Consider the following 72,089-nt stretch of genomic DNA (forward strand, 5'->3'; position numbering starts at 1 on the left):
TCTTCGTATCTACTCAAAAATGAGCCATTGATGCTTTTTGTGTGTGTGTGACATCTGCCATTTTCTTCCCTTTGTTTTTTGGAACAGCTCTTGTGTTGTCTATTTTCAGTGCCTCTGATATAGCAAGAGCATAAAGATTCCTCACTTCTTGCTCTAATATTCACACATTAGTTTTATTTGTTATGTACTATCTCCCACTGGAACCTGACAACCCTACTCTACTTCAAGAAATAGTCATTGCTAATGCCTTAGGCATTCTTGAAAGACTGAGGGTGGCAGAGGCCTCTCTGGAGCCCTCAATGCCCAGGTGCCCAGGTGGCTATTCTGTGTACAAAGAAAAAATGTTTCTTTCTCCTTATTAATATGCACATTCCCATAAACATATCAGAACAAGGTTGCTTGTCTCATAAACTTCTCGCTCATACTCTGACATCTGCCCTTTCCATTTTTCTTATTCGTGAATGTTGAAAAGCTAGAATAGGAGACCAAATGTACTGCATAACAAATAGCTCATCTTCCACTGGCCACTGTCATATCTTCATGGGATGACAGGAACTTATCTCTATGAGGGAAGATAAGCTCATATACTGAGGAAAACAGACTGGAAAGATGGAAACAATCTGAGTTTTTAAAGACATTAATGACCTACAGAATCCACCAAGCCTGGAAACTTCTTGCTCATAGACTTCTTGGTTTTTGAGATATTACATAGCTCTTGTTTTTTAAGGCCACTGACATGTCTTATTTTCTTACATAAACCTGTAAAGACCATAAGTCATGATCTTATAGCAAAAATGCACAATGAAGAGAGTAATTAGAAAATCCTATGTACTAATTTGTCTTTCTCTCCCATGTTTCCATCTCAGCAGACTCAACTTGTCCATTGGATAATTTACCAGCCTCTAATGGTCTCTAGCTCTTTGATACAGTATTAGTTTTAGTTAAAGAAATAAATATATACTTGATTTAGGATAACACGACTATCTCCATCTAAGTGTTTCTTTAAGTTTTTTCTTAAGGTACATTTCATAAGGTATATTTTTCATGTCTAGTACATTAAAATATTTCTTAAATGGAAAGAGAAGATACCATTCAAGAAAATTTCATTTTGTTTCCCATAGCTATAACAAATGGATGAAATTGTTTTTATATACCATAAGTTCTTTAGTTAGAAGGCACTCTGAAGGACTTTTCCTCCTCACTTTGCCATGAGGAATAGTAATATATGACTATAGCCAAGATACAACTATATCATTACAATCTACTTTTATTATTTAATAAAGAGGAATTTTAAAAACAAGAAATCTTTTTCAAGATGGCAAAGTAAATACATATTTCTTTTCCTTCTCTCTACTGACATGACTTCAAATAAAACAAAAGGGATATATAAAGGCATAAAACAAGAAATAATGGGAGTGAAGGAACTATGCATCAATCTAGTTGTTCTATAGAACTATTTCTTCTGGAAAAACTAACAACAACATAAAAACATATTGAGGATTGGTGACCAATAAGGCAAAAATGAGAATAAGAAAGTAAAGGACACTTTATAAAATTTTCAGTGAAGGATGAAACAGATTTTCTCTACAGAAACTCAGTAGGCCTTGCAGGTTGGAAATACTATATCTAAAAGACCAGATATAGGATATAATTAAAAGTCTGTAGAAGAAATAGTTGATCTCCCTATCTCTCTCCTATGTCTGAACACAGTTGGCATGAAGAATTTAGCCCACATGGAGAGAAGCAAAATGGCAAAAAATTTGAGTAATGCTCTTCAAATAAACTGAACCATCTTTTGAAGGGAGAACTAAGGTAACTAGTGTGAGAGATAGCACCCCAGGTTTAAATGATGCATATTCTGTCATTTAGGGATCTGAAAACTTAACTGCCAGGTCTTTGCCTACTCAAAATAAGTGAAGTCTGCCAAGCCCCACATGTTCACAGTCAGATTTGCTGTAGTCTCTCTCTCTCTCTTTTTTTAAAGATTTTATTTATTTATTTGAGAGAGAGAATGAGAGACAGAGCATGAGAGGGAAGAGGGTCAGAGGCTCAGAGAGAGAAGCAGACCCCCGCTGAGCAGGGAGCCCGATGTGGGACTTGATCCCAGGACTCCAGGATCATGACCTGAGCCGAAGGCAGTCGCTTAACCAACTGAGCCACCCAGGTGCCCCTTAATTAAACAAAGAATAAGCATCTCTAGACATTAGGGAAAATCTTATGCAAAGAATAAAAACTCAAATACTTCTTTTTATTTTTTAATTTTATTATGTTATGTTAGTCACCATACAATACATCATTAGTTTTTGATGTGGTGATCCACGATCCATTGTTTTCATATAACACCCAGTGCTCCATGCAGTACGTGCCCTCCTTTTTTTTTTAATTTTTTATTGTTATGTTAATCACCATACATTACATCATTAGTTTTTGATGTAGTGTTCCACGATTCATTGTTTGTGAATAACACCCAGTGCTCCATGCAGAACGTGCCCTCTTTAATACCCATCACCGGGCTAATCCATCACCCCACCCCCCTCCCCTCTAGAAACCTCAGTTTGTTTCTCAGAGTCCATCGTCTCTCATGGTTCGTCTCCCCCTCCGACTTACTCCCCTTCATTCTTCCCCTCCTGCTATCTTCTTCTTTTTCTTTTTTCTTAACATATGTTGCATTATTTGTTTCAGAAGTACAGATCTGTGATTCAACAGTCTTGCACAATTCACAGCGCTCACCATAGCACATACCCTCCCCAATGTCTATCACCCAGCCACCCCATCCCTCCCACCCCCCCACCACTCCAGCAACCCTCAGTTTGTTTCCTGAGGTTAAAAATTCCTCATATCAGCAAGGTCATATGATACATGTCTTTCTCTGACTGACTTATTTCACTCAGCATAACACCCTCCAGTTCCATCCACGTCGTTGCAAATGGCGAGATCTCATTCCTTTTTATGGCTGCATAATATTCCATTGTGTATATATACCACATCTTCTTTATCCATTCGTCTGTCGATGGACATCTTGGCTCTTTCCACAGTTTGGCTATTGTGGACATTGCTGCTATAAACATCGGGGTGCACGTACCCCTTCGGATCCTTACATTTGTATCTTTGGGGTAAATACCCAGTAGTGCAATTGCTAGATCGTATGGTAGCTCTATTTTCAACTGTTTGAGGAACCTCTATACTGTTTTCCAGAGTGGTTGCACCAGCTTGCATTCCCACCAACAGTGTAGGAGGGTTCCCTTTTCACCACATCCCCGCCAACATCTGTCATTTCCTGACTTGTTAATTCTAGCCATTCTGACTGGTGTGAGGTGGTATCTCATGGAGGTTTTGATTTGGATTTCCCTGATGCCGAGCGATGTTGAGCACTTTTTCATGTGTCTGTTGGCCATTTGGATGTTTTCTTTGGAAAAATGTCTGTTCATGTCTTCTGCCCATTTCCTGATTGGATTATTTCTTCTTTGGGTGTTGAGTTTGATAAGTTCTTTATAGATTTTGGATACTAGCCCTTTATCTGATATGTCATTTGCAAATATTTTCTCCCATTCTGTCGGTTGTTTTTTGGTTTTGTGGACTGTTTCTTTTGCTGTGCAAAAGCTTTTTATCTTGATGAGGTCCCAATAGTTCATTTTTGCCCTTGCTTCCCCTGCCTTTGGAGATGTTTCTAGGAAGAAGTTGCTGCGGCTGAGGTCGAAGAGGTTGCTACCTGTGTTCTCCTTTAGGATTTTGATGGACTCTTGTCTCACGTTTAGGTCTTTCAACCATTTGGAGTCTATTTTTGTGTGTGGTGTAAGGAAATGGTCCAGTTTCATTCTTTTGCATGTGGCTGTCCAATTTTCCCAATACCATTTGTTGAAGAGACTGTCTTTATTCCACTGGACATTCTTTCCTGCTTTGTCAAAGATGAGTTGACCATAGAGTTGAGGGTCCATTTCTGGGCTCTCGATTCTGTTCCATTGATCTATGTGTCTGTTTTTGTGCCAGTACCATACTGTGATGATGACAGCTTTGTAATAGAGCTGGAAGTCTGGAATTGTGATGCTGCCAGCTGTGCTTTTCTTTATCAATATTCCTCTGGCTATTCGGGGTCTCTTCTGGTTCCATACAAATTTGAGGATTATCTGTTCCATTTCTTTGAAAAAAGTGGATGGTATTTTGATGGGGATTGCTTTGAATGTGTAGATTGCTCTAGGTAGCATTGACATCTTCACAATGTTTGTTCTTCCAATCCATGAGCATGGAACATTTTTCCATTTCTTTGTGTCTTCTTCAATTTCTTTCATGAGTATTTTATAGTTTTCTGAGTACAGATCCTTTGCCTCTTTGGTTAAATTTATTCCTAGGTAACTTATGGTTTTGGGTGCAATTGTAAATGGGATCGACTCCTTGATTTGTCTCTCTTCTGTTTTGTTGTTGGTGTATAGGAATGCCACTGATTTCTGTGCATTGATTTTATATCCTGCTACTTTACTGAATTCCTGTATGAGTTCTAGCGGTTTTGGGGTGGAGTCTTTTGGGTTTTCCACATACAGTATCATATCATTTGCAAAGAGTGAGAGTTTGACTTCTTCTTTGCCGATCTGGATGCCTTTGATTTCTTTTTGTTGTCTGATTGCTGTGGCTAGGACTTCTAATACTATGTTGAATAGCAGTGGTGAGAGTGGACATCCCTGCCGTATTCCTGACCTTAGGGGAAAAGCTCTCAGCTTTTCCCCATTGAGAATGATATTCGCTGTAGGTTTTTCATAGATGGCTTTTATGATATTGAGGTATGTACCCTCTATCCCTATACTCTGAAGAGTGTTGATCAAGAAAGGATGCTGTACTTTGTCAAATGCTTTTTCTGCATCTATTCAGAGGATCATATGACTCTTGTTCTTTCTTTTGTTAATGTATTGTATCACGTTGATTGATTTGCGGATGTTGAACCAACCTTGCAGCCCAGGGATAAATCCCACTTGGTCATAGTGAAAGTACGTGCCCTCCTTAATACCCATCACCAGGCTAACCAATCCCCTCTCCCCTCTCCCCTCTAAAACCCTGTTTGTTTCTCAGAGTCCATAGTCTCTCATGGTTCATCTCCCCCACCGATTCCCCCCCGCTTCAGTTTCCCCTTCCTTCTCCTAACGTCCTCCATGCTATTCCTTATGTTCCACAAATAAGTGAAACCATATGATAATTGACTTTCACTGCTTGACTTATTTCACTTAGCATAATCTCCTCCAGTCCCATCCATGTTGATGTAAAAGTTGGGTATTCATCCTTTCTAATGGCTGAGTGATATTCCATTGTATATACGGACCACATCTTCTTTATCCATTCATCTGTTGAAGGGCATCTCGGCTCTTTCCACAGTTTGGCTATTGTGGACATTGCTGCTATGAACATTGGGGCGCATACGGCCCTTCTTTTCACTACCTCTGTGTCTTTGGGGTAGATACCCAGTAGTGCAATTGCTGGGTCATAGGGTAGCTCTATTTTTAAATTTTTGAGGAACCTCCACACTGTTTTCCAAAGTGGCTGTACCAACTTGCATTCCCACCAACAGTGTAAGAGGGTTCCCCTTTCTCCACAACCTCTCCAACATTTGTTGTTTCTTTCCCTGTCCATTTTTGCCATTCTAACTGGTGTAAGGTGGTATCTCAATGTGGTTTTGATTTGAATTTCCCTGATAGCTAATGATGATGAACATTTTTTCATGTGTCTGTTAGCCATTTGTATGTCTTCTTCAGAGAAGTGTCTTTTCATATCATCTGCCCACTTTTTGACTTGATTATTTGCTTTTTGGGTGTTGAGTTTGAGAAGTTCTTTATAGATCTTGGATACCAGCCCTTTATCTGTAGTGTCATTTGCAAATATCTTCTTCCATTCTGTGGGTTGCCTCTTTGTTTTGTTGACTGTTTCCTTTGCTGTGCAGAAGCTTTTTATCTTGATAAAGTCCCAAAAGTTCATTTTGCTTTTGTTTCACTAGCTTTTGGAGATGTATCTTAAAAGAAGTTGCTGTGGGCAATGTCAAAGAGGTTACTGCCTATGTTCTCCTCTAGGATTTTGATGGATTCCTGTCTCACATTGAGGTCTTTCATCCACTTTGAGTTTATCTTCGTGAATGGTGTTAGAGAATGGTCGAGTTTCATTCTTTTGCATGTGGCTGTCCAATTTTCCCAGCACCATTTATTGAAGAGACTGTCTTTATTCCATTGGACATTCTTTCCTGCCTTGTCAAAGATTATTTGACCATAGAGTTGAGGGTCCATATCCGGGTTCTCTATTTTGTTCCATTGGTCTATATGTCTGTTTTTGGGCCAGTACCATGCTGTCTTGGTGATCACAGCTTTGTAATATAGCTTGAAATCAGGCAATGTGATGCCCCCAACTTTTTCTTTTTCAACATTTCCTTGGCGATTTGGGGTCTTTTCTGATTCCATACAAATTTTAGAATTGTTTGTTCCAGCACTTTGAAAAATGTCACTGGAATTTTGATTGGGATGGTATTGAAGGTATAGATTGCTCTGGGTAGCATAGACATTTTAACAATGTTTATTCTTCCAATCCATGAGCATGGAATATTTTTCCATCTTTCTGTGTCTTCTTCAATTTCTTTCATGAATGTTCTGTAGTTGCTAGAGTATAGATCCTTTACCTCTTTGGTTAGGTTTATTCCGAGGTATCTTATGGTTTTTGGTGCTATTGTAAATGGAATCGTTTCTCTCATTTCTCTTCCTACAGTTGCGTTGTTAGTGTATAAGAAAGCAACTGATTTCTGTGCATTGATTTTGTATCCTGCCACATTACTGAATTGCTGTATGAGTTCTAGTAATTTGGGGGTGGAGTCTTTTGGGTTTTCCACATAAAGTATCACGTCATCTGTGAAAAGAGAGAGTTTGACTTCTTCTTTGCCAATTTGAATACCTTTTATTTCTTTTTGTTGTCTGATTGCTATTGCTAGGACTTCTAGTACTATGTTGAACAATAGTGGTGAGAGTGGGCATCCTTGTCGTGTTCCTGATCTTAAGGGAAAGGCTCTCAGCTTTTCCCCGTTGAGGATGATATTCGCTGTGGGTTTTTCATAGATGGATTTTATGAACTTGAGGAATGTTCCCTCTCTCCCTATACTCTGAAGAGTTTTAATCAGGAAAGGATGTTGTATTTTGTCAAATGCTTTTTCTGCATCAATTGAGAGGACCATATGGCTCTTCTCACTCCTCTTATTAATGTGTTCTATCACATTGATTTGCGAATGTTGAACCACCCTTGCATCCCGGGGATAAATCCCACTTGGTCGTGGTGGATGATCCTTTTAATGTATTGTTGGATCCTATTAGCTAGGATTTTGGAATCCATATTCATCAGGAATATGGGTCTGAAATTCTCCTTTTTGATGGGGTCTTTGCCTGGTTTGTGGATCAAGGTAATGTTGGCCTCTTAGAATGAGTTTGGAAGTTTTCCTTCTGTTTCTATTTTTTGAAACAGCTTCAGTAGAATAGGTATTATTTCTTCTTTGAATGCTTGGTAGAATTCCCCAGGGAATCCATCAGGCCCTGGACTATTGTTTTTTGGGAGGTTTTTGATCACTGCTTCAATCTCGTTACTGGTTATTGGCCTATTCAGGTTGTCAATTTCTTCCTGTTTCAGTCTTGGCAGCTTATAGGTTTCCAGGAAGGCCTCCATTTCATCCAGATTGCTCAGTTTATTGGCATATAGTTGTTGATAATAATTTCTAATAATTGTTTCTATTTCCTTGGTGTTAGTCGTGATCTCTCCCCTCTCTATCATAATTTTATTAATTTGGGTCCTTTCTCTTTTCTTTTGGATAAGTCTGGCCAGTAGTTTATCGATCTTATTAATTTTTTCAAAGAACAAACTTCTAGTTTCATTGATCTGATCTACTGTGTTTCTGGTTTCTAATTCATTGATTTCTGCTCAATTTTAATTATTTCTCTTCTAATGCATGGCTTAGACATTGTTTGTTGCTTTTTCTCTAGTTCTTTAAGGTGTAGAGTTAGTTGGTGAATTTGGGATTTTTCTATTGTTTTGAGTGAGGCTTGGATGGCTATGTATTTCCCCCTTAGGACCACCTTTGCAGTATCCCATAGGTTTTGGACCAATGTGTTTTCATTCTCATTGATTTCATGAATTGTCTAAGTTCTTCTTTGATTTGCTGGTTGACCCAAACACTCTTGAGCAAAGTGGTCTTTAGCTTCCAAGTGTTTGCAATTCTGCCAAATTTTTTCTTGTGACTGAGTTCCAGTTTTAAAGCACTGTGGTCTGAGAATATGCAGGGAATAATCTCAATCTTTTGGTATCAGTTGAGACCTGATTTGTGACCCAGTATGTGGTCTATTCTGGAGAAAGTTTCACGTGCGCTCGAGAAGAATGAGTATTCTGTTGTTTTAGGGTGGAATGTTCTGTAAATATCTATGAGGTCCATCTGGTCCAGTGTATCATTCAAAGCTCTTGTTTCCTTGTTGATTTTCTGCTTAGATGATCTGTCCATTGCTGAGAGTGGAGTATTGAGGTCTCCTACAATTAACGTATTTTTATCAATATGACTCTTTATTTTGGTTAAGAGTTGGCTTATGTAGATGGCTGCTCCCATGTTGGGGACATAGATATTTACAATTGTTAGATCTTCTTGTTGGATAGACCCTTTAAGAATGATACAGTGTACTTCTGTGTCTCTAATTACAGACTTTAGTTTAAAATCTAATTTGTTTGATATAAGAATTGGTACCCCAGCCTTCTTTTGAGGTCCACTGGCATGGAAGATGGATCTCCATCCCTTCACTTTCAGTCTGGATGTATCTTTAGGTTCAAAATGAGTCTCTTGCAGGCAGCATATGGATGGGTCCTGTCTTTTTATCCAATCTGCAACCCTGTGCCATTTTATGGGAGCATTTAAGCCATTCATGTTGAGAGTGATTATTGAAAGATATGAATTAATTGTCATCATGTTGCCTGTGAAGATGTTGTTTTTATAGACTGTCCCTGTAAATTTCTGTTGTATATCACTCTTGGAGTCTTTCTCCTTTAATAGAACCACCCTTAATATTTCTTGCAGGGCCGGCTTAGTGGTCACATATTCTTTCAGTTTCTGCTGGTCATGGAAGCTCTGCATCTCTCCGTCCATTCTAAATGAAAGCCTTGCTGGATAAAGTATTCTTGGCTGCATGTTCTTCTCATTTAGTACCCTGAATGTGTCTTGCCAGGCCCTTCTGGCTTGCTAGGTCTCTGTGGATAGGTCTGACGTAATTCTGATGTTCCTCCCTCTGTACGTAAGGAATCTCTTCCCTCTAACTGCCCTTAAGATGGTTTCCTTGGTTCTAAGATTTGCAAGTTTTACTATCACATGCCGCGGTGTTGGCCTGTTTTCCTTGATCTTGGGAGGGGTCCTCTCTGCCTCTAGGACACGAATGTTTGTTTCATTCCCCAGATTAGGGAAGTTCTCAGCTATGATCTGCTCAAATACATCTTCTAGTCCTCTCTCTCTCTCTCCACCCCCTCCGGGATTCCAATTATTCTGACATTGGAATGCTTCATGGTATCACTTATTTCTCTGATTCTATTTTCATGGATTCTGAGTTTTTCCTGGCCTCCTCTTTTCCCTTTTTATCTATTATATTGTCTTCCAGGTCACTTATTCATTCTTCTGCCTCACTTACCCTAGCTTTTAGATTATCTAGATTGGATTGGATCTCATTGATAGCATTTTTAAGTTTTGCCAATTCAGCTTTCTTTTCTGCCCTTAGAGACTCTATGTTGCCATTAATTGATTTCTCCATTCTAGCCATTGTCTTCACAATTGCTAGCCCGAATTCCATCTCCGACATCTTGGTTATATCTGCATCCATTTGTAAATCTGCAGCATAAGTCATAATCTCTGAGTCTTTTCTATTTTGGGGGCTCCTCCTCCTAGTCATTCTGTTGATGGGAGTTTGAGGGAATGTATAGAGTCCAAATTATTGACCAGAACCCAAGCAAGATGCACCTGTTTTCTTGGGACCTTAGGGTTGCTGGCCTCTTGTTTTCCCAGTCTGTCTTCTCGGGGAGGGGCCTGCCGCGCGGTTACTCAGGCAACCCTGTTTGGGCGGAGTTGCCCTGCCCCCTGTGGCGGGGGATGGGCTCAGCGGGAATCAGTTTTGGGGGCTTTTGTTCTCTGGCAGCTTTCCGCGTCTCTTCCACGAGTCAGAGCAGAAGAGACCGTTTCCAACCCTCTGCCTCAGAGCAGAGAGACCGCAGTCTGTTCTTCAGTGAGCTCTCCAGGCCACACTGTCTCCGTTTCTGTCCGTGCTGCTATAAACTTCAGCAGCCTGGGTTGTGCGCCCCTCCGCAGCGCCCCCAGTCCTGCCTCCAGGTCCGGGCACGTCTCTGTCCTTTGTGCTTCTAAAACCGCCAGCTGCTCCCAGTTCGCTCACGCGCGACCCCGCCACTCCGGGTTTCCACCCTGGGGGCTGCCCTAAAGTCCTTTCCCTGCCGCTGCCGGTCTGCGAGTCTGTGCCTGGTCCCCAGTGCGGGAGACTGTCGCTCACCGGTGGTGTAGGATCCCCATGGCCAGGCGCCCTCCCGCTGCCTTTTATCCTCCGATATCTGCCCGTGGAATCACGGCTCGCCCGCTTCGTACCTCGAAACCAACTGCCTGTGATATTCTTTTTGTAGAGATCCAGATCTTCTTACATCTCAGGCTGGTTTTGTGGGTGTTCAGAGTGGTCTGGTAAATATCCAGCTCAATTCTGGGGACCAGTTGAAATAGGGTCCCCTACTCCTCCGCCATCTTTCCTAGTCCCCCTCGAATACTTCTTTAGAGAGAGAGAGAAGGGAAATCCCCTCTTTGGGAAAAAGAGATATTTTGAAGCATAGAAGAATACTTAGAAGGTATTCTAATTCATGTTCCTAGTGGCATCTGGAAGATAGTCTTAATAAAATGAGAGAAGCCTTACTTGAAAAGGAAGGAATACCAAACACATACAGGAAAGCATACTGGAATTTGAATATATATTCCAACAAACCTAGTGTATTCGATGTCAGACTGTTAAGTATCCAGAAAACACAAAAATTCCAGAATTACAGCTTAACTACTAAACTACAAAGCTGACAGGAATGGAAGGATTAGGAAAAATTAATTGGATGTATCATATATAACAAGAGAGAAATTGAAAATATGGTAGAATTTTGTGGAGCATAAAAGCCCATGGAACTTACCTCTAGAAATATTCTCCATCAGTGGAAAAGTGGATGGAATACTAAATCATGGGAGAAGGAAATCCTAGCACATTATTTGGTCTTCAGTAATAACTGTTATGTAGCCATAATAATACAAGTGCTATTTATTGGTTTTTAACTTTTAGAAGCCATTTATAAACAAATTGTGTAAGATTTTGATAAGCTCTCAAAACATGTTACAGCTTCCAGCTTCAATATAGAAATTTGCAACACACCTGCCATGTTACTCCCGCTATAATAAATTGAGAAAATAGAAAAACCAAAAATTATCTGTTTTTTAACACTTTGGAGAACTGTGGACATAAAGAAGCCTAAAGGAACTACATCCTAAGGAAAATATATTTCTAAGTAAACAGGAATCATCTGCCACTTTCCTCTTTGGATGGTCTGCCAAGTCTGGGTATAGGCAAGCTAAAAATCAGGCCTGCCAAAGGCAGAGGCCCCTTCCTGAGGTAAGGAGAAGGAAGAGATTTAATAACATTGTGTCCTGGCTGACATATTAGATCTACAGAATCCCCAAACATGTGGTTAATTCTCTCTGCCTGCAGATTTATTCCCCACAGGACTTTTGTTGAGTGTTTGGCTGTGGCATCATGGAAGACAAGAGTTTTGGCTGGAAAGCAAAAAGAGCTCTCACAGTTCTTAGATCTTGCAAGAGGGAAGAGATTGCAATGTATACAGAAAGATCTCACCCTGAAAATATTTGAAATAAGAGGTAAATTAAAACTAACTAAAGCTGTAACCTAGCCCCAAACTACTTCAACTACTATTTGGATTGAAGTGATCATTTTCTTACACCAGTGGCCTAGTCTCTAAGTTCCCACCTGAGCAACAACATTTTCTTCAGTTTATAAGGTTTTAAAAAATATTATGTTGGTATACAATAAACAAATAAGAGCTATGTAAAGAAACAAGATAAAGTAAGTGTTAGTCAACAGAAAAAAACGATCATAAAAATAGACTTATATACTGGAATTAGTAGACAGAAATACTAAAGTAGCTATCACAAATATGTTAGAAGAACACATGAACAGTGGACAAAGAGATGGAGAATTTGAACACAGAAACTGAATCTACAAAAGGGAACAAAATGGACATTTTAGAACAGGAAGATATAAAACCTGAAATTAAAAGTTAATTGGATGGTTAAACTGGGAAAATGGAGTAGGTGTGCTTTTACATATTCTTCTCACTAAGTACAATTTAAAATCCTGGACATTTATGTAGAAGGAGACAAGGAACCGTAGAAAAAACAGGGCAGAACAGCTGAGACCTCAGGACTCAAGAATAAAATACTAGTGAGTTTTTTAGGTTTTCTTTTTGGCACCAATGTCCTAGACTTAGGGCTGAAGAAGCCAACAGCCTGGAAACACCAATACTTATGTATGGACAAAAAAGCCGCAACAAAGCATGTTTTTTCTAGCCAAAGAACCAGCCTACCAAGACAGTAACCACCCTCCTCCAGTCAAAGAGCACAGAAAACACAGGGGCCCAACCCCATCCAACAAAGCTGAATGGGGGGGTGAGGCTACAATGAGGCACCCTCTGGGGGGTGGTATCAGAGCAGGTAAAACAGGGAGACTGGATTTTCACCTGGATCTAGCAAGAATGACCTTTCCCCCCACTACAACCTGGGTGGTGTCAAAGGAGGCCTGTGGTTGGATCAGGATGTTCACCACAGGTAATGAGGCAACAGAGGGAGCTCAACTTTCCACGCCTGCTTAGCACTAACAAGGAACCTCCCACCCCCAAGAGTGTCAGCCAAGGTTCAGTACAGAACGTGGACTTCAGGTCCTCTGGGTAGCAATGAGGCAGTGCCACCCCCACCTCCAACACCCACTTGGATGTTAGAGAAATCTAGGTAAAAACAGAAGGTTTTGATAAGGTCTAGAATCTCAGAACATAGTGTAAAATTGTACAGATGCCAGTCAAAAATCACTCATATCAAACACCAAACAGCTCTCAAACTGAATGAAAAAGACAAACAATGGATGCCAGCAGTGAAATAACAGGATGTTAGAATTATCTGGCAAATATTTTAAAGGAGTCATCATCAAAAAAACAAAAAAAACCCACAAAACTTCAGTGAGCTTTTATAAACACATTTGAAACAAGTAAAAAAATTCAAAGCCTCAACAAAGAAATCCAGCAAGAAAACAGAAGATATAAAGAAGAACCAAATGGAAGATTTGAAACTGACAAATACAATAATTGAAATAAAAAGCTCAAAGGATGGGCTCAATAGTAGGTTGAAGGCGAGAGAGGGAAAAAAGGTAGAACAATAGAATTTACCCAACTAAACAAGAGAAAAAAAATAAACTGGAAAAAAAAAAAAAAACAACACAGATTCAAGGATCTGTGGGACTATAACAAAAGATCTAAATTTTGTGTCATTGGAGTACTGGGAAGAGAAGAGAAGGAGCATGAGGTTGAAAAAGTACTTGACAAAATAATGGCTGAAAACTTTGTGCTTTTGGCAAGAGACACAGACATAAAGAATCAAAAAGCTGAGAGAACCCCCAACAGGATGAATTCAAAGATACCAATGATAAGACACATCATCAGATTTTGAGAACTAAAGACAAAGAAAACATTTTGAAAGAAGCCAGAGAAAAATGACACCTTACCTATAGGGTAAAAGGAATTTGAATAATAGAGTTTTCCTCTCAGAAAAAAAAGAAGCCAGAAGAAGGTGGCATAATATTTTTCAACTGCTGAAAGAAAAGCCTATCAGCCCAGAATCTTTATACCCACCAAACATATTCTTTAGGAATGAAAGAAAAATAAAAAATTCTCAAATGGAGGAAAACTAAGAGAATCTGTCGCCAGTAGATCTATCCTAAAAGTATGGTTAAAAGAAGTTCTCAAAAGAGAAGGGAAGCAGTGAGAGAGGAACATTGCAATGTCAGAAAGAAGAAATAGCACTATAAGCAAAATATGAGTGAATACTTTAGGTTTCCTTCTCTTCTTACATTTTCTAAATTATGCTTGATGGTTAAAGCAAACAATCATAACACTGTCTGATGTGACTCTGAATGTAGAGGAAGTATTTCAGACAACTCCATTATGAACAGAAAAGGATAAAGGAATGTAAGTTTGGATAAAGGATAAAGGGAGGTAAGTTTGCTATACTTCACTCAAACTGGTAGAGTGAAAGCACCTGTAGACTGTGATATGCTATGTAATGTAATATAGAACAAACACTAAGAAAGTTTAAAAAAGAGGTACACTCAAAAAACACTATTGGTAAAGAGGAATTCTAAAAAATATACAAGTAATCCATAGGAAGGCAGGAATTACAGACTAACATGTCTTCACTTGGGAATTTTATCAACATTTAAAAAAGAAATATTCTCACCCTTGCAAAATTCTTTGCAATAGAGGCCAACATAAACCTAATACCAAACCCCAACAAAGAAATTACAAGAGGGTTGCCTGGGTGGCTCAGCCGTTAAGTGTCTGCCTTCAGCTCAGGTCATGATCCCAGGGTCCTGGGATCGAGCCCCATATCGGCCTCCCTGCTGAGCGGGAAGCCTGCTTCTCTCTCTCCCACTCCCCCAGCTTGTGTTCTCTCTCTCGGGATCTCTCTGTCAAATAAATAAAATCTTAAAAAAAAAAGAAATTACAAGAAAAGTATAGAACGATATCCTTCATGAACATAGTCACAAAAATCCCAAATATATTAGCCACTCAATTTCAGTTCTACAAAAAATGGATAAATCAATCTGACCAAGAGAGATTTCTTTATGAATGTAACATAAGCTAAGCATTTTAAAATATGAATAAGTATAATTCACCAAAGATAAAAGAAAAAATATAAATGTCTCAACTGATGCAGGAAAAAGTAACATTCAAACCCACTTAAATAAAGGAGATAGTTTTTTCAATTTCAGCTTTAAAATATTTACTAAAAATCCTGCAACCAATAGTATATTTAATGATAAAATATTTTTTAAAGATTTTTATTTATTTATTTATTGAGAGAGAGAGAATGGTAGAGAGAGCATGAGAGGGAAGAAGGTCAGAGGGAGAAGCAGACTCCCTGCCGAGCAGGGAGCCCGATGCGGGACTCGATCCCGGGACTCCAGGATCATGACCTAAGCCGAAGGCAGTCGCTTAACCAACTGAGCCACCCAGGCACCCTTAATGATAAAATATTGAGAGTACTCTGCCTAAGGTCATAAACACAACAGATGTTTCTGCTATCACCACTGCTACTCACCATTAGACTGGAGATCCTAGTCAAGTGTGTTAAGGCAAGAAAAAGAAGTAAAAGACACAAACATCAGAAAGGAATAAGTAGAAATGTTTTTATTTGTAGGTGATATGATATATACATAGAAAATCCAAGGAAATCTACAAATAAGGAGAATTTAGCAAGTTCACAAGTACACGATCAATTTACAAAAATCATCTGTCCCTCTTTATGCTAGCAGTAAACAATTAGAAAATAAAATAAATAAATTCTACACTAGTATAAAAATTATTCAATTCCTGGGGCACCTGGATGGCACATCTGACTCTTGGTTTCAGCTCAGGTCGTTATCTATGGGTCCTGAGATGGAGCCCTGTGTTGGGCTCTGAGCTCAGCATGGAGTCAGCTTCAGATTCTTTCTCCCTCTCCCTCTAACCCTCCTACTCATGCTCTCTCTCTCAAATTAAATAAATCTTAAAAAAAAAATCAATTCCTAGGAATAAATGTATCAAAAAGTATATATCTTTATCCTGAGTCCTAAAAAACATTGTTGAGAAAACTAATCTACAGAGTCAAAGCAACCCAGTGTGCTTTACCTGTGGAAATTGAAAAGCTACTTCTAAAATTTACATGCAAAAGAACTAGAAAAAACAAAACCCAGAATGAGAGTATTACTAACTTGGACAACGTAAAGGTCAAAATACTTTTGATAGACATAATAAAAATGAAGTGTATAAGAAGAGGAAGAAGAAAATTCTACTTTTGGAATCATACCAAGTGCGTGTAAACACTGACCAAGACTGAACAGATAAACTTTTTTAATTATGTTGTTTGAGGGTAAAGATATGACCAGTGGAGATACTAATAATAATGACAAAAACTATATGGGTTGGTCATAAATTAGGGAAGGAGGAAGTAGTATATATGAACTATTTTCTCATCTGTTATAAGGGTAAATCAACAGACATGTCTACAACTAGAAAAAAAAGGCAGGGAGGGGAATAAGAAAGAAAATCTCAAATAATAAAAGTTAAGAAGGATTGTTCTGGGTACCAGGACTAAAAGTGAGGAGAGGTGAGATGGGAGATTGCTGTTTTTTGTTATACCATTTAAATCCTTTGTCTATCTTCCTATGATAAAACTTTCATAAAAATACAAATTGATAAATTAAAAAGCAAATTACTTAACTTCAAAATACGATATTCTAGTGGAGAGTATGCATTAAGATGAGCTCTATCATGAAATGAAAGTAGGTAATGGCCAATTATGTCATCTTGGGGTGTAGAGAGCAAGGGACTTTGATACTGAGGTACTAACTGGTTCTATAGATTTTTTACATGATTTTTCCTTTTTCAGGAGAATGACTATTTTGTTTAATAAACATTATATTGTTTATTGTTTTATTACCAAAAGCACAATAGAAAATTACAGGAAAAAAAGTAAAAATTTTCTTCTAATTCTTTTTCTATTTCAGGCATGATCCTAGGCAACGACTTTATGAGCTATTGCTATAAGTTGGATGGATGAGTGGTCAGGTAGACAAATAAAGAGAAAAATATTTCAAAACAGCATCAAACATTACAACTATTTTATTTATTTATTTATTTATTTATTTATTTATTTATTTATTTATTTGACAGAAAGAGACACAGCGAGAGAGGGAACACAAGCAGGGGAAGTGGGAAAGGGAAAATCAGTCTTCCTGTGGAGCAGGGAGTCTGATGCGGGGCTCGATTCCAGGACCCTGGGATCATGACCTGAGACAAAGGCAGATGCTTAACCACTGAGCCACCCAGGCGCCCCAAACAGTACTACTATTTTAAACAAAATAATTACATTGTTATGTACTTGATTATAACAAAGAAAACTTTCATAAGAAATAAAAGAAAGGATTGCTGAACTTCAAAAATAATTTCTTTGCTTCAAAAGACAGTATTTCATAATAGAGTTCTTTAATACTAATACTGCTCCCAGCTTCTCTCCACCTCTCAAATTTTTAGTAGTCATATTTTATAATACTTAATACCTATTAAAATTGCATATTATGTTTTTATTATTAAGTTTATGTTTACTTTTATAATCATAATTATTATAGACAATAATATTGATTTTATTCAAATGATTCCTGTTCCAGTTCTTTTATGGTGGCTTCTGCATTCTGAGGTGTTAATTTTAACTCTTGAGGTCTGAGTAGCTGTCATAAGAAGTGTTCATCAGCTCTCTATGGAGAATACAGGAGTTCTGATTTTGTTTTTCATTGTAGAAGAAATATAGAAGCATGTTTGAGAATATTTTTGGTTGCCATTTCACTTATATATTGTCTGGGTCTAATATTTTGGGCCACACACTCTCTCAGAACCTTGTAGAAATGGCTCCCTTTTTTCCTGATATTGAATGTCAGACTTTGAAGAAGTCTGAAGTCAGCCTAAACTCTTTTCTGCTTGAATTTAATGTGCCATTTTAAACCAGAATTACCAAAGACTGCCTCCTTTTAGGATTTCAATGACAATCAGAATTTGTCTCATGGATGGTTCTTTGTATAAGGCTTGTCTTTGCAAAGCAGGTCATTTCTGCTGTATTTCCATCAGAGTTTCTCTCCACCCTCCACACGTCCATTTACTTTATTCTCTTTCATCAAAACTAGACCACTCATATGTACAAACTTTTTGGAAGATTGTCCTTTATACTACTAATCACAAAAAAGGCAGGGGCAGAGGTATACTGATCCTTCCTGTAGAAATAAATGTTAGCAAAGAATTGTGCAAAGAGAGCACAATAGTACATTACTTTTAGCAAACACCACACATTTAGAAATAAATACATAAATCAGTGGCTGCTTTCATCTATAGCAGCCTCTTAAAAGCACAACCTGTGAGGCATTGTGTCCAGGATACACGGGGGCTTGTCCAATTTTGAGATATACTGTTGCCCTCTGACTATCATCTAGCAGTCAGGGAAATTTCAATAGTGAATTAAGGCTAATCTGTTCAGATTTCTTAAGGAGAAAAAATACAAGTCTTTCACAATGTACCGAATGGTTTATTTAACCATTTGTTTAAACCATTGAAATTAATGGGGCTGGTCTTTTGTTTAAGAAAACTTCTTTAATGTTTATGATTTAACATCCTATCCTACATTGACCAGGCATTTGCTGACATAAATTTAGTGCAAAATTGCCAGTTATTTTAATTTATGAATTGCTAGTACTAGCAGAATGTGTAGCACAGCTGTTACTCAATATTAGAAGGACATTTTTAACATAATTTTTCTACATGATTAAAGACTATTGTAGAAGCAGAAGCTTAAAGCTCTGTTCCACAAGCGATTTTGTATCCTCATTGTTACACTATGATATTTGAAAAAGGCGATCTGAAGGTGTAAGATGTGTATTGGTCGCTAATGTCCTTTTTTAAAAGCAATATTGCATTCTGAAATGCTAGGAATATTGTTTACCTTTTTCTTTTTGGAAGATCTGTTGCAGATTCAGTGCAACAACAAAAACATATTACACACTCTGTTCCAGAACTAGACTGTACACTGGTATCACAAATAACTGTCACCTTGGAACTCATTTGTACGGAAGAGGAAAGCAGTTGATTTTTAAGGGATTTCATAAAATTACAGAAAATATTTAGACATGAAAGGTGAATCTACTACAAGCCCTTATTTTACAAAATGGGAATATTTTTCTCCATACTATGGAAAGCCTAATAAAAGTTTGTAACATAGGGCAAAAGCAATGATTCACGGAGTCCTTTCTTCAATAAATGGAAAACAAAGATTAATTGGGCTTGCAACAGTACAGTAACCTTGCTCTTTATCCAAGTTTCTTTTTACTTTACACCTAAGTTTCTACGTCTGTGGCTTATAATGGCATTTATCAGAAGCTTCATGCAACTGATGTTTTAGCAAGTAATCCTAATGCTGTTCCCTGTAGGACAGGCTGAGAATAGCAACCACTGATTTTATGTAATGTATTATATCAGAAAGCTTGTCATCAACTCTTACAGGTTCATTAAGAGGCCAGATTTGAGCTTGGTTTCTTCATTTATTGAGTTTTTTTTAAAGAACATCTACCCCAGTAATGAGTTAAGGAAATGATTTCCCACTGTTCAGTTGTTTTATGTTTGTTTTGTTTAAAAGAGAAAGAGTATATACTTTCTAGGATTCTGAAAGGACTAAAATATAAGAGTTTCCTCCAAGGCCTCAATTCTGTTCATTGTAGTTTGAATGGGGAAAAAAAGGGCCCTGGCTCTGCCTTTGGAAAATGTATATATATAGTTTCTACACGAAGTTGTCCTGTTGCCAGATAAGCATAAGTAGACCAGTTTCATTTGAACTGCAAACTGCAAGCTTTATAAGGAGTGGGAAGAGAATCCCTACTTTGCAACACAATCAAGTGATGGTTAAAGATGATAAGCGTTTGGCAAAACACCAAATTTGACAAGATCTCAGAACCATGTTTTCCACAATCTCTTTCACATGTTTCCAGGATAAAGAAATCATTTTGTTCATATGCATCATTGTCCATAAAGTCTCTGGACCCCATTTCTAGGCCAGCACAAATTCTTCTAAATTTTTTTTTCTAAAGGAGATATGAGCTGTTTATTTTAATCCCCTTCCCCCTACCTTTCAAGGTTGCAGTCCCAAGATAATAGTCTCAAACTATAATATTAACTTGGAGAATATAGGAGGAGGTAGCAATGTACATTCATCCATTCATTCTTTGTTCTTTTAACAAATATTTATTGAATGCCTACTACTGACCAAGTACATTCAATACAAATGAATTAGAACATGTTCCTTGCACTCAAGTAGTTCATAGTCCCGCCTCAATGGTATACATGCAATTAACTCAAGAAACAGGCACCAAGAAAATGCTTTTCCAAGTACTCTTTATCTTGACTCTGTATGCTCTTTACACTATATAAAGACCCTTTTACGGTATGATGACACCTTTTGACTAAGAAGACGATATGAGTAGTTGCTCAGTCTTTCAAGTCCTCTAAGATAATGGACAGTTAGTTTACAGTTGTGATATGTTCTGAATAAAGAATGAGGATGTACTTCTAGAAGTTAATTCAGCTTCCAGGATTGTCTAACTGGCTCACATGGTAATGAGGCTTACACAGCAAGAGGCGTCTATGACAATGAGGTTCACGGCAAAAGATCCCACGCAAATCTTCAATTCCAAACTTGTCTTAAGAGTCAAGAACCAAGTTACCTTGGTCAGTGCTTCAGGTACTGTGCTCTGGCAGAAACTCAGAAAACGGATTCAGCAACTTAATTAAGCCCTCACAGGAAAGCAAGTCCAAACTAGGCAATTTCTGGATGGCGAGATTTCCTTCCCTGTTGGATTCTAACTCACCTCAATGTCTCAGACTACTTCAGTAGCAGGAAGATGAAAATTTGGTACTTTAGGCTCCCATTTAAGTGTTTGAGGCAGACAGCAAAGTGAGGTAGCTATTTTTTAAAAATCAGTCCCAGAATACACAAGAGAGAAATCGTCCTTTCTCAAAAGTCTAAAAGGAAGTCTGCTAACACTGAGTTTTTGAGAGAGAAAGAAACAAAATCAATGAGGAGAAAAAATTCCAAGATTACTGTTTGAGTGAAGTGTTCTGATTAACACTAAAAATGTAATCCACTATACAGTAACATTTCAGACTGCAGGGTGATTTCACCAGAGAGGTTTCTAAAGCACAGAGTGAGTAAGGCAATCAATTTTTTTTAATTCTCTAAATATGAAAAGAAATTTTAATCTGGAAGTTTATTATCTCTCTCGAATTTCACAACACAACAGCAGCACACTTGTGCCTCAGATTGCTGAGATGCAGTTACAATGTCAGGGAAATTTCCTCGTCTCCCCAGACTCCGCATGCGCCCTTCGACATCATTAATTCAAACCAGCCCACATTTGCATGTAGCTCCTTAATTTAGCAATTCCAGTGCTGGTCTTGGTTTTGTTTTGCTGTCAAGTATTCTACTATGGTGTCTTCTTCACTGAAGTATTTCCACATTACATTGCCAGGACAAAGCTATTTTGTATGCGCAGGAACTCACTTCAGGACTTGAAACTATTTTCTATTCTACAGTGGTTAATTTTTCATTTATGTAGCACCTTACTGAAGAGTAGTCAACACAGTTAACAATACATTGTGCAACAATAAATATTTTACTGGATACATAATCTCCACAGTTTAGAAGTTTTATTTTCTATGTGGATCTGTATAAATCTAGAATTGTTAACATTTTGTGAACGCACATTTTTAATAATACGTTCTATAATCACTATCAAACAAATGACCTGCACTTTAATAGGTACTCCAGATATTAGCTGCCATTTCTGCTAAACTCAGTAAACTCTAATAAAGGTATTTTATGGGTAGAAGGTTTACTTCTTTTAAGAAGATATATTACACAGATTTCATCAGCACATAAAAATGTTATCCTGGGAACACTGGATGATTCATCTATTTTTAAATTATAGCACATTCCTGTCACTGTCACATGAGATCATTCTAATTTTTTAAAAAATATATAATAGTTTGGATTGGGTCATGTTTCACACTTTATTCCATTTGAATTAATGATGTTATTTACTTGGAACTTGATTGTGTACTTGCCTCACATTCTATGAGGTAGTTCATAAGAGGCAGCCAACATAATAAAGAAGGAAAATGTTATTTACTCCCTTTCTCAATTCTCAGGAGCTTGGTGTAAATTCTATCCAATAAACCGTGTTTAGTTTGTTTCTGTATTCCTTTAAGCCTCAATATACAGAAGCAGGCAGCAGGAGTGTTCGGAGTCACAGTCTTTGTAGGATTTTACTCCTGAGCACCTGCAGTGCTTGCCCTTGATCTGAGAAACAAATGTATTCTCAGCTCTGGAACTCCTTGATCCAAGAAACAAAACTGTCTCCTGCCATGGAGCTTCAGGAGTTCAGCTTTTGCCTCCCTATATCCAGGAGGCCACCAATATCACATAGCAAGAACTCAAGTGAATTGGGCACAATAAATGTTTTCTCCGAGCAGCTATATGCATTAAATGAGAAGTAGGTACCAAACAAAAATCCCCCTATTTCTAGAAATAATTTGGTGTCCATCAGGTAAACCTAAACCTAGACCTGAGCGTAGTCCAAGGCCAGAGGGCCCACATTTTTGGTGGGATTGGCCATATAATCCAAAGGATCAGAAGGAAGACAACTATGAGCAGCAGAGCAGCAAGGGAAGAGCTCCCTATCGTACTTCTGTCATCAAAGGAAACTATGGAGTTGAGTAACAAGGCCGGCACATCAGGCACCTCAGGCCATAGTTATTTAAAATGTCAATAAGCTTGTGGATCTGTAATTGTTAGGACTCATGGGTTTGAAGGAAGAAGGCATTCCAGTGCCCTCTGGCTTTGCCTCAGTTCTAGGGCCCTAACAACATTTTAAGCCAGCATTTCAAGTACCTATGAGCTATATGCAGGTGGCTGTACTCCAGAGGCTGCAAATGACCGATGTGAGGTTTCAAATCAGCTTCTTATAATGGGGGAAAGCCATGAGAATCGGCAAACCTGAACTGTGCAGGGGCAATCCTAGGCAACCCACTGGAACAATCTGGGTCTCAATTTCTCCATTTTATACAATCCAGATGCAACCAGAAATATCCTGACCTTTAAGATTCAGATGAAATATGGTCAAATTGGGTTTGCTACAGTCTGAATGTTTGTGTCCCCCAAAGTTCATATGCTGAAATCCTAATGCTAAAGGGGAGGATACTGGGAAATGTGGCCTTTTGGAAGTGATTAGGGAATGAAGGTAGAGCCCTCATGAATGGAGTTAGTGCCATTATAAAGAGGTCCCAGAGATTCAGCTCTTCCCTTCCACCATGGGAAGATGAGACAAGAGGTCTGCAACCCAGAAGAGAGCCCTCATGAGACTATGCTGCCACCCTGACCTTGGACTTCCCAATCTCCAGAACTGTGAGAAATAAATTTCTACTGCTTATAAGCTACCCAGCCTATGGTACTTTGTTATAGAGCCACATGGACTATGACAGGGCTGTACTAAGCTATTGGCTATCATTCTTTCTTGATATTTTGGGGAGGATAGAGTAGCTTACATTGTCCTTCAAATCCTGTTTACCTGGTTGTCTGTAATTATCCACCACTCATCTGAGCTGTCACTGTTCTATATTGAACCAGACATGAAATGCAGCCCGTTTGTCTTTTTATCACAAAATAACCATAATTACAGTCCAAAACCAAACAAACTTAAACAATTACTCACCCACCCCCAAAGAAGACCAACAAATAAATGCAAAAAAAAAAAATAAAAAGATCTTGTTGGGTAGAACAGAATTTAGTGAATACACTGAGAGATAAAAGAGGACTTAGGTTTCAACAACACACCACTTAAGATTGATTATTGGGTCTTCCTGTTCTTACGAAATCCCTCAGCAGCCATTTATGCCAATCTGAGCTCCAGATCTTGGCAATGTTGCACTCTCTTTCCTCAATCCAACTTGTCCCTGCCTGCTCAAGAGGATAATTAAAAACAAACATGCAGATTTATATATAACCTAAGCTCAGTGTCCTGCAGGATATCCAAAAATTTTATATTTCCTTCCTAACAATGGTCCATATGTTCTAGGTCTCACTATTTCTCCTGCCTCAAGTGGGAAGAAAGTGATGTATTTATTTATTTCTACAATGACTTGATTTTAAATGCTCTTCCATTCTTGTCCTGTCATATGTAATATAAGAATCTGATACTGAATTATTTTTAAGGTTCCTACCTATGTTAGGAATCGATGAAATATCTCAACATTGTATAGATATGATGAGAATGGGCCGAATATGCTCATGATGGACAGACACTGATAGCTCTACGGTAGGCTAACAGAAGAATGGCTGAGGGATGATGGAGATTTGAAGTGAGTATGTCGCTCTGTTGTGGGCAGGGAGAAGGTGAAGAGGCCCTTTGTATGCTGGTATTTAAGGTTTAGGAATAGAGTACGTGGTTGGTGGGACTCATCCTATGTATTTCTCCACTGATCAGCAAAACATGTTCAGTTATAAAGACTAAATTAGGTGTTGCAATGCACAGAGGTGCCACTGAGTGTTAACCCAAGAGGACCTTCACACTCTCACTATTTTGCTGAATTTGTAATGATTCATAAGAGTATGATAATCACTTTTATAGGTCTAGGGCTAAAAATACTCAGGATAGAATAACCAATTCATGAGAACACTGAAGTATAACCCCAAATACCAATTTGTGAATTTACAATGGAAATCTTTCTGTCTTTAGATGCCGCATGGGTCTTTGATCCGAACTATAGTGTGTTGATTTTAAAGTCTCATTCTCAGAAGCAACATTATTTTTCTTATTTGCAATTGCTTCAGGGCCACCTTAATATAGCCTACAATCTATAAAAGAAAAAAATTGAGGATCAGAGAGATGTGATAGGGTCAGATTTGAATTAGGTGTGTTGACAGCAAATTCAGCTCCCTTTTCACTATGCCAAACTGCAAACGTTTTTTTCTTTTAACTGCACAAGTTTAAACACATCAAATAAATATAAAAATTCTTGCACTGTAACATTCTATGAAGAATATGTTCTTGAAATTATTTTGTTCTCCCTGTTGTGAAATAGAAGCTAAATGCCTAAAAATAGTTTTAAATATAGTAAAATTTAAATACCACTCTTACATTTTTCTTTAGAATATACTTTTTAAAGTAACTAACTTTGACATTGTAATGCTTGCACTTTGAAATTATGTTAGCATTTGGTTACATATTCAGTTCAACATCAATGAAACCATTGGAACTGAGTGTTGTAAATAAGAATGATAGTTGAAGACAACCTGATATATGACAGGTCATTCCATAAAAACTTTAAAAATTTAGGATTTGACCATGAAAAGCACCAACTATGATTATCAAGGACAGCAAGGATTTATTTTAAGTCATCAGGTCTGCCTTCCCAATTTTGCCTAATTTTTTTTTATAATAAACTGCTAAGTTTATTTTCTCCTTTGTTTTAAATATTTCAAGAGATAGCACTTCCTCAAATTTGGTCATAGGAGACACTTCCACAGACTTATAATAGATTTCACTCTCAGAATTTTTTTTTCATGAAGTTTAGTCTGAATTTCCTTTCTTTTCTTTCTTTCTTTCTTTCTTTCTTTCTTTCTTTCTTTCTTTCTTTCTTTCTTTCTTTTTCTTTCTTTCTTTCTTTCTTTCTTTCTTCTTTCTTTCTTTCTTCTTTCAACTTACTACTTATAGTCATCATCTTGCAGCTTGCTAAATAATTTCTCTGCTGCTTTGGTGTTTACATCATTGGGTATCAGAAAGCCGTTGGTTGCTTCACAAACTGATGCATATTTAATTCTATTAATCCCTCCTTATGAATCACCTCAGATCCCCAACATTTTCTTGTGCATCTTGTTAGCACTTTCCAAAATGTCTGTATCATTCTGATAATAGGGCACCTAGAATGAAACACTATTTCCCTGTGTCTTAGGCTGGATATAGAGAAAATCATTTATTTGGGGCCTCAAATGATATCCTTTTACTGTATGTAAAATGGATATGTTCCTGGTAAATTGTGTACAAACCCAATGATTGTACATTAATGTATTTTAAATTCAGCTGCTCTTTGAATTGCTTTTTTTTTTTTTTTTGTAGAGCCAAACAAAATTTGCTTTTTCTCTGTGTAGAGGTGAGAGGATGGAAGACCCTCTTTATCTAAATATTTGGGAAACCAGATGTGGTCAAGATCACCAGAAAACATTCATGATTCATCACAATATCTAATATTTGTAGAGTTTGCAAAGCATTTACACTTTTTCTCATTTTCCTTTCTCAACCCTACATGAGATATGTAATACTATTTCCTTTTATGAACAAGAAAACAAAATTTTAGAGTTTCATGGGTTTGCTTTGGATGATACAGGGGCAATGGCAGAACCAGATCTTACCAAGGTCCTTTGCTTTCAAATTTAGTAATTTTTAAAATAGAAAGCCTGGTGTATAAGATTTGGGAGCAGAATTTGGGGTAACACAGAACTGTGTGGAGTCTTGGTTCTTCCACTGACTCTGACTACCACGAGAAAACTGAATAACCTTCATGAACTTTCTTTATGAATTTTCTCATTTGAAAATGGATTGGATATTCTATTCTTCCAAGAGAGAATATGTTAGATAAGCTAACCAATGAAAATTTTACCTAGGTGGAAGTACACATCACTGATCCTTCCTCTCTTATTTCCATTGCCCACTGCAATGAATATATAAATTTAGATTTTCTAAAACTTAGTCATGACTGTCTTTTAAGGCCTTGCCATGGAACGTGAAACCTCCCAGAGCCCCCTAAGATGAGATATATGGAAATACTGGTTAGGGGATGTCTCCTCAATACAACTCAAGGAACCAAATTAATAGCACTTCCTATATTTTCCTCGGGATACGTTGGCCCATATGGGAGTGCTCTGAATTCGTAACAGTATAGATTAGTGACATTTAGTCTTATTAACAAGAATATTTTACAGAAAATGCTGAACTTTATCTGAGCCTTGTAATTCTAGAAAACAGCTACGGTGAAAGAAATCTCCCCTCCTTCTGTGTTTTGGGAAACAGTTTACTGCCAAGAACCACTCTTTCACATATGACTTAGATACCTGTTATGGATAATCCCTTTGTTTCCCTAGCATGAGTCAGACACAGACCCTCCAAATTTCCATTCTTTGCCTCAGAAATGACTGTCTAAACTTTTGGTCCCCACGAAACCATCGGAATAAAATGATTATTAACCTGATCTGACCAAACTTCTATAGTCTAGCTTCTCTTCTCCACATTGGACCTTGAACTTTGACTCATCCTCAGCTTGAGTCAGCATCAGAATAAAGAACAGCTTCTTTTAATGACTCCTCCCCAAACTGCCCACAAAGAGCAATATTCCCTGATCAACTGTCCAATTCAGGTTTTTTCTAGCCCTGTTTACTCCTCCCTGTGAAATAAAAGCCCTTTTCTGCCTGACTCTAAAGATACTTGCCAGATCTTGTGGTCTGAACATTCTTGCTATTGCAATAGTCTTTCAAATAGCCTACCCTTACATAAGTCCGGATTTGTCTATATTTGATAATATATTAAATAAAACAGATAAAATTTTGTAAGATTTCTGTCAGACTTGGTGAGCTTTATTTAATTATACACTTAATATACATTTTATCAACTTATGTTAAGAAATATTTATTCCAGTTACAGTGAATTCTCCCTATCAAGAAATGAACTTATTAAAACTTATAATAAAAAACTTCCATGTCAGCTTAAAATGTGCAAGAGGGTACACAGTGTTTCAAAAATTATTGTAGGAGTTACATGAGGAAAAGAATTTGAGGACTTCTGCTCTAACAAATGGAATCTAGAGAAGAAAATAATTGAGAAGATATGGTTATATTTCACATATGCTTCCTGAAACCCACAGATTTATTACTTCTCCTTCTCAGAAATGAAAAGAACATTTGTAGTCACATTTTTTCAATAGATGTTTTAAAGAAGGTTATTCGAATTTCCCCTCTGGGTGAGTGGGTAGTGCGTGCCTGTGTAGGGGGGCAAATCTTGCAAGCTGGCAGTTGGGGTTCTGGGAGCTAAGACTGGGCAGTGGGCAGGACAGTCCTATAGCTTCAGAACACAGAGGAAAGTAGAACTCAAAACAGACCTGCACGACAGTGGTCTGGGGAAGACTCAAGCAGCCTAAAGAGAACAGGATGTGCAATCTCATGACAGAGAATGTAAAACAGAGATATTGACAGAGCCAGGAGGAAGGGTTTGGTCGCAGACAGTGGCCACTTGTTGGTAGGAATCTTGTCCAAGGGTCTTGCCCAAGGACAGAGAGGGGTTTGAACTGATTAGGATATGCCTGAGACCAAACATTAGAGTGAAATATTTAGAAACTGACTTTATGTATTAGCTCATACATAACAATGACTCTTCTTGCTTATCCATGCCCTGCAGCTTCATTTTACCAGATACAAATTTTAAAAGCTTGCTACTACTACTTTCGAGTGTTTTTCAGCTTTGCTTCCCAATTAATCTCCCCAATAAATATTTTGCAGCATATTAGCTTGAACATTTAGTTAATGTTGATTATCTTCTCACCTCTCTAAATTTTACTTTTGCTAAAACACTGGTATCCTTAGGAGGTCTTTCTCATATCATCCAGAGTCAGATGTTAGTGAAAGACTACCTATAGAAGTATGCGGAAGGTAAGGGAACAAATAAAGAATGCCAGGTGCAAGAAATTAGCAGCGTCAGGGAGCCATTACCATCCCTAAACATGAGAGGATCAGGGATGGGGAGAGCATGGCCAACATCCAGTGAGAGGGAAGAAGACATAAAGGAGGGGCTGTGAGACTGGAGCACAGGATTCAGAAGCTGTGAGAGGCATAGGATCTACCAGAGATACAGCCACCAAATATGTGGGGGCAGTAACAAGGAGACACTATGGCTTCTCTCACCTGCTTTTTGACTTCCTGCTGGTGCCTCCCACAGGCCCCACAAACTAGAAGCCAATAGGCAAGGGAGCCGTGGGGAAGCAATCCATAAGGCCCTGACCTCCTAGTCACAGAGAGAGAGCAGTGAAGAGTGGAGAATGTCTGGGGAGGGAGACAAAGGCAGCCTAACCATCATAGTACTTTTTAAAGTTGGATGCCTCATGTATTTTACTAACTTACTTTTTTTTGTTGTATGTAAGTATGATGGGAAATGGGAACAATTCTCATTTAAAAATCCCTCTCTCACTGAATGTAATTTGAACGTTCTCCTCATCTTCTCTTTTATGCAGCAAGCTTTTGTGTATATCAATTTTTATTAATTTGGTGAGACATAATGCTGAATATAAATAATAATTATGACAAAATATCAAAATTTTTATTAAAATAAACATAGAAATTGATTTGGTAGAGCTACTCATCCACTAATCTTTTAGCTTTATTAAATAATCGAAAAGTCTGGCATTGATTTGTTCTTTAAAAATTTTATTTATTACTTCTGATTGAATTAACTTATTGATATTTCAATTTTTAAAAAAAATGATAAATTCCGGAATTGATTTTGTTTACTCCCATGAAATTAAGCACTGGCTTTTTCTGTTTTCTATCTCTCCTTTCAAATCTGTATTCTACAATCTTTTCAAAAACATTTTTTATTGTTCAAGATGATCATAGTTAACTAAATTTTTATAGATATTTAGATTTGTAAGCATGTCTTTTATTAACATACTTTAAAAAATATTTTTTCATGTTCATTATCTTCAAATAATGTTGATCCACTGCAGATAAACTTGAAACATGAATTTAGTATCTCATTATGTATTTATTCAACAACTATCAACTGAGCATCCATGCTATAAAAGATATTAATGTCTGATACTTACTGGGTATTTAACATGTACTAGCGAATTAAAGGGATTATTTCACTTGACTCTCACAATAACTTTCTGAAGCAGGTTTCATTATTGTCATGTAGTTATGACAAAGACTGCACACCTGAAAGACCTATAATATTTGCCATCTGGCCCTTTACAGAATAGTTTGCTGACCCCTGGCATAGATGTCTACAAAACTAACTAGAATGAAGGCAGTATTTGTTAAGCATTATTTAACCAAAAAAGTGCATTTGGAATGCACTGAGCAAGTGCATTAATTGTAGCTTGAAAATATGAGGAATGGGAAGTTTTTATGAAAATGGTATTATTATGTCTTGATCCTTGAAAAGTAAGTAGACTACTAACCCAGTGCTCTAGAGCGAAGACCAGATACCGTGAATTTCCTTCCCTATCTTAAGAAGATTAAGGCAGCTCTATTTTCCTTTTCTCCCTATCATCACCCTCCCAGATCAATAGTCCCGAAGTATTTCCAGCCCTCTCTCTTCCAAGACCAAGAAATTCTACCAATACACTGTCTCATTTTCCTCACCAAAGTGTTCCAGAGATGGGCAGGCAAATAGGGCTCTTCTCCCTCTACTGAAGATCCCAGTATTACCAACATGAAACAACCCTTCTGCTCCCAAGGTTATGTTTTAGTCCAATTCTACATCACTGATTATACTTCTAGTACATACACATCTTCTGTTTCTGACGATGCTGCAGACTGGTGCCCTGCTGGGAGCTGAGTCTCAAAATGATCTTGCCCATTCTTGTGAGAATTAGTTATAGTCCAGTTGTTTTTGGTTAACTGGAAAGTCCTGTTAAAACTCAGATTGTTTCTCTCTCTCTCTAACTCAGATTGTTTCTTAAGGAGTATATCTCTTTGGAAAATTTTCAAATATTTATGAACATACAAGGCAAGATAAAGTGAGCAGAGGGTACACTCAGAAAAGTCATTACCAGAGTTACGCCTATGTAGTAATATGAAAGCCTAAGAGAGTCAGATGTCAGAGTAAGAAGGCAATAAAGTGGGAAACCACAGAGACAGGAAAAGGGATGGGTCTCTGTAATCCTCCTAAAATCTTACTTGGAGTGCTTGCTTGCTCAGAGTGTATACTTAATTATGCAACCGTGACCTCTTCCTTTTGTTTTACTACCTGTGTATTTCCAGTTCATCGGAGGTTACTGAATATACAACATAGCCCTAATTTCCTAAAAGGAGCTATTACTTGCACTTTAAACCAAGCTATGTGAAACTGAAAATGAAATACTTTATTGAGAAGGAATGAGAATTAACAGGAACTAGAAGGTGAAGGAGAAAGCTGAATTGTCAGCAGGAGGGGAACTTTGGCTCTAAGTCCAATCAAATTCTACTTCTCTGGAAACAAACAGAGGGTTGGCACAGAAGCAGTTTCAATTAGGGAAAAGCATAGAAGAGTGTGGTATGAACTTGGATTCCTGCCGTAACACAAAAGATTTGGGGAATCAGAGCACATTTTCTTGACTTACATATATTCATCCATAAATGGAGTAAACCTAAGTAACTGATTGGCACTACAGAAAGGTAAATACAATTGTAATTCTCAAATTTATTATTTGTTAGTTCTTGCTATATGCTTAGTTTTAATTCTTAGCCATTAATTATATACAAATCAATGAAAGATGATTTTTATTATAGCCATAAGAGTTTAAATCAAAGAAGAATAAAAGAGAAAGGACCACATGCCTGATACGTGGGGCTGAGAATATAAGAACCAATCCTAGACCTTGAAGTGAAGGACCCAACCTTTCTCCTCTGACTTCCACTGTAACCTCTAAAAAAGCAGTGGATAGTGAAAAAGTTAGCTTCCTTCATTTGTCCTTCTAGCCCATATCCTTTTTTCTCTACTACCTTCTAAGTTAATTCTGAACAATCTGGGAAAATAGAGAAAGCAGAAGCCTTGATCATCCTCAAATGTGGGAGCCCTAATTTGTGTTTCCATTTATAACTGCTATGTTTTGCTGAAATTTTTTATAAAGTTATGCTTACAGCAAATGCTTCCCTATAATTTGATTCACTATACTCATGGAGACTCTTAGTTGTCTATCAAATTTTATACCCTCCATCTTCTATGGCAGTAGACTTGTAGCTGGGCACTTGTTTGCCCAAGGAGGGACTGCATTTCCTAGCCCCACCCTTGCCTGCAGGGGTGGCTAGGGAACTAAACTTCTGCTAGTGGAATGTGAACACAATTGATATAAAAATGTTCTTCACCTCACTTCTCTCCCTGGCCCTAGGTTTCAACTCTTTGCCTTTCCAGCTAGTTACAATGGTGATGACTAGAGAAACATGGCCACCATGCATTGAAGTTGGCAAAGATGCTGTCAGCCTGAGTTCAGGAATGACTGCTTAGCCACCTTCTAACATGGAACATTCACCTCGGTCTCTTAGGTGAGAGAGAAATGCCACCTCTGTCTAGGTCTTGCGGCAGCAGCTTAACCCTTTACCCAAACTTAGGCTATATCCATTCACATTTAATGAAGAAAAATTAAAACTCTTTTTTATAATACATATTTTCATATACATGATATATTTTAATATATGTAAATATATTTTAAAATATATTTTTTCTCTTAACTGAAAAATGCTGTCAATTATTACTGAGTGGAACAGAAACCTTCAGTACAGTAAAACTTAGCAGAAACTTAGTTTCTTTCTCAGCCTTTCCAAAGCCTAAATCCTACACTTAGCTTTTAATGATTTTCAAGTATCTTTTCCAAATTTAATCCAAGTTTAACTTGGACTCAAAACTTCTACAACATCTCTCTCACTAGGCCTCCTGTGTGAGGATCCATAGGAATAACCATAACTTCCTATGGCTGCAGTTCCTACCTGACCCACATACAGTCCTCAAAAGTCCCCAGTCACTGTCCCTAGAAGTCTCCAACCATTATTCATCTTGTCAAAGAACACTGCCTCTCTTCCCCTTATTATTAAATTCTTAACAGTAGAAACAGATTGCTTTCTTACAAAAGTTAAAAAAAAATTTACAGAAGTGTTTCATTTTCATAGTTGAAGTGGATTATAGTAATAACAAAGACTGCGACTTTTATCAGCAGCATCGGTATACTAAATAACCACAGAAAACCATTCCCTTTATTTATTTGTCTTCCATGATAAACTACCTGAAGTCAAGGACTAGGTCTGTCTTGTTCATCATTTATTCCCAGGTACCTGGCATAGATACTGGCCATTATAGATACTCACTAAATGTTTATTAAATGAATAAATAAATGCTGACTTTTTTTTTCCTCAACAGCAAGACTCAGTAGCCATTTTTATTAATGTTTAGTCCTTGAGAAGGTGTTCAGTACATATTTCTTTGTCCTGGCATTAGATAACAGGCATGTGACCATAGATGTGATATGAATAGAGGGTGTGCTTTGGACTGTTGATACATGAATGCTCATGATTGATTACTACTTCCAAAGGTTGCTACCTGAGACAGTGAGAACCACAGGTGAGAATCCAATCAACACTTCTGAATTTTTTTAGGTATTACTTATGGTACTTACATTTCTTTAGTGTCTGTTACCTGCCCAATTGCAGTCAACTCAATCTGCAGGCTTAGCACAGATGGTTAACATATCTAAAGAAAGTTCAAATAGGATCAGCATCTCTTCAAAGTTGTTGGTTTCTCTCCCTCTCCGAACACTGCCAAAATGTGGCCCAGTGATTGACACGAACACTGTGTTACATAGGGAAATCGGTTAGTGATGAAACTGGTAGTAAACTCTATTTTAACTGGCATCAGAATAAAAGTGGCTCCAATGAATTCAGCTCCTTTAAAAATAAAATAAAAACTCTTGTCTTGAGTTGTTTCTGCCTAGTTATGATCTGTGGTTTGCATTTTGCTTTTTCTCTCTACCCTTCCCTTGGCTCTCAGAAAGAGAGTGAAGTTAAAGTTCTATAACATGAAAATAAAAATAAAATAGAGTTGTGATAGAAGACTCACCCATAATGCAAGGACCAGGCTAGGGTACGGGGGACTGGCAAGACAAGACCACACTGACAATGCCAGTCCCTGATGTGGGCTGGTGGGATTGGATTTATTCACTCTTTCCCTGCAGCTACACCGATGCCTGCCATCAACCAGATACACAATTTTATTTGTAGTGTGTGATTCATCTTCCCTCACCACCTTGGATCTCTCTGCTACAACACCACGTCTAAGGCAAAGGACAGTGAACTAAGAAAGCTCTATCATATCAAACCCAATTAAGAGAGAAATTTGATGGAGGAGCAAATGGGACTAGTTGGAAATCAAAAGTTATAGATCCTTAAGTTTGTGCTGAAATATTTTTATCAAGAGGGAGCAAGTACTGGGGTCTCCCCTAGCTCATTTCTAGAAGGCAAATATCAGAGTGGCTCCGCAGTCTTGTAGTTCGAAAACTCTTTAACCTTCTCCTTCCCAAATTCATACTGCCATCAATTTGCCCTAACACTGGGGATATCACTTCCTACCTAGAGGGGATTATCCACAAAGGCTTTAAAATAGTGTAGGTCACATGGCAAATCATCAGTAAATGTTAGCTATTATCATTAGTACTGTTATTAATTTTAGCCAGGTATTCACCAACATGTACCGAGAGGAACCAGTTTTGGGCTGGGATCCAAATACCAACTGTGACGATTATCAAACACAAAATGTTGTGATAGCCTGTGTACAAGACATCCTTTGAAAGGAATTAAGCCTTTCTTTTATGTCTGTTGTCTTATCTCCAGCAGACAGTCTAATTTCACTGTGGCCAACTTGGGAGAAAATTATAATTGAAAATACAAGAACTGCATGTTTCCATTTAATAATAAAAAAGTGTATGTTCTCAAAAAGTTGGTTTGGTGGTATTCAGATACATTTGGGGATTTTATCTTTTATCTACATTTTCTTAGAATCTGTCTTCATAAAATCAGATGATTCAGAAACTGTACAGAAGAAAAAAAAGAGAGAAAGAAAAATAACTGTAAGGGTGTACAAGTAGACATTCAACTCATTAGCAAGTAATATCCAGAAAAGACAGTTACCATATGGACTGCTGTTACTGAAAAACTTCTTGCTTCCATCAAGAGGCTCAGGGATAGTTGTTAGAATGAAACCTCAGTCTTATTACTTCTCTCCTGAGCAAGCTTTTTTCCCCCTGGCTGACAAAGGCTGCTGCCTTTAAGGCTTCATTTTCTTTGTGAGCCTTTTTGAATGTTAATGTCTTTGCGACTCATTAACCTGGGGTAGTTGTTTTGCACTCTGAGCACCAAGACATCTCATCAGGATGAACTGGGGCAAGGCAGCCTCCAGAAACGCACCTGGGTCTCTGGGCAGTCATCTGCAGGTGATTGCCTCCAGGTGTTTGCCAGTGGGAACCCATTGAAAGTCAATGCAATTTAGAGCAATTTCTCTGGCAGTGGAAATTAACCTGCAGGAATCTGCCCGCAACAGGTGTATTTTAGGGCATTCATACCAGCGTCCTGCACTGAGAAGACAGGACCTTGACTACCAGGTGTAGTGCAGGAGGCTGGATAATTGGAGGAGGCAGGAAATCAGTGCAAAGACGGCCAAATTGCCGGTCCGTATGGGTTGGTGTAATTATTGGTTAACCCTGTCCTGCCTGTTAACTAAAAACTATTTGTATGCTTGAGGAGCCAGGAAATCGTCACTGAAGGGAAAAGAATTATCACTCACTGCTCAAACAGGCTCAATTTTTTGATAACTGAGGTTTTCTGCAAACTGTCTTTAGTTAGTCTCCAGTACTCGGAATATATGATTGTTAGGAACCCACAGGTACTCAGGAAGGCACAAGAAGTGAATTGTGAGTGTGTGAAAGCCTCCTTCCTCAGAGACAAAGATAATTTTACTACTGTGTTTGGCCCTTTCCACTTCTTTTGAAAAGACCTATAAGGAATATACGGATGCAGGAAATGCCATTCACGCTCTTTACCTTTTCTCCTTCTGGATTTGCATCTCTACCTATATCTTCCCCCTTATGATCTTATATTTTGACTCCTTGGTATAATTCTCTTTTCCTAGGTCTGTTAATGCCTATTGTCCTTCCACAGAACTTAACTGTCTTAAATAGCGATGCAATTAAGCAAAGCCAAAATTCTGAACTAGTCAAATTTCTAACCACAGCATGAATGTTCACCCAAATCTTAATATTGATGTAATAACCATGTCACACACCATTGGAATTCATGTGATAAAGGTTTTTAGTTTTCTGATACAACACTTATGCCATTTTTAAGAATGAAGTAGAAATGTACATTTATAATTGCCAAAGTAATGTGCTGCCATAATTAGCGATGATTGTGAAAGTAACTGACTTTACTCCAAAAACAATTATTTGGCATTTTCAAAGAATCAAATAGAGAAACTGATGGTTCTTATGAATACTAATAAAGTGTTAGATAACTCTAGGAGAAACATATCCTTTTTCAATAAAAATTAAAATAATAAAAGGCAGAATTATTGAAATTAATTTTAATTTTTGTAAACTGTTTGACATAATAATATTTACAACATTATACAAAATTGTACTTAGGTACTGTTTTTAGTATTTAGCTAACTAATTCTATTTATGCCAAGATGTCCTTCAAGAAAAATTCCTATTTGGAATTTTTCATGATTTTTGTGGATAAATTGAAAGTAGATGTCAACTTCACCACCTCAAAATTTTCATGAGGAGGAAAATTTCCCAAATCATTTCAACAATAGCCAGAATAAATATTTGATCCAAACAAAATAAATAAAATTACATGATGGTAATAAGAAATTACTCCACACATTTTGTTCTTACTAATCAAACTTCGAAGCAAAAGACATTGTGAGAAAACTTAAAGAGAGTTACTTGTAATTTTGGGTCTTTGGAGGTTGACTATGGTCTTTGGATTTTGTCAAATTGAATGTTCCTGTCCAGTGTTTCTCAAAGTGTTGTCCCTTAATCAGCAGGTCAGCATCATCTGTGAGTATGAGGCCCACAGTGGGTTTAATTATTAGGGACCTTCCAATGATCCAGGGTTGTAGCAAAGTATGAGAATCACTGTTCTAGACTGCTAACCCTTTTCAGTAGCTGAAAAAGGATTTTTGTAAGTCACCCAAGCTATACATCTGAGGCACACAGTTTCTTCTAGAAAATAAATTACTGAAAAACATGTTTCTGAATTTCTTTCTGCTGAAAGCAAAAAGGTTGTTAGTATTACCAAATGTACTCATTCAAATCAAGTATATTTTAACATCACAAATATAAAGTGTAGTGATGGTAAATACAATCTAGCAGCTGATAGTTCTTAAAATTACTGTTCTTGCACAGTAACTTCAAACTTTTAAAATTTGACTATCAGAAGTTTTAATAATAAAATTGCAGTCATAATAAAAAATTTGGTATAATTATAAACTTTTTCTTCCTTCCATGAGTTATCTTCATGATGGTGACATTTGCCTTTAGTTGATTATTGGTCTTAACAACTGACCATTCTCCATTGGACCAAAGGTGTATTTGGTTTACTTGTAGTGTGAAATTATAGTTCCCTCAGAAATCTAATCGGGAAGATATCTTTTTGGGTTTTTTTATTCATTTATATAGACCCCTTTGTTTCTCTATCTTGCCTCTTGTTTCCTTCATCACACATCTTACAATTTAAAAGTATTTTATTTATTCATTTGCTTAATGGATTGTTTCTTTCTCTTACTTGACTATCAACCACATAAAGCAGAGACATGTTTGATGTTTTATCCCTAATGTCTATAACAGTACCAGGTTCAAAGTCAGCATTCAGTATTTGTTGAAAAAAATGAATGCATACACATATGCATTAGTATATTCAATAAGAATGTACTGAATGCTTGATATATGAACCACATGTCAAAATACATGGTAAATGCCCAAGAAATGCTCCGTAGTCATAATTAGTTTCTAGTTCTTCAACATGAAAAATAAGGAAGGGGTTAAACTAGCTCTAAAATTTATAGATTGAAGATTCGCACATGTAGTTCTCCAGGCATGCATTTAATATATGATTATTATGACTGAAGATGACACAAACAAAAGGAAAGATATTCTATGCTCATGGGTTAGAAGAACTAATACTGTTAAAATTTTCATACTACCCCTACCCATAGCAATCTACAGATTTAATGCAATCCCTATCGAAATACCAACAACAGTTTTCACAGAACTAGAACAAATAATCTTAAAATGTACATAAACCACAAAAGACTCCAAATAGCCAAAGCAATCTTGAGAAAGAAGGAGGTATTACATACCAGATTTCAAGATACACTACAGGGTTTTAGAAATCAAAACAGTATGGTACTGGCACGAATATAGACACATAGGTCAATGGAACAGAATAGAAACAGAATAAATAAATCCAGAAATAAATAAAACCATGCTTTTATGGTCAATTAATCTATGACAGGGGCACCTGGTTGATTTGGTAGGGGAGGGATGAGACTCTTGATCTCAGGGTCATGAGTTTGAGCCCCACTCTGAGTCTAGAGATTACTTAAAAATAAAAATTTTTAAAAAAAATCTACAACAAAGGAGGCAAGCAGATAAAATGGGAAAAACATGTCTCCTCAACAAATGGTGTTGAGAAATTGAACAGCTACATGCAAAAAAATGAAACTGAACTACTATCTTTTACCCCATACACAAAAATAAGCTCAAAATGGATTAAAGACCTAAATGTGAGACCTGAAACCATAAAATCTCTAGAAGAGTTTTATAGACAGTAATTTCTTTGACACTGGCTGTAAAAACATTTTTTCTAGGTATGTCACCTCTGGCAAGGGAAACAAAAGCAAAATTAAACAACTGAGATTACATCAAAAGAAAAAGCTTTTGCATGGTGAAGGAAAGCATCAACAAAATGAAAAGGCAACCTAGCAAATGGGAGAAGATATCTGCAAATAATATACCCAATAAGGGGTTAATATCCAAACTATATAAAGAACTTATACAACTCAACACCAAAAAACCTCAAATAATCCAATTAAAAATGGGCAGAGGACCTGAATAAACACTTGCAAAGAAGACACAGATGGCAAACACACACACACACACACACACACATCCTCAACATCACTTATCATCAGGAAAACGCAGATTAACACCACAATTAGATATCACTTTACACTGTCAGAATGGCTAAAACCAAAAACACAAGAAATTACAAGCATTGGGGAGGATGTGGAGAAAAAGGAAATTTTGTGCACTGTTGATGGGACTATGAATTAGGACAGCCACTGTGGAAAACAGTATAGAGGGTCCTCAAAAAATTAAAAATAGAATTACTATATGATCCAGTAATTCCACTACTGGGTATTTACCCAAGGAATACAAAAACACTAATTCAAAAAGAAATAGGCACTCCTGTGATTATTGCAGCATTATTTACAACGGCCAAGATAGGGAAGCAACCCAAGTGTTTATCAGTAGATGAATGGATAAAGAAGAGTGATATATCTCATATATATATATATGATGGAATGTTAGCCATAAAAGAGAATGAAATCTTGCCATTTACAACAGTATGGATGGATCGAGAGGGCATAATGCTAAGAGAAATAAGTCAATCAGAGAAAGACAAATATATGATTTCACTCATATGTAGAATTTAAGAAACAAAACAAGCAAACAAAGAAAAAAAGAGACAAACTGAAAAACAGACTGCAATATAGAGAACAAACTGGTGGTTACTAGAAGGGAGGTGGGTGGTGGATGGGTATAATAAAGGGGAATAAGAATACACTTATTTTACGAACACTGAAAGATGTATAGAATTGTTGAATCATTATATCGTACATCTGAAATTAATATTACACTATGTTAATTATACTTCAACAAAAAAAATATGATTGTTCTAATTCTTATTCGAACTGTCATCTCTTTCATTATCTTGAAGTGATATACACTCTTTCACCCTCAGAAAAACTCTGTTTATATCCCTTCTGAGCAAGTATATAATATAGCTGATGAGCCTATGCCAAGCTTTCCTTTCTCCTTTGCCTTTAATCTTATTGGTGAGTCTCTTTTGAGATCGAGGAAAAGTCTGATTAAATCTGTCAGCCTTGTCTTTCAGAAACATCCATGTAAATCTAAAAGCTTGCTAAGCATCAGGAAAAGACTGGACCCCCCCCCCCCCTTGGAATGTTCTCCTTCATAATTTGCTCAGAGGGCATGAGGAGGCAAGGCTCTAGTCTGGTCATGCTCATTAGCTATGAGATTTTAGTCAATATGATTTAGACTCATGAATTGAAGATTCTTAGATATCATATCCCCAGTGTCTTCATCTGACTTTCTTAGGGCCCAGTTTTTCTGAAGGGTTTACTGTAGGTTTACTTTCTTTTACTCATTTCAAACTTTTTTGAACCTCTATGAAAGACATCATAATTTAGTACAGTGGTTAAGAGTGTGTGCTCTGGTGTCAGACTGCATGGATTCAAATCTTGACTCTGCCTTTATTAATAATGTAAATTGAGCAATTTATTTCCTATACTTTAGGCCTGTTAACTGGGCTTAACAAAAGCCCCTGTGGTTGACATGAGGATTAAAAAGTTGGATCATCAAAAGTACATAAAATCATGTCTGGAACATAGTAAGAGATCAGTAAATGTGAGCTATCACGGCAGAGAGCTCCAATAAGACAACTAATAATTATACTTCAGGTAACAGTGCTACACACAAGGTCTCAAAAGAGCCCAGGGGAAGGGCACCAGATTTTACCTTATAAAGATCAACAATTTTTTCTAAAAAGAGCAGCTACTTAGCTCTTTCTTGAAGGACACACTGGTGTAATCCTGGCATGAGGGAGGGAAGGTAATGACTGACAGAGGGACTGACTGCAATAAAGAAGGCCTGCAGGTTTTGCAGGTCATTCTGCCTTTAGTGCAACTGCCCTAAATCTGTTTTAGTGTGACTCTCTGTGCTGTAATCCCCAGCTGCTACAGAGGACTTCATAATCCTTTACTATCAGTGGGATTTCTTAAATATTAATGAGAAAAGTATTTAAAAATGGTAATGATGTAATATATCTTTTAGAACAAATAGGAATTCAGGAGTTAGACAACTCTGGGTTCAAATTATGACTCCACATTAATGAATTTGAGCTGGTTATCTAACCTTCCAGGGCCTTTCTCCTCGATAAAATTAGACACAATCATACCTACCTCATGAGTTAAGTAGGATCACCTGCGAGCAAGTGCATGGCACACAGTGGCAGCTCCTTAATCATTGCCTTTATTCCTCTCTACTGAAAGCTTTCAAAAGCAAGATTATTTGAAATGTGAAGGAGTTACAAAGATTGCTTATCAATTAAATCATTTATCTCATCTTGGTAATAACTATTTGCAAATATAGTTCCCAGAGGCCTTTTTGTGGTATTTTAATCACAGAGGTTAGAATTTAACAGTAAAGAACATAAAGGAGGAGGAAGGGGCGCCTGGGTGGCAGAGTTGGTTAGGGATTGGACTCTTGGTTTTCGCTCAGGTCATGATCTCAGGGTCGCAGGATCGAGCCCCACGCTGGGTTCTGGGCTCAGCACAGAGTCTGCTTGAGATTCTCTCTCCCTCTCCCTTCGCCCCTCCCACCCACACTCTCTCACTCTCTCTCTCAAATAAATAAATCTTTAATTTTTTTTTTTTTAAAGGAGAAGGAAGAGGGGGAGAGAGAGGAGGAGTCAGAAATATTCTAAATCAACCCATCTTGTTCAACATCTTCTTAGGTAATAACTTTTCCTGACATTACATTATAATGATAATATCATAAACAATTTTCAGTTTTTGAGGCTTTTCCAAATCTACATTGACCCCAGTCAAAATAGATCCTTTTCCATTTTGATCACCTCCTCCTTATTTTCAGAAACCTCAAAAGCCAAGCATCTGCCAGAAGAAGCCCAGAGTGCTTGGGCAAATATGCACTTCCATTAAAAGGAAAAGACAACATAAACTAAGAGAAGCTGCAAAACACATTACATTTAGTCCAGCGGCCCCACCCTATTTTTCTGGCGCCCTGATGCACAGTGCCTCCCAGGTCCTTCCATATTTCTCTGGGACATTGAAGCAGGGCATAATTTTCTGTGTCCCTTCAAGTACAGAATTATTCCCATTACAATGAATTTAATTGCTGAAATAGAAGTGGTAGACAGCCCAGCTGTAATCTGCTATCTTGCTAAAGGAAGCCAGTTTCAGGAATATCTCTCAATGGCTTAGGCATTATATTTCATTCCTCTCCTCCTATCCAGTCCATAGCCAGTCTTCCTCCCCAGCTATGCCAAGAGACATTTGTATCACAAGATAGCAGGCTCAGCTGCAGGAATTTGCTACAATACCTTCATTTTTATCATAGCAGTGATTTTACAGCCCCTCTTCTTTTCCTAGAAGTGCATGTACATTCTCAGTGTTGTGCTTAGTTAAAAATAATTGTGGAATGAGCTCAAAGCAAAGAAAGTAGAAGGTGTGATTTGCATGCACAAAATTCTTCTTAGAAGCATCAAAACTTGTGGAGGAAGACTGCACTCGCTCTATCAAGTGTTTCTCGTCATGCCAGTTCGATAAACTAGAAAATTCAGTCATCTTACTTTCAAAAATAATAATGAGAGCGACAATGATATATTTTTTAAAAAACAAAACAAAACAAAAGCCCCGGCTCAATTCTCTCTTTGGCTACGTTTGTCAGTTTTCTAACTAGCCTCAGTGGCAGACAATTAGCACAAAGCACTTTCTATTCGGATGAGATATCACTGTGGTGGAAAACACGAGGAAACGTGAAAAGCGTTAAGACAGTGTTGGGCGAGTAGGGTGAATTGCTGCAGAGAAAGCAGCCCAGGCAGCTTGTTATTATGAAATGTCCCTGGATGCGATAGAACAGTCAAACAAAGGGTATTCCTTTTCTTTCTTAATTAACAACTTGAAGATAAATAATTTTCCTCTTAAGCTCAAATCAGGATCAAGCAAAAACTGCTGTGTCCTTTGACATCCCAAAGCTGCTGCATGAAGCATCTCAGACAGCCATTTTTTTAACCTCCTTCTGATTTATTAACTTAAGATAAATGGCTTTGCTATCATAACCTGTCAGTGCCATGCAATGAAAAGGAAATCGGTGGTGGTAACCATGTGTGGAGCTGCTCGGCATTGCCAGCCTTAGACACCGGGGTCCAACTTTCTGTAACTCCACCTCCCATTACAGCAAACAGCCCACCAGCACGTTCCTCATTCATTAACTTTCTAAAGGCATCTGTCTTTGCAGAATCTCTGAGGCAGCCGAACATGATGTAGGAAATAAAGAATCCTGCCCACCTCATGCACAAAGAGAGAGGGGGGGAAAGCAGTGCTTGATGGAAGCAGTAGTACTGTGTATGGCAGCTTCAGCAGACTAGCTGGCAAAGATGCCCCTCATGAAGATTCAAGGAAAAGGGTTCCTCTCTCTGTTTTTCAGTTCTTTGAATTCGGCTCATTTCCCTTGAGTAGGAGTCACCTCTGGAGGCAGACAATGAGGCACGATTTATTAGTAATAGCAATAATAAAGAAGAAGGAAATCCCCCTCCTAAGATAACACTCTATGTCTAGCTTCATCCTCTTCTGTCAATAAGCTTGTAACGTATTTACATATAATGACTCATCAACACACCTGCCAGTCTCCTTTTGGATTTAGCAAAAAACCCCCTCAGAATCCAGCATGGTACTTAGACAAAAATAGATGATTTTGTTGGGATTTTCATTCAGAAGGTAGATCATTCTATAAGCCCTTAGATGTCATTTGCAATATTTATAACAACATTTATAGTAATACAATCTCAATGTATGTGGAGATTTTTTTCACTTACCATAGAATTTGGTCTTTTTCTTGTCTGTCATAACTGGATATCATGAAATGTTATCTATAAAAGTGGACTGCTAGACTGTAAGCAAATTTTTTTCTTTTATCACCTGCAGTTTCTGAGGTCTTCCCAGCAGGAGGTTAGCCAGAGGCTTTGAGCTTCCCCAAGGTAGTATGTAAAGGGGAAACATGTTCCCTTTTAAGAAAGGTATTCCTTCTTCAGAGATATGGCTGCCATCTACAGTCAATAGCTTCATAGCAAGGGTTTCATAGTCTATGCTCACCTCTGGTGATTTCTCAAATTTGTTAGCAAAATGACCCAGGAGGTGAACTTAGAAACAACCCACTCTGGCTTGTCTGACCTCTCCAATAGTCTATCAACACGATTGACCCTTTCTCAGTAATTTTTTTTTCTTTTTTTTAGAGAGAGAGAATGGTGGGGGGAGAGGGCAGAGAGAGAGAAAGAGACAGAGTCTTAAGCGGGCTCCTAGCCCAGGGCAGAACCCAACACGGGGCTCGATCCCACAACCCTGAGATCATGACCTGAGCCAAAATCAAAAGTCGGACACTTAACTGACTGTGCCACCCAAGCGCCCCGACCTTATCTCAGTCTTACTGATGCTATTCTTCACACCAAAAAGATGCTGATCGCCATATGTAGCATTTGTTCTGAAGCAGTAAAAGCAGGAAGGACCCAGTTTTACGTGAAGCACTGGTTTTCAGAGATGTCATAATTTTTACTAATGTTGATTGCAATGATGTTTCCTAGATTTGTAATGAGATTTCAATGCTGAAAAAATCTCTGTCTTGGGCCCCTACTTGAGTCATTAGCATAATGTCCATCTGATGCCTCCATGGTTGACAAGGGCAGTGAATGAAGAAGACATTAGAAACCCTGTCAATAGTCACTTGCTTTTTTCTCCAGTCTGTTCCTTTTAGTAGCATAATTAATGACAAGTTCCTTGACTCATCTGAGGTCTATATTCCTCTTCTGTTAAACATAGGAAGTGTTTGTGTGGATTGAATGAAGCAGTGTGTGCAAAAATATTTCAAATGCTACACAATGCCTTATAAATGACAGGCATTATAAACGTTTATTTGAGAAAATTAATTAAGGCATTCCTTAGAATTCAGCCAACCACAATACTGATTAATATGCTAAGAATAGCATAATGATAAGCCTCAAGTTAGGAGTACTGCCTCTAGGGTGCCTCTCCCTGGGTTCAAATTGTGGCTCCTTCGGTTCAAATAGGTGACAATGGACAATTTCCTTAACATCTCTGTGCGTCAGTCTTCTCAGCTCTAAGGTGATGCTAATTAAAGCATCTGTCTTAAAGGGCAATTTAGAGGACTTAATAGTTGATATATCTGAAGTGGTTAGAATATTTTCTGGCATAGAGTAAGTGCTCATTGAAAGTTAGCTATTAACCTCATCATTGTCATCATCTGAGGTGATATTTGAAGTATGAATACGAATGATGAAGTTATTTATGGGAGAGCATTGATTTCACCCTGGGGTTTATTCCTCTATGCTTTCTGGAACAGAGTAGCTGCATGTATTATTACATTACTACTATGTTTATTAACTATTATTATCCCCACATGAGACACTTGAGGCTTAGACAAGAATGTTGTTAATTGCAACAGAATTCCAGAATATCTTTCTTCTAATAATGTAAATCTCTTTCTTTTCAAAACTAGCTTAAATATGAGCCTCTATAACCCTGTGTTCCCTAGTCAAATTCTGTAATTCAGCAAGACAAGTCTACAAAGAATTTAGGAATATGGAATCTCCACCTCTGACCGTGAAATCTATGGTTAAAACAATGTACCTTGTTTTGGCATTATAGTCTTGATAATGTTCAGTAAATATTATTCCTGAATAATTACTATCCCCCCAGTTTCTTTCAATAGATATAACTACCCAATTTGGGAATAAGTTAGGACTTCTCCTTAGCCCAAGCTGAATTTAAGCTGACCAAAATCATGAGCATCTTTTCTTCACTTCTTGGCTTTCTTCAAATCAAGGCATACTTTGGGGAAGCTATCTGACATATGTTTACACTCCTCCTGGTACAATAAGATACAAAACCAAACTGACTTTAAAATCTTGCTTTTTGAGACTATATAAAGCTCTAAGACATGTTCATGATGTGGCATGAGATGGGAAAAAATCAAGTAAAATAATATTGTAATACTGTAAAAATCATTTTAATCGAAAAAGTACTTATGATAGACATTAAAATGATAGCGGTGATCAACTGAGTTCCAAGGTCTGAAGCATTTTTATTCTTTTCCTTACACATGACAATAATTTCAAAATTTCCCTTAAAAGATATGAATTACTATTATTATCTGGAACAGAAAACACACAAATGACAACCATAATAAAATATTTTTCCAGTTTAGCTGAAAAAAGTAAAGAAAAAAAATGAAAACTCCACAGGTGAAAAATGGGTTCTGAAGAGGTTAAGATTTTCAAAGGAATGTTCCTGGGAAAAGTGCCATTTGGGATTTGGAGGAGCTTTCGGGTATTACTTGAATCAGGAAGAGGAAAACATTTAAAAGGAGAAATGGAGACTTGGAGAAGAGACTAAAGTTACAAGGGTGTAAAAATACCCAGAGACAGACTTGGCTCACCTCAATCTCCCATCTTTTCCTCTTATTACATTCTCTAACCATGCATAATACTACCATGCTTTGCAAAACAACAAGATTCTTCACTGCGCAGGCTATAAGACCTGTTTCTCTTTGCCTTTAACCTCTAGGACTGGGCCCTGGTTCTGGGTTCCACCTTGCCAGGCCTACCTTAGCCCTTCCTTTGTATATACAGAGGGCCACCCGAGATCACTATCTCTTCAAAGGCAGAAAAATCTTTATCTTTCTCACTCCCTGATGGGTTCTCCCAGGTATCCTGAGTATTGGAGAGTTTCAGTTAATAGAAATTCTAAGCCACAGTTGGTGGACCATACCTCTGGAAGCAAAGGTGTAATAAGAACAATGTGAAAGAGAGGGAAGGAGAGCAATGCCATTTCATTAATCCTTCATTAACCGGATTGGTTGATTCCCCACCAGGTACAAAGCACTGCAGTAGGTGGTGTAGGGAATATAAGAGGGATAAGGGCAGTTTTGTTTGGGTAAGACAAAGTAAGTTCCCAGAGGATCAATCTTCTCATAGATAACAACTATAAACTCTGAACAAAATTTGCAAAAAAGAACTATGCGAAGGCACTGGAGACTGAACAAAAGTAACAGATTTTGGGGAGGGAGCCAAAACTAAAAATGACACCACATAGGGTACTTTTTCCCATTTCTGCAGTTTTCACCCAAGTGTGGTCTATGGTGGGTGCACATGCTGAAGTTCCGATAGAAACTGGCCATCTTTCTGACCTGAAGAGCACAGAGTCTAGGGCAACTCGTGCTGCTGGCAATTGAGAGTGTATCCTTAAAAGGAGAGAGCCGGAGCAGGAGAGACCCTGATTCTGTGTATAAAACCTGCCACAGCCCCTGACTGTGGCCCCTGCCAGGGCCCCTGGGCCCTGCATGCACAGAGTAGACCGCAGACAGCCCAGGTAGGGGAAAATTCAAAAGGGCTTCAATTTGAGCTCCTAGCCATATTAGGCAAGACGAAATTAGCAGGTAGAGGAACAGGGCTGTGGCTTTTCCCTTCACATCTCTGTGTAGGCAGAGATGGAGTATGTTCCTTCTCCAAGATGCATTCTAAGAGACACAATCCCGGGGACTGAGCTGCAGCAGGCCATCTTAAGGGAGAAGGAATACCTCATTTCTCACTTGAATGTCTGCTTATGTAATGGATTTTCTAATCACACTTGTGTGTGTATTTGAGCAAGGGAGAAGTTGGAGAGAAAAGACCAGCAACATGAGGGGGCAGTGTGGGAAGGCTGTACTCTCTGTGTTTGGCATGAACACACAGATGAGTTGGGTGAATAAATTTCCTGAGGATCAATAGTCAGGCTTGAGCTATTTTGCTGGTACCATGCCCACATATGCTACTGACAGGGAAGAGACTAAAGTACACATCGAGTGGTCAAGACTAAGGAGGATGCCAAGAAGAGGTCACGTGGGAGCACATCTTATGCCCCTACAAGGAGCCAGCACTAAATGTCTGTCATGTACCAGGCATCGTCAGCCAATGAAAATCTCGCGTGGGGCACCTGGGTGGCTCAGTCAGTTAAACGTCTGACTCTTGATTTCGGCTCAGGTCATGATCTCAAGGTCCTGGGATTGAGCCCCAGTTCAGGCTCCATGTGCAGAGGGGAGTCTGCTCCTCTCCTCTTCCTCTGCCCGCAACACCCCACCCTCTGCCAGCACGATCGTGTACATGCACACTCTCTCTAAAATAAATAAACAAATCTTTAAAAATAAATAAAATAAAATCTCAGAGCAGCATCAGTTAAGAAAAGAGTTTTTTTAACCCAGTTCTTCATCCCAACCTTAGCTTCAACTACCTGAGGATTGAAGGCCTTAGGACAGACAAGCAGCAGGAGTATGAGAATAGCCTGTGCTCTGCTCCCTGTTACAAACCCTTGAGCTAGGAGTGAGGCCTGAGCTCTGATGAGAGGAAAAGCTTTTGTGAAGACAAGCAAGTGTGTTCAGTAATTTAAATTATCCTGCAAGCTATCTTGAGGTTGCCAGATAATAATGAGCTAACAGGTACTGGGGTTTCCCCTCTCCCCTCCCCAAGGAAAAGTTGCCTTCCAACTCAACTTCTCATGGGACCACAGTCTCCAGATGCAGAGAGCTGGCATTTTCCAACATTCCCCTAAACACCTGCCACCAAAGCTAAGCTTGGTGCCTGAGCCCCAGATGTTTATGCACCCCTGTAAAGCCATGTGTACAATTGTCCTATTAGAAGAGAGAACAACAGAGGGTCTCTCTCTTCCTGGAGTAGTCCCACAGTGAATCTAGCAATGCCCTGTCTCAAACATGCCTCTTTTTCAGTAGGATGCTAAAATAAAAAATGGGGATATACCCATCTGCTGAAACTTTGAGTTTCTACCCGAACCAAGACATGGCAAAGGGAGACACAACATAGTACAACAAGTAGTTGGAGACAAAATAAAAGCATCCTACAGGTTACTCCTGTGGATGGGGTCTGCTTGGATGGAGAGCTTGGGTGCCTGACTGGGTGCCTATGAAGTTGCCATGGATGGTTTTAGGATTTAAGAAGTCCCAGTCAAAGAGATTAAGAAACCTTGAAAATACACATCCACAGGCAAGGGGCTGAAACTTCCATGTAAATGAGTTTTAGTAAAAACAACAGATAACCTTAGGATTATTTTTGTTTCAATGTGCAGGGTGGTTGTGATGGGAATCGGAGGACAGAGGAGTCAGGGCAAGGGAGAATGACAGCCACGGTAAAAAGACCTTGAAGATGTGAATTTGGGCAATGTGACACTGATGGAGAAGACAAGCAGGAGAGGGCTACAAAGACCAAATGCAGCTGGCAGATTTCACACAGCTCTGCTCAGTTTATCTCCATCCCCAGCCTGTCCCCCATCCCAAAACAAAAAGAAGCTGTGGACAAAATCTGTTTTACCCTCCATATCCTCAATACTCTCTTTTTAAATGGCTACAGTGATCTCAGCAAAAGAATTTACTTAACCATATTAGTAACATCTTAAATGATGCAATTTTAATCTTGTCAGTGAAATAGCTGCAATTAAAACAAATTATGTTTTTCCATTCATAGCTTCATTCAGATAGCATATCTGATAGATTCTTTTAAAGTGTTAAGTTTTATCAGCCTTGTCTTATTTCAAAATTAATTCATGTTTATAGCATAGTATTTAGAAAATTCGAGTGCAGGGCAAGTGCACATTTGTGTAGTTCCCCATGGTGGCTCCAGTATCCAGTTTGGTGCAGCACAAAACCCATGATTTCCATACTAATCGATAACTACCTTTACTTTTTGAGACCTAGTTTTCCAGTCACATGTGTGTAAGTATACACAAATAAGTGCATGTATGTGTGTGTAAAATGTGTGTTTACATTGTTTTACAAAGCACAAAGTCAGATGACTTATAGGACATCTGTGGGAAATGCCGTATGAGGATGAGACAAAACTTTGGGACCACTGCTCTTACTAGTCCCAACATTTGACCTTTCCACAGCAGCTGAATAAGTGACTTCTGCAAAACACTTATTTAAATCTCCCCTCCTTTTTGGAGTATCCTGTTCTTTTGCTTTTATTTCTGTGTGTGAATTAGAGAGAAACATCTCTTTATGTATAAATAAGATTAAAAAGTAGTTGTAACTACATTTCAATATGTGCCCTGAATTTTTCCACCTGTAAAAAGTAAGAAAAAAATCAAAATGCCTCCTTCTCTTACTAGACTGTTCACTAAATGGTCTGTAGGCTTTCCTGTAGGCTGTAGATGAGGCCTCTCTAGCATCAGTCTCCCAACACAGACTGAGAAAACACCACCTGGGGTCAGGAATATTCAGGCAGTTGAAGATTTCCACTTTCAAGGACAGCAGATAATCCCTCTAAGTGTCCGGGGAAATAATGAATACACTGTCCAAATACATTTGGATACACCAGTTAAAAAAGACACTTGAGTTCCACTTAGCAACATGCATAAAATCCCAAATGCAGAATTTTAAGAGAAAAGGCAAGTTGCAGAACTAGAGAGGTGCAGTATAATACCACGTATATAAAGCTTAAAAACAAAAATGTGAACTATACCTTTTATGAATACATTCATTTGTAGTAAAAATTAAAAATATGCATCAGAATGATACAAATTCAGGGAGATGCATTAGCTTAGGGAGAAAAGGAATGACATCACAAGGGGCACAAGACTATTTGAATTCAATATGTGATGCCTTGGTCCATAAGCGGAGTCCATATACTCAAAATCATTTTTGGTGCCTGGACTATTACATAATTTAAAAAAATAGATGATATAATTGACATCTGCAGATACTTGAACATCTGGCATGCTCATGATGGAAAGTATCCCATGACTTGTGAGCAAAGCTATTATAAAGGTAATTTTTAGGTTATTCTTTGGGAAAACCTAAGAGGGCTATGTAAAAAGTGAACAGAGTCTCCTATTTGGCTAAAGAGTGAAATGGAGCTAAGGCTTTCGGGAGTAGCAAACCACAGTGGAAACAGAGCTTATTTGTTTTTGTTTTAAGAATAAACATTTCTTTTTCCTGTAAAATTCCTAGGATGTATCCTGATAGAGCTTTACATTATTTTACATTAGCATTACTTTCATTATTCTTCCTTCACTGTGTTTCCCTGGAAGCCCTCAACCCTCCTTAAGTTCAGCTTCTCAGACTGGATTTCCTGCTTCTTCTCTTTCACACTGCCATCTGGCACTGCCCCGCCTCGTTGGAAATGCTACTCAGATTCCCTTCCCAGCTGCACTACTGTCCCCTTCTGTGTCAGCTGGAAAGACTCACTGGTACCCCTGTGAGATTCGGAGTTCCGAATCTGTCTGGAGATATTCAAAAACAGGTAGATGGTTGGGGAGCTAGAGAAGGGAGTCTAGCAAAATCTGGCACAGTGGAACAGACAACCTCTGTGTATGTATTTCTATATTCACCCAGTCCAGAAAAGCTTTGGTGTTTACTTTGTGCAAAGCACCTTACTTGTTCAGTTTCTATAGTTCTAGGCTATGTCTTTGCAAATGTGTCCCTGTTTTCACAAAAATGGAGATCAGGACACAAAGGGAGAAGAAACTTATTTAAGTAAACAACAGGCAGGCAGGCTGGCTGTGGTTTGCAGATCCATCACTTTCAGTCTCGTTGCCAAGAGCACTAGAAGAGTAGCAGGAACATTTTGGAGATAATGGTTAAATTCACAGACTCACAGATGTCTCACCATGGAAGAGACCCTAGAGGTCATCTAATTCAAATACTTCATTTTACAGATGAGGAAACAAAAGGGAGGTCCAGCGGCTAACTGATTGCAGAATATATTCTCAGATAGAGTATTTCCTTTCCGACCCTGAAGGTTATGTTCCTGAAAATCCCCATGGGAAGGAGAAATTATGTTTGAGGAACTTACGACCTTTAGAGGAAAACAGTTTGGGGAGTAAGATACTGAGTGAATCTGAGAAAGTTATATAATTGTTTTACATTTACTAATATGAAATAACACAGATGCCATTGATATTCACTTTATTTTATGCTAAACAAATTTGCGATGATGCGTCCCTTAAAACTGACTTTTATTTACTTTTCAGAATTCTTTATTACCAACTCTATATTTCCTTTTTGCAAATAATAGTTACAATGGATAATTTTCTGTGTCAGGTCCCACGGTCTTTACCTTCCTGTGCCTTTGCTATGGTCATTCTTATGGTCTCTCTTACCTTGACTCCACAACAGCCCCATTTCTTCCTGATTCTTCTCCCCCTCTTTTAGCTGTTCCTTCTCTGTCGCACTTTAACTGTAGCTACACACCAAAATGATCAACTGGACTTTCACCTCCTCTCACTGTTTGGTTCCCTATCACTATTTGATAACTAGGGCCTGTCACTGGACTTTCACCTCCTCTCACTGTTTGGTTCCCTATCACTATTTGATAACTAGGGCCTGTCGAATAAACCTTCTGAATCCCTTTCTGATCTGTGTTTTCCCCTCTACTCCTGCTGCTACTGCCTTGACTCAGGATATGATCCTCTCTCACCTGGACCACTGCAGTAATCTCCTTACTGATCGTCGCTAGTTTTGCCTCTCTCAAATGCATGATCTGCAATGTAGTCTGAGTAACATTTTTCTCAGGACTGCCTACAGCTTTCAGTGGTGCCATACTGCCTACAGAACACTGTCCAAACTCTTGCATCCTTTGCTCCAGCTCTCTTAATGTATTGAATCTATTTAACGTTGCCTAACGCACTAGGATTATTATCTTTTTTTTTTTTTTTTTGGGTGACTTTGTCAACAGATGGTTCTTCATCAAATGCCCTTGACTCTGCCCCATTTCTCCTCCCATGCACCACCACCAGACTGGTGAACACCTCTTTTTCTTCAAAGACTCTGCTCAACCATCACCTTTCCTTGAAGGTACCACGCCCTACTCTTTCTGCCTACTTCATTGAGAAGAATAGGGGTTTTCTACCCAGAAATCTGAAAGCTTCTATCCACAATTCCTGTTGTCTCCTTCCCTCTTTACAACTGAATGTGTCCTCTTTTAATCAGAGGCCCGTCCCTCCTTTGCACTTGGGATTCCATTCCTCTCAACTTCTCGGGAACTTAAAGGCTTCTGTCACACCTTCTCTGTGAATTATTCTCTCTGAATTATTCCCACCAGCATATAACATAATCTAGTATAACTGTCCTAAAAATAAAATTAAAAGTTCTGTATCAATCCGTATCTCCTTCTAGCTACCATCTCATTCTTCTATTTCACAATAAAACAGTTATATATACACAGTGCCTTCACTTTTTTCACTTCATGCCCACTTTGTAACTCACTTGAAACTAGTATTCATCCTCACAACCCAATGGTCACTAATAGCCTCCATATTATGAAACCCACATTTTTACCTCAGAACTTTCAACAACATTCAATAATTGACCTATTCTTCTCTCAAAGTTCTGCCTGTTCTCAGCTTACATGATTCCATATTTTCCCATTTTTTTCCCTGCTTCTCTACCCATTCCTTCTAAGTCCTCTTTGCATCTAGTCTATCATAGCTCTAAAACTGATTTTTTTTTTAGTACTCTGATCTAAACCCCAAGATGTTATCCATCTTCATGACTTAAAATACTATTTTCAGGCCAACAACGCTTACATTTGTATCTCTAGTTCTAACCTTTCCTCTGACCTCTTGACTGATAGAGCTATCTATGTAACACACTTTCATGGTTGCTTCATGGTCAATTCACATAAATATATCCAAGACCCAGTTTTTATTTGCCTCTGAAAACCTCCTTCCACCTTCCCTGTCTTTGGCACCATCAACTACCTGGTTGTTCAGACATGAAACCTGGGAGTCACTCATAATTCCTCCCTGTCTCTCTTCCTCTACATCTAATTGATCACTAAGTCCCATCATCTCTGTCTTTTAAATGTATTTCAAGGTCAACTTCACTGTCACAACTTTACTGTCCAAGTTATCATGTTCTTAAACTTCGCTGCGGCAAAGCCTCCAAATTTATCTCCATGCACACAGAACATAGCCATGCCCATCCCTAATTGATTCTCTACCTAACCACAGGAAGTCTTTCTTGAAACACAGATCTCAGCATGACACTCCTGACATAAAATCTCACTTTGCACTTTGTCTTAAGTCCAGGCTTACTGATGTGGCTATGAGCCTTGCTGGTCAACCTCCTATACAGATCCCCAAGCTAAGCCTACACAAAAGTTTTCCCTCATTTTCCACACTTTAGACTCGCTGACTCCTGATATTTTCTCAAGCAGGTTGGTTTCTTTCTCATCTCAGTCCTTCACACAGTGTTTCCTTTGCTTAGAACTCCACTCTCCCTGATGTTCTCACAAAGGACTTAATATGTCCCTTAGGTCTTGGCTTAATGTCATCTTTTCAGAGAAATCTTCCCTGGTGACTTAACTTTGTCAATTTCCCATTCATTCTTTATCTCTGTGTTGTTTGTTTCTGTAATTTATAATTATGTATTTATCTACTCATTTTGTTGCTATTTTTTTCTTGCTATTTCTTCCACTTGACTCTGTAGAAGGCTCTGCATAATTGACCAGAATATATCCAGTGCCTGTCAGAGTGCTTGTCACCTAGTAGCACTAAATAATTATTTGTTGAATAACTTAATGATTTTTGCAGTGATATAAGTGTTTTTTTGATTGACTGAAAATAGATTGCCTGAGGTGACATGTAGGATCAAAGACTGAGGCATAGAAGATAGCACCACTTTGGGATAAAATTTCACTTCAAAGTCAGCAATACTTCAACAGTTACCAGCATTCCTGGGACTATTATGCCATTATCTACTCTAGCCTACTTTGGCATATTAGCATCTCTACTTACTGACCTTTTGCATAAGAATAGAATAGGAAGTGGCTTGAAACCATGAATGCCTGAAGTTTGACATTTAAAAATTCATTCTCAGAAGAAATAATATCCTGATTATCTTTGATTGTGCTAAAAGATTCTAACATTGTATTTCATTTTGGATACTCTATTAGGGTTCTCCAAACAAACAGAACACTATACTATATATATATATATACACACACACACACACACACACACACACATATATATACAGTATATATATAAAATATATATACACACACTATATTACATTTATTCTTTATATATCGTCATTATATATACATATATAATATATATATTTTAAGATTTTATTTATTTTGACAGAGAGTGTGAGTGGGGGGTGGGCAGAGAGAGACAGAGGGAAAGAGAGAATCTCAAGCAGACTCTGCACAAAGCACAGAGCCTGAGATCATGACCTGAGCTGAAATCAAGAGTCAGACGTTCAACTGACTGAGCCACCAAGGCACCCCATTTTATATATATAATTTTTGTCTTCTTCCATTTCAAGAGCTTTCTTAAATTATATATATATATATATATATATATATTTGGTCTTCTTTTGGGGAAATTTACTAATGCACAAATTGGATTTCCTTTGTCTTCTATACTCCCCATTTTTTTCTCTGTGATTATTTTTTAATTTCTTTCCTCATTCCTGCTTCCCTTTGCTTTTCTGTTTTCTACCCTAGTCTCTTAGTCTCTGCAATGTCTATTTGCTCATGCTAATAGCCTTCATTTCTGAAGTAATTTTATTTTCTTCATTTCTTTCTTGAAATCTACCAGTACCTGCTTTACCTTCTCCTATTTTTGACACCTGTAGTATAAGCAACACTTCCTTGATATATTTCTGTTTTGTGGTTTTCTTTTATAACAGTAATTGTTTCAGGATAGTTGTGAGTTATAATTTTCATCTGCTTTGTGGATAATTTTCTTCCTATTGAGATTTCATTTGCAGAAAAGTTTTGCTAACTTTTAAAAACATTTTTCCTTGTGTCTTTGTATATGTGCTGTGCTTATTCCTTATTTAATACTTATATTGAATGAGTTGGATTCTTCTGGATTTGGTAATAGCTAGAGTTTCTTAGAGAAAGAAGTGACAGTGTATCCCTCAAGCCTTTAGAGGTCAAAGACACCTTTGGTTGCTACAGAGATAGATATTTTCTTTAAAATATGGTTCAATTCTTCTAGAACCACATTTAATTCAGGAGGATTTATTCAGCCAATCCTACATTTGCCTGGTTCCTTCACCAGCTGAGGCTCTTCCCCTACCCATATGGGTACAAGCCTTGCTTTCCAAAATTATCCACTTTTTTGAAGGTACTTTTACTGATTTACTTATTATATGTTTGTTTGTTTTTGCTATAGCATTCCCAGACTTATCTTTGGGCCCACTGGGCACTTTCCTCACCTCTCAATCTGCCTCTTCCACCATTTGGTTCCTGTTAAATGTCAGCCTACTTCTTCCTGCTCGGGATAGCGTTCTCTGCTTTACATAATGTATGCTTTCTGAGGATTTATGAACTCTGTATCCACTCGGCCTCTCAACCTACACTAGTCTGTCTCGGTGTTCTACAGGGCAGTCTGATAGTTCCCTTGGTCTCAATTACTTTGAATGTGTATATATATATATATATATACACACACACACACACACACACACACATACATGTATATATATACACATACACATACATTTTTTTCTGTTTCCTAGTTTCTATGAAAACAGAATTTGTGACCATTTTTGTATGTTCCCTTATGGCTTATTTGTTTTCCAGGAGGAAACATGGAAATATTCAGAACTAAACTACTGCCGCTTTCCTGTACAAAAACCGTATGAAAACATTCTGTTGCCATCAGTCCTGCCCCTAACCTTTTCAGTTTCAGTAGCAAAAGTACATATGTAGGCCAATATACCATATGTCAAAATCTTTAAGGGTTATAAATCAAGCTAGTAAAACTATTACTATTCTATTCCCCCTCCTTAACAAATACATCTTCATAATGACCCGGAAGGCCAGATTCAATTCTACTCTAGTTCTACTCTAGTCCTCCTCTTGCTGCCCACTTCACTTCTCTTACCACCTTAAGCTGTGTCTCACCTCAGAAGGTCCTCATGAGTACCTGTGTGGACATCTCAGCCTTGACTGTCCAAGTTCTCTCCATATCATCTCTAGTCAGCTGTCCCTTGGGTACCGTGCAGACCTGAAGGTGTACCCAACTAACGATGTAACCCTCACTTGGAATGTCCAGGGAAGATGTGAAGGCTTTGGAGGTGGACTCCAGGCAGAAAATTCTGCCCCCGGTTCCTTGGAGCATGTGCTACAAGTGGGTTGGAACACTTTCCCCCGGCCCTGTGATTTCCTTACCCAGGTGAAAAGAGCATTAGCCAAATGAGACCAGAAGAAGGCTGTTAAAAGTGAGGGTACCATGTATTTTTCCAGTGTTGTGTGAATTTCTACAATTAATATTTATTTTGTCATAAAATGCTTCTTTTTTAAAAAAGGGGGAGTTCTAAATGAATCAAAGTTGTTTTTCATTTTAAAAAATATTTTCTCACTTTACTATGAGAAATTTAAAAGCTAAGTAGGTGAAAAGTCAGATTACTGATAATTTCCTTCTTTTTCCTTTCCTACAGCTATGGATTTTCTACTTAAATATGTATTATTTTCATAATTTGAAAAGAAAGTTATTAAAAATGAAAAAAGACTTTGAAAATAGTGAAACCCCTAAAAGGGAGTCTAATACTAATATTTACAGGCAAAACAAAACAAAACAAAAAAATGAATCCCCCTTTTTTTCTAGTGTGTGAGAGCATATTTTCCAAATGCTTTTCTGCCAACACGCATGCACACACACACACAAACACGCACTTCCATACGTTAAGTGTGTTAAAATGCCCCTTACCAAGACAGCTGATTTGCCCTTGGATCGTAAGCTAAGATGCACCTGGGTGGCGTCTGTAGCTATTGCCCTTATGCGGTGTCTCCTCTGACGTTCAGGTGCACGATCAGCAGACAGAACCTCCTCCCCAGCTCCTCCCCACAGGCCTTCTTTCACCTGCCAGGGAATCTGCGTGACCATTTCTGTTTGTGTGCATATAATAACTTTCTGTAGTGGGTTCCAGACAGGAAACAATGGGTATGAAGTTATCAATGTCAAAGGAACACTAGGTCCAGGAGTCCCCAGAATCAGTCCAAAGTGGGGTTTTCCAGTATTTGATTTATGGCCTTTGCTCACTTTGGGTCCCAGGTTTCTCATTTTGGAAAGCTTTTAGAACTTTTCCTCAGAACATTTCCCCTCTCCACCCTTACGACTCCTAACTATTTAAAAATGATAGTATTATTAAACTTTTGTTTTGTTAATTCCTAATATTTATGTGGAATACAAACAAGATTTGATTTCTTCTGTCTATAATAACAAAACTGTGATTAGAGTAATATTTCAACTTTTTATTTTTTTTGGCTTGGAACTAGGGGTAGGACACCAATTTAATTCATCTCAAGTTCACTATTTTCCAATCCCTAATTTACAACTTGTTCTTCATGTATAGGACTCCTTTTCTTAAGTCAAGCCTTTCTGGGGACTCACATGGCAAAAGGCTTAGACAAAAATATTTATGGTTTTATTTATTTATTTATTAAGATTTTATTTATTTATTTGACAGAGAGAGACACAGCGAGAGAGGGAACACAAGCAGGGGGAGTGGGAGAGGGAGAAGCAGACTTCCCGCCGGGCAGGGAGCCCGAGGCGGGGCTCGATCCCAGGACCCTGGGATCATGACCTGAGACGAAGGCAGATGCTTAATGACTGAGCCACACAGGCACCCCAAGAATATCTATGGTTTTAAATAATTCTTGTAGGTCCTGAATGGAGTTTTGATGAAGACGTCATTTCTCCCTTCTGACAAGTGCAACTTCATTTTTGACACTATGTCCTTATGATCTGTAGCTTCATTTCCCTATAATAAGACAACATCATTACCCTCATGGCCAGATAGTTTCTATTCATCCCACAGGTATGTCTCCTACTCTGCTAAGTGCCTGGCAAAACATCTGAAAGTTTGTTTTGCATGTTGGTTTTTCTAATGTGTATTCTCTTGGCTTTGTTTTCTTTTCCTAAGAAAAGTTCCTTTAGAAAATGGATCTTCAACTTTTGTATTTTTATGTGTGGTTTTTTTTTACTTTTTCTTTTATATAGTTTTTAAATGTACCTTACATAAAAATTAGGAAGACTATTTAAGCCAAAAAAAAAGAAAGAAGAAAAGAAAAATTCATCTGTAATTCTACTATCCCAGAAAATCATTGTTACTATCCTCATTTTAGTGCACAATGAGAAATGGAGGGTTTTTTCCTCCTTTCCAAATCCACTGCTATACATAATGGAAGCCTCTCCAAGGATAACCCTATTCATGAGCAATTATTCTAAAGTGTTTCATTTCTAAATATAGAATCTAGATTCTAAGAATTTACTAAATGCAAGGATGACATCATATAAACAGATATCCAAACCTCTTATGCCATATTCGTGAAAGTGCTCATTTCTGTGTTTGAAGATGTATGGCTCTTATCTTTTTATACCATGTTTTGCCTGAATTTTATTTCTCCTTTCTACATGATCCAGCCAGCCATACTGCCTGTGTAAATACAACTCAGGCTTCTTTCTTTTTGATACTCAGAAATCCATCTTCAACATTTTTGATCAGTGTGCAGTGCATTAAATACTACAGCAGATGGTGCTTTTTGATGATGTGTTTCTACATGAAGCAACATTTTGTCCTGTATGCTGCATTATCAAAAAATCAAACATGTAATTATGCAAATATGTATGCCTTTATAATAATCAAGTTTTATTGTAAATGGTTGATGCACATCAATTTGATCCTGTAGTGCTGTTTTAAGTGCGGTTTAAGTGGCTTTTCAGTGTACCCAGAGGCAACACAAATGCATCTCTGGAATATTAATAAAATCCTGAATCTTTGAGACCCCAACTGGAATCTCATTGCTTGTACTGATTGAAACAAAATGCTAATCCTTTCCTTTAAAAAAATCCCCTTTGTTATTTAAAACACTGATATTAGTATGATATGAAGGGCCATTTTATTTTAAATTGTATTTTAATGTAGTTGTTAAAATAATGCCTAATCATACTATATTCAGTCTTCACAATGTAAATTTGATGAGACACGAATCCAATCATTTTGCAACAATGAATGCAGTCATGTATTTTAACCAGTCCGGTTTTTCTAATTCCATAAATTTCTATTGCCAGTGGCTGTTTACCGGTTTCACTTTTGGATGCATTAGCTAGCTGTCTTTTGTGGGGACATGTACTGTGAATATTCATTGCAGAAACAATTGACTTCTTAAAAAAAAAGAAGGGGAATTCTTTAAGTTGAATTCCTATGAGCATTTTCAAGCAGGATTATAACACAGACAGTGGAATTTATTACTGAACAGAATCCGGGTTTTATACATTAGATTGTTTCATCGGTACATAATAGTGCCCGCCCGACTCTCCCCAAATACAAACACTCTCGCACATTCTGTTGTGGTTAAACTAACCAGATGGACTGTGGGTACTGATAATCTATGACTGTAAATTATTTTTGCTTGTTTTTTCCTCTTGGAGAGAAATAAAAGGATGAGAAAAGCAGAATACAAAAGGAAGAGCCTTTAAAAGGAATGTAGCTTTTAAAGGGAAGAAAATAACCACATAATGTCCTTTTTCTATTTCCAGTTCTCCTTCTCTTTATATTTGCTTTTTTTATTGGGTTTACTATAATTATGGGTTACATTTTCAATGGCCGCCACTCCCTGGCAAAATGAAATATGCACTTCTTCCCTTTGGTCTCATGCCTAGCTCCCCCTGCACTATCCTTCGTCTTACCATAGAGCATGGCTTTCTTCCAAATATGTGGGTTCATTTGATGTTTTCTGTCTTTTTCACCTATTGTTCATACCCTGCCATTAAATCTCTGGTTATTTTTATTTGCCTTTTGTACAACTTTCTGATTCATAGTCCTTAATGCACCATGGTCTAGATTCACTCTGTCTTCCTTATTTTGATCCCTTTGGGGGTTATTTGTTTGCTGTGCAATCTGCTGTGTGCATTTCTTTGTCAAAATTATGTCATTTCATCTCTTTCAAATTTTTTATCTCCATTTACCCGTTTCTCTGACTCACCAAAATCAAGATAGTTAGATACGCTGATAGGTAGATTTGAGGAACAGGGATGGAAGGCATGCTGGACTGGAGACTTGCAATGCTTAGATGTCTATCTATAACCACATGTTGAAATAAAACATCAAGGATTCATATCTGAATATTTAAAATAATTTCAATGCACTATCACTTTCCAAGAATCTTTAAGCTTAAAACTTCCCTATAATTTAATTATTCTCATAAATATCAATTATCCATGTCCATTTTGCTTCCTCCAGGCCACATTAGTTCTATTCTTGATGGCTGAAACTGTGCTGTTTGGGTAAGTCATTAAAGTGCTATGGATTTTGTTACTTGTTACTGCAGTGGGAGTTTCAATATAGAAATGACATGGTACACGGACTATTTAAATTGCAAACACACACACACACACACACATACACACACACTTACATTAATGTAGTGGCCATTTGTAAAGGTCAAGGCAAGCTCTGGACTGTTTTCATATTCCAATTTATGTGATTTCCTTCTCTGTTCATAATCAGAGCCCTAGTGATGACTCCTGAATCAAGAGGAACTGAGCCTGCATTTATGTTTGAGTGCCTATTATATCCAGATTTTACTAATCACCATGGTGCGAGTGTGTTAGGGCTGACCTGAAGATCTTAGAAAAACTCATATCCCTAAACTATGTGTGACTAAAAAGTTATTTCATTCAGACTTTATAACCTTATAAGTAACTTTTATATATACATAAGAACAAGAACCAATTAGTTTCTTGGTTTTATTCCCCAATAACCAGTTTTGTTTTTGCAAGCTGAGATTCATATGTGATCTGAAGTGTATGTTGATGTTTCAATCAGCTTCTTAATCTTTATTAGGAAAATCAATAGTGTCCCAGGCCTTTTGATGGCTTTTTAAATATGCAAATGTAACATAATACTTTTTTTCAGCTTTTGAATTTAACTTTGGATGACATGACATTTCAAGCTCAGTTTAGAGATAGAAACACGACAGTAACATACACAACCACAGCACTGATTTTAATAGACTAACAAGAAATGTAGTCACATATTCTGCTTAAGTTTCTCCAGCAGAAATTGCTTCTGCATCAGAGCCTATTACAAACGCAATTCACTAAGGTCTTATGGGTGATAAAGCTTTAATTAGCATCACATTGTTTTCTAATGTGATTTTGCACTTGTAAAAACAGGATTAGGAATCAAAATATACTTTTATAAATGCCAATTTTAATTGCATTACTGATGGTTTGCAGGTCTTTAAACACCCCACGCAGCTTCTCACATAATACCTCTCTATTTGAAGGATTAAGTGTAAAACACAAAGAAAAGATGGCATATATTGTCTAATAAAACACTTCTAAATCAGAAGAGGAAATACAGTCATTTATGGTATACAACATTTCATCTGACATCAGCACCTTCCTAAATCTATGCCCCCACAGCAATCAGTGCCCATAAAATAGGTAATGCTTAGTGATGGTCTGCTGTGTTATTCCATAGCAGGGAAATTAGGGCAGCAGTGCACAATGGGTGTGTCTGCTTGAGAACATACCTCAAGACCCGCTAATTTCTTGCTAGGCCCTCCTGTAGAAGGCACCTGCATTGTTTTTTCTTTTTTTTTTCTTTTCATTTAACTTTCTTGTCATCTTTATTTTACTCTTGTATTTGTTTCTATATGTGATCCATTTAAGGAAAAGACCATCTTCTTTTGCTGAGAGAATTTTCTAGAAGATAAGTAGGTTTGATTCTTGAATTAAAGATTTGCTTTTGAAATCATGCTCTTTCATCATTTCATCATGTCTCTGTTCTGAGTGCTTAATAGACTTGTGCCCACTCACCTGCGCCATACACTTTCCACAGGTAGGCAACAACTTTTCCTCACCTTTCAAATAGAGGTGGATCCAAAGACACAGTGGGGTGAAACAATTTATCAAAGGTTAGGCAACATTTTAGTTGGAGAAATATACCAAAGTGTGTGTTTCTATTTCCTAGCTTGCAGCTATAATCACCAGACCACACAAAAATAATAACTGGACATCATATGAAGGGTTTTTGTTTAAAAAAATCCTAACTTTTGTTCGGTTTTTATTTTACTTTTGTGGATAAATACTGCTTCTAAGTTTTGGTTATTTGGACAGGGGTTAGAATTGAAATGATCTTAACTGAAAGTGAGTTTTAATTTTGAAATGTTGCCTCTGTGCCACAAATGAAATGATTTGGGAAACAGATTCTTATTCTATAGCAGCTCTGCAGAGTCAACTATGTAGCTATTTTTACATAGTCACAAATTATATTGGTGTCCACTTCAGCTATTTGTTAAATCAGTGGGAAGAGAAGACATTTTATATTGCACTATAAATGTAATTATGTTATTCGTTTGAGTTTTAAAGCCTTATAGTTCTTTATATTGTTACTGTTTTTTTCACTAACTTTTTATTTTAAAAATTTTCAAATTAACAGAAAGAATGCAAGAACAGTAAATGAGTTCCATTGTTTTTGAATTTTTGATTTTCTGAGAGGAGAAAACCTACTGGTAGATCAATGTAAATTTTTAAGTTTTTTTCATTTCTCTTTAATTGCTTCTTAATTTCTTATTGATCCACTAACTAAAGGATTATTGTTTGAGTCACTGAGTGAGCTGGCAAGATTGTCTGGGTGAAATTAAATCAGTTGACCCAGGCTCTTTTGTGGGAAATTGGGTTGTGCAATTGTAATAGTTCTATGCACTCAATAAGGCTAAGTGAGAAAGGATAGCCCAGGTAGGAACCTCCATAATATGCCTTCTATTTTAATTCATTAGGCAGAGGACCTTGCAAGAGAAACCCACATGGGAATAGCTTTAGGCCACTCCCAAAGCTCAATTGTGGCTCAACTGTCATGAACTTTTATTTCTTTTATTTCTTCTTAGATTATGGTACGAAAATAACACAATAGAAAGGCCAGTCATTAAACTGTTCCATATTCCTTGTCCAACTTTAATCCATACTTTTCAATATCAATTTTTGGTTTATTCTCAGCTCTCTCCTTTCTGCCCCTCTATTGCTTTCAACTTTAGCCCATCCCTATACTCGCTAATTCCTGTTGTTTCTCTCACTTGTATCTCATTCAACTAATGCAGAAACATCTGCCTTTTTTTCTGCCTGTCTAAAGAGCTTGAGCACTGTTGAATATCAGCACAAGTCCTGTGGCCTCTGGAAAGCCCATCCTGATGTTGCTACCCTGTATGTGACACTCCCTTCTATAATTCTTTTGTTGCTTGTATGCTATCTGGTGTATCTGAACATCTTACAAAGCCCGATTATCTATATCTAATGCATAGATTGGTATGCATTAGATTGGTAAACAGCTCCCTGTCAGTAGGTCTTCCTCTTTTGTATCTTTTTTTGGGTCACCTTCCCCCCCCACACACACTTTGCATAGAAATAGATCTTATCACACAGGTATGTGGGGAAGTGAGGCATGGCTTGAGATCTCAGGTAGAAGGCAGGCAAGTAGATTAGAGAGGACCAGATCCGAACAAGGAAGGGATTCCAGCACAGGGTACGGGGTCAAGGACTCAGCCTAAAAGTACAACGTGAAGAAAGTCAGGATCTGAAGAGTCACATGGCTGATATTTAAGCATCAAGAATGCGTAAGTACTAAGAAGTGTCTGCACCCTCTACGATTATAAATACATAGGGATCAGCCTCCTGACTGATCTCAGGGTATGGGCAGATCTATATAGATGCTTGGAATCAGGTGGAAACATCTGCAGTACGGAGGGGAATGAGGGAGCAGGAACGTAACAATTTCTAACAGGTACATAAATAGTGCTTAATAAATGCTGGTTTCATTAATTAAAGTCCATTCAAAAGAGCACTAAGGTAGCTCCTCTGCCCCTGGATGCTAGTTTAAGCTATGACAAGTATATAATATTCAAATTAAAATCTACTAAAATATATTTCCCTGAAGTCTACCAATCTAAAGTTTTTTTCCTATTTGCCAAGTTTTCACATATTGTATACTAAGGACCACTGACCAACTATCTTCAGGGACAGGAATAAAAATTGTATATGCAGCTTCTTTCAATGGATTATCCTAGATTTTTTAATTGCCAAATTTCTCTTCTCAACAAACAGCTTTCGCTATCTTTTGTTGATGAGTCTTAAGACTATTCTGGTAGCCACAGCCAATTTATAGTCATGAGAGAGAAGTGTCTTTTAATTATTTGAACAAGCTACGGTCCTATAAATGTGTACTGGCTCCTCTATGTCTCCCTTTCAAATGCTATTGAGTGGTCTTCCTGATATCTGTATGGCAATATTGCAAACACCTCACACATGTTGCCTGCACATGAGAACTTTCAGTCATTGTTAGATTCTAAGACCTCTGTCTCTGACATAAAGACAAGTTCTGGCACTCATTTTTATCTCCATTTCTCACCCAGAAGAATAATGGTAGATATAAGTAGAGGAAAGAATATTAGCTTGGTTGCTCAGAGTCCTTGGTTCTAATTCTCCCTCTACTGCCAACTCTCCCTTTGGTCTTGAACACTTTTCTTCTTCTGTAACCTCTGAACCTCTGGGCCTCAGTTCTCTCATCTGTAACAGAAGGAGTCGACTAAGGCTCCATGTATTCAATTTTATGTTTCCTTCGCTGGAGAGAATGCAAAATTTTAAGTGTTGTAAATTTTATTTATTTATTTATTTTAAAAAGATTTATTTATTTGAGATAGAGTGAGAGTGAGTGAGCAAGCGATTGAGAGAGCACAGGGGAGTGGGCAGAGGTAGAGAGAGAAGCAGATTCTCCACTGAGCAGGGAGCCCAACGCAGGGCTGATCCCAGGATCCTGGGATCATGACCCGAGCCGAAGGCAGATGCTTAACCGACTGAGCCACCCAGGCGCCCTGTAAAATTTATTTAAATACATGGATTCACGAGGACAAATTAAAGTGCAGACAGAATGTATACAAAGGTACTTTATATGTCTTTGTCACTTGCTGGCAGTTTTGATATCGAGTAGGAAATTTTTCTCATATAGTTTAGTGGTCGCCTGCTGGTTGGATTAGTCCTTGCTATAGAGCATTCATTATTGCCTATTTAATCCTCTACTGTCTGAGGTTATGCTTAAGAGGTCTTAATTTTTATTCTCATAACTTAATGACAATGATACTAAGTCAACATTTTGGAGCACTTACTATGTGTCAAGCAGCATTCTAAGTGCTTTATATCTATTTCTTCATTTAATCCTGAGAACATGAGTGCTATTATATCTCTATCTCCAGACTAGAGTACAAAGGCACATACAGCTAAAAATGTTGCTTGAGATTACCTAGAGAGAAGTTAGAGATTTTCAATTGGAAACAGGCAGCACAGGTCCAGAATCTATGTTCTTTAATGGTTACACTGTTTTGCCTCTTCTCCTTCAAAGTACTTGAAGAGAAAGCACAACCTCAGCTAATGTTTTCAGAGTAGGTGAAACTTTCCACATATGCTGTATGATCACAAGTTACTTGCAGGGTAGCTGTTAGCACTACAAAACAGTTGGTTAAATTTTCATACTTTACAATGCATACTAGCCAACAGGGACCGAATAAAAATGCTGATGCTCTGAGAATGCCACCCCATTTGGAATTCGAGGGAATGAATCATAACAATCAACAGGGACACAGAACATCCCCACATCAAAGAGGTGAAGTTAGTCACAAGTGACAATCCAGTGTTAAATAATTAAATTGTTTTAGTTGTTAACTGTAAGTGAATGTTGTTTTTAATTGCACTTTAATAATGCCATGCCCTTTATAACCAAAATTAATGTTTTCTGTCACTCTGTTTTTGAAGTATGTGCCAGTTTAATTAAACTATTAATGGTACAGATTTTAAGTACCGTATATTCTTCATTAAACTGTATCGTGTTCAACAAGCATAAACAGGAGAATGGAGTTGGTGAGGAGGAGACTCACGTTGTGCCTGAGAAATCACTCATCATCAGATAAGATCATGCAGTGTGCTTATTTAGGTGCTTACTCCCATGGTAAACAAATCCACTTCCAGGTTATAATAGTCACTGCTCTCGTTTAAAAATAATGGTGATTGTGCCTTTTAAAAACATGGGTGTATTGAGCTTTTGTGAGGCAGACAACCGAAATGCAGGACCTGAAGAACTATGGTGAGAACAGCTTCAGTTCACTTGGGATCTTGGGCCCCTGTCTGCCATCTAACTCTGACAAATCAGGGGAGAAAGACAGCAAGAGGGGTAAGCTTCCTCTCCTTTACCCCCTCTGGATTGCCTACTTATAGCCAAGTCTCCTGCAAAACACATGAAACCAACCTAAAATAAAGCAGCCATTTGTTTTTATTGCCAGAAATGACAATTGATAAAGTAAACACCGTGCACACCCCAAGCATCTCCTGGATTCAATACAAGAGAATCGATTTTGAGTCTGGCTTAAAGATCAGGAAGGACTAGAGCAGGATAATTTCTTGTCTCTTCAGCCCATTGATGACATATGCAAATAGGAAGGGGACTCTAATTGGCAAACGCTTAAAGAAGCAGGACAGTAGCGAAATTACACTTCTCTAGCGAGAGGAATGGTGGGGCAACATCTGCTGCTTATAGTTGAAGATGTAACATGTTATAATAGAGACAAGTGTGTCTTTCCTTTGTGTGGCAGATCAATCAATAGCTTTTCATGTGATCTTGTTCACTATTATGTTAGTAATGAAACCCTTGTGTGATGTGACAACTGTGGAATAACATTTGGTCACAAAGCTGGTGTTAACAAGCACAACTGGCACTCTGGTAATTAGACTGATTTCTGGTCTCTTCTTTCACAAATTGTCGATAAGTGCAGTAAACAGGCCGTTGATTCTTTTCTGAACAGCTATATTAAGTTTCATATTCTTGGAAATTCATCTAGGTTTGTTTGTGGGGGTGAAGCAATAGAAGAGAAAGAAGATTACATGACAATCTTTCTTTCTTGGCCAGCCTGTGCATATGTAAATGCAGACATGTGTATATGCATCTATCTATCCGCTATAGATAGATGCATATCTATCTCTACTATAGAATTTTGTCAGTAAAATATAAAGCATCTACTAACAGGCTTAGTTTTAATTAACTGGCAGTTGGCTGAGAACAAGAGCCAGATAAATGGGGACTTGGTGCAAATCTTTGGGTTTAAGATTCACTAAAAGAAGCGGAGAGATAGACCTTAAATGGAAGACAAAACATATAAAAGCCTAACCATTTCTTTTACACATTTGTACAAGAAGAACTCTATTTGGAACTATAATTAATTTACAAGCTTAGCCCTGGGAAGGAGCTTAAATATATGAATCTAATATCTTCCTTATTATCCATTCTGACAATTATTTTTGGCCTTAAAGTTTTCTCCTGCTTTATGGATTTTCTGCAGAGGGGCAGTAGAAGCTCTTAAATATAGAGCAACATGAAAATCTGATCCATCTATAGACAATCAATGGGCTTTTCTCTGAGGACTCCCCCATTGTTAACAAAAGGTGCTAATTGCATTTAAATGTGAGTGGCATTGAATGCTGGGTGGAAAAGTTTATCCAGATGGGACCCCTGCTTCATGGAAGCTCTGATCTGAGCCGGCAACTCTAAGAAGGCCTGACACACTTTCCGCCCGTAAAAAGACAACTTTAAGTAAATCACCATTATATGATCACGGGAAACATTTGGAAGCCAAAATGAAATGCGGGTAGAATCAAGTCCTTCATGAAGATTCTGTTTTAAGCCCCTCTGTGTTTCAGTCCATCCCTGTCCCAGACATTTGTTTGCTGCCTGGTACACAGATGCTTAGAGATAAAAATACATTTGGTCATGTCAAGCTTTTCTTCTTTTTTTTTTTTCCTCCTGGACTTGGAATTTCATTGCCTGACAGGTTTTTAGATATTTTTCGTTGTTGTTAAGTTCTAGTGGATGTTGAAGTATTTCAATCATCTCCCTCCACAGAGATGATTCTTGCTTTAGTCCTCATGTAGCTTTTCCCTAGTTTCCCAACTTTTAATATAGTAGCTGAGAGGCTGGAATGCCATCTCTGGTAATAAATATGACCAGTTAAGAAGCCTTCATGGGAGTCAAACCCAAGCCCACTGTGTCACCAAGTGACTGGGTAAGAAGCCTTCATGGGAGTCAAACCCAAGCCCACTAAGTATTCTCATACACTTATTACCTCATACGGTGATTCCCCAAAGTTTTATGCAAAACATTTCTGCAAACTTTTACTGAGTGGTTAGTTACCTGACAATGAGGATACAGACATGACAAGACATGGACCCTGGAATCCCTTCACAATGTATATGTATATCAAATCATCATGTATACACTTTCAATATCTTACAGTTTTGACACTTATACCTCAATAAATGGAAAAAAAAAAAGACAGCCTCTGTCATCACTGTGCTCACAGTCTTAACAGAAGCTTTTCTTTAAGTCATTTTCAGAGGTTTGGCTTCATTCAGAAAGCAATGATGGGATATTGAAGGAATTAAGCCAGAAGAAATATATAGGTATGAAGAATAGTATGGTGGGGAATCCTCAATATTTGGCACCCAGTTGATTTATTAACTAAACCAATATTTAAAATTCTTTCCATGCTCCCAGGTTTTTTAAAAGTAGTGGGGATAGCAAAAAGAAAGAAGATGAGGTGTTGTCCAAAGCCATGTAGCTGGTGTGGTCTAGGTCAGGCAGAAAGGCACACAAAGACTTTGCCACAGAGCAACAGAAGCTCTGAGGGAAGAAGGGCCAGAGTACAAATAAGTATAGAAGATGTACTTGCTGCTTATCCCTTAAATGTTAGTGTTCCGGGGTACCCTGAGTCCATGCTCCAGTAATTTGACTTAAATACAGCCCTACATGAAATATTACTCAACCTTCCCAGTAATATTTTGAGGCAGTTGTTATTGTCCAGTGGATGAAAAAAATTGAAATGCAGAGGAGGTCATTTATTTGCCCCAATATAGCTAGTAAGGGATGGATATAAAACAAGGACAAAAGTCAGTCAAAATCAAAGCCCAAATATGCTTTCTACAACACCAAAATTTTCAGGGATTCATAAGGTATGTTGTAACACATGGGCCACCTACTTGGGATTCTCAGGACACAAGTTACTCGCCACCCTCTACATTTCATTTATGTAAGTCATGGAAGGTTAAACCTCACCTGGTAGAGTCTGAGCACTAGGGAAGGTCAGAACTTTGAATTTCTACTCAAGGCAGCCTGGAAATTAGCACAAATTTATAGATATTAAATTGTGAGTTAATACAACCAAATCTAAAGAGCCAGCAGTATATCCCCACGTAAAGCTTAGACCTAGCTTTCAGACAACTGCAAATCCCTAACTCTTGAAAGGCAAATGAAACAAAAGACACCAATATGCTTGCTGTTTGACTGTGGAATCGAGAGATCATTTATAAATCTGCCAACTATTATAAATCTGTCTGTAAAGAGCCTGTGTTGAAGAGTTGGAACTTTGCCTTGAAATATATGGGTGTCTTTTGTCTACATCATTCATGGCCCTTTATCCATAGCTGTCCGTCCCATACTCTCCAACTAGGCATTAATAGCTACAATAAGAATCTATCTCATGCTAGGCAGTGTACGTTTTCTGATTTATTCCTGATAATTACCCAATGAATTTATTAAAAAGGAAAGTTGAACCTCAGAAACATTGCTCTGGGTTATGTCTCTCTATGGGTTAGAGCCAGAATTCAACCCCAGCCCCTTCTAGTTCTTCTCATACTACTGACCCTCTTAGAATATGAGAAAGTAGCAAGGGACAACAGATTTTGTCTCAGGATATTAGCTAGAAATGCTCTGCATGTCCTCTCAGCTGCCATTTGAAGCTCATCCCCACTGTTCCCTAATCTCTGGCTTTGGACATCTGCTCTTGGTCCTTGAATTCGGTGACCACATAGATTTCCCCTGTATATGTCCCACTTGTATCTGTTTTCTACACACTCTCTGATACTGTCATTTACTCTCTGCAAGACTATCTTTATCAGACTCAGATCAACGGAGCTGGGGTGTTCACATCTTCATGAACACTTCTTGAAAAGGGAGAAAAATTTAGATGCCATATAAAGATGTTAAAGAGGCACTGATGAGATTGAAGATGAATTTTTAAAAGAATATTCTTTGCAGCATGGAGAATGAATTGTAGGGAGGCAAAAGTGGACACAAAGAGACCAATTAATGGCTATCACAATAATGCAGACAAAGAAATGGTCTTAGCTTGCATCAAGGTAGTTCCAGTAAACAGTAACGATTAAGAACACAGACTCTGGAGTCAGACTCCCCAGGTCTGATTCCCAGCTTTGCCATTCTCTATGTGGCCTTGGGAAGTTACTTGAAAAATGAGGTTAGTAATAATAATAGTACCTGCCTCCTAAGGTCATGAATATTAAATGAATTAACATAAATAGAAGTGGCTAGCACATAGTAAGTGCTGTAGAGATGTTAGCTATTATTAGGGCAGTGAAAACGGAGTGAAGAGAAACAAGATGTAAGGAGGTAAAGTATATCTCATTTAGTTGATTTGCTGTAGGAAAAGAACTATTTCTAGCTTTCCAGCATGAAGCAATGCTTTCTGAAGTTTTGGTCCCCAAAAGTGCAATTTTGTAAGGAGGATAATTGGAATGGAAAGAGCCCTGGGTTTGAGCATGTTGGAAGCATGTGTTTACTTACTGGGTTAGCTAAACACACTCACCAATTAACGTACCCATGTTAATACAAGCCCAAGGCCTTAGAGATTTCTCCCTCATAGTAGAAACCATGAATGTTAGATCTATGGATTCCTTTTATTTACTGTATCATTTTCATCTTCCAACCGAGGAGGCTGAAATTCAGAAAAATGACTTGCCAAATTCAAGCTGCTAGAAAGAGATGGCCTGAACCTTCCCCTGATTATAGGGCCTGCGTTGCTTCACTGTGGCCCACTGTCCTACAAGCCATAGACTGGTACACAGGTGTCAGACTAAGGGCCTAGAGATAGCAAATGAAGGGAAAGCATCAGGTTAGGGCTGCAAGATGATGAATGATGATGAACATAGTTCAGAGGGTGCATTTTAATGGGGTAATGCATAGAAGATTAATTTGGTACTATGGCACTTGAGGCATTTGATAATTTATTCTTACTTTCATGCAATATAATTAAATTTATGAGATAAGGCTTATTAGAACTATCCTATCTTCAGAATGGTTTGTGTCATCTGCTCTTT

At 37.9% G+C, this 72,089-nt stretch overlaps 1 long non-coding RNA gene across 1 annotated transcript; it reads right to left on the bottom strand.

Annotated features, from left to right (window-relative positions):
• Window positions 1-17,122: 17,122 nt before the first annotated feature.
• LOC113923647 lies at window positions 17,123-52,078 on the bottom strand. Its single transcript, XR_003520388.1, has 3 exons — window positions 52,020-52,078; window positions 33,382-33,554; window positions 17,123-17,172 (listed from the first exon to the last, which is right to left on the bottom strand). It is a non-coding gene; the product is annotated as an uncharacterized LOC113923647 (long non-coding RNA).
• Window positions 52,079-72,089: the final 20,011 nt, after the last annotated feature.

The sequence above is a fragment of the Zalophus californianus genome, chromosome 4, assembly GCF_009762305.2.
Source record: "Zalophus californianus isolate mZalCal1 chromosome 4, mZalCal1.pri.v2, whole genome shotgun sequence".
NCBI classification, from domain to species: Eukaryota; Metazoa; Chordata; class Mammalia; order Carnivora; family Otariidae; genus Zalophus; species Zalophus californianus.